Raw genomic sequence first — 71,057 nt, 5'->3', positions numbered from 1 at the left:
CTAATCTTCCTCACAAAAAAAAAAAAAGAAATGAAAGAGGTGTCATCTCTACTGATCCCGTGGACATTAAAAGGATAATAAAGGAACACTATGAACAACTCTACACTCACAAATTTGATAACTTAGATAAAACGGACCAATTCCTTGAAAGATGCAAACTACCAAAACTCACACAAGGAGAAATAGATAGTTTGAATAGGCCTATATCTATTAAAGAAATTGAATCAATAATTAAGAATCTTCCAAAAAGGAAAGCACCAGGTTCAGATGATTTCACTGGTGAACGTTTCCAAACATTTAAGGAAGAAATAATATCACTCTCTACAATCTCTTCCAGAAAATGCAAGCAAAGGGAACACTTCCTAATTCATTCTATGAGGCCAGTATTACACTAATACCAAAACCAGAAAAGACATTACAAGAAAGGAAAACAAAGACTATTATCTTTCGTGTATATAAATGCAAAAATCCTCAACAAAATATTAGGAAATCAAATCCAACAATGTATTAAAAGAATTATACAGCACAAACAAGTGGGATTTATTCCAGGTTTGAGAGGCTGGTTCAACATTCAAAAATCAATCGATGCAATCCATTGTACCAATAGGCTAAAAAAGAAAAATTATATCATATCTATTGATACAGAAAAACCATTTGACAAAATCCAACATCCATTCCTGATAAAAATTCTCAGCAAACTAGGAATAGACTAGTTTGCTAGGAAACTAGCAAACACTTCCTCAACTTAATAAAGAACATCTACAAAAAGCCTACAACTAACATTATACTTAATGGTGAGAAATTGGATACTTTCCTCCTATGCGCAGGAACAAGGCAAGGATATCCTCTATCACCACTCTTATTCAACATTGCACTGGGAGTCCTAGCTAGTACAATAAGACAAGAAAAGGAAGTAAAATGCGTACAGACTTGAAAGGAAGAAATAAAACCGTCTTTATTCACAGATGACAGATTATCTATGTAGAAAAACTCAAAGAACTGACAAAAAAGAAAAATTCACAAGAACTCCTGGAACTACTGGCAAGTATAGCAAGATTGCAGGCTACAAGGTTAATATACAAAAATCAATTGCTTTCCTATATACCAGCAATGCAAAATTGAAATAAAAAATATCATTTACAAAAGCATGGAAAAAATGAAATACTTAGGTATAAATCTAACAAAATAAGTACAGGAATGGCCGGCCCCGTGGCTTGGTGGTTAAGTGCACGCGCTCCGATGCTGGCGGCCCGGGTTCGGATCCCGGGTGCGCACCGAGGCACCACTTCTCCGTTCATCCTGGGGCCGAGTCCCACATACAGCAACTGGAAGGATGTGCAGCTATGACATACAACTATCTACTGGGGCTTTGGGGGGAAAAAATAAATAAATAAAATCTTTAAAAAAAAAATAAGTACAGGATCTATATGTGGAAACTACAAACTCTAATGAAAAAAATCAAAGAAGATCTAAATAAAAGGAGAGATATTCTGTGTTCACGGATTTGAAGACTCAATACTGTCAAGATGTCAATTCGTCCTAACTTGACCTATAGTTTTGATATAATCCCAATCAAAATCCCAGAAAGCTATTTTATAGATATCAAAAACAGAATTAAAGTTTGTATGTAAAAGCAAAAGACCTAGAATAGCCAACACAATACTGAAGAAGAACAAAGTTGGAGAGCTCACACTACCTGATATCAAGACTTACTATAAAGCTACAGTAATCAATACTGTGTCGTATTGGTCAAAGAATAGACACATATATCAATGGAACAAAATAGAAAGCCCAGAAATAGAATCACAAAAATATAGTCAAATTATCTTTGACAAAGGAGCAAAGGCAATTCAGTGGAGAAAGGATAGTCTTTTCAATAAACAGTGCTGGAACAAATGGATGTCTATATGCAAAAAGAGGAATCTAGACACAGACTTTACAGTTTTCACAAAAATTAGCTCAAAAGGGATCACAGACCTAAATATAAAATGCAAAACCATAAAGCATAGGAGAAAATCTAGGTGATACTGACTTTGGTAATAAGAAAACAAGAAACTCAATTAAAAAATGGGCAAAAGATCTGAACAGATACCTCGCCAAAGAAGACATACAGATAGCTAATAAGCATATGGAAAGATACTCAACATAATATGTTATTAGGGAATTTCAAATTAAAATGACAATGTAATACAACTATATATTTATCAGAATGGCTGAAAAAAAAAAACCCCCAAAACACGACAAAGAAACCTTGACAATACCAAATGCTGGTTAGGATGTAAAACAACAGGAACTCATTCACTGTCTATGGAATGCAAAAATGGTACAGCCATGTTGGAAGATAGCAGTTTGGCAGTTTCCTGCAAAGATAAACATAGTCTTACCTTATGATTCAGCAATCATGCTCCTAAGTATTTAACCAATGAATCAAAAACTTATGTCCACACAAAAGCTTGCACGTGAGTGTTTAAAGCAGCTTTGTTCATAATAGCCAAAAACCGGAAGCAACCAAGACATCCTTCAATAGATGAATGAATAAACAAACTGTGGTACATCCAGACAATGGAATATTATTCAGCAATAAAAAGAAATGAGCTATCAAGTCGTGTTTTGTAGAGGAACCTTAAATGCATATTGCTAAGTGAAAGAAGCCAGTGTGAAAAAGCTATAGAGTATACGATTTCAATTATATGACATTCTGGAAAAGGCAAAACTAAAGGGAGAGAGAAAAGATCAGTGGTTGCCAGGGGTTTACATAGTGGGGAGAAGGTTGAACAGGTGAATCACGGGGAATACTTAGGGTGGTGGAACCACTCTGTGTGATACTGTACCAGTGGATAAATGACCTTATGCATTTGTCAAAACCCATAGAACTTTAGAGCACAAGGAGTGAACTTTAATGTATGCAAACTAAAGAAAAAATCATTTAGGAAGTTGGACATCCCAGGATGGAATGCAGACTGTGACAAAAGAATCTAACTGTATAATAAATTCATGAAACAACATCACTGAAGGAAACCTAAGTAACTTTGGAAATGAGTGGAGTCTATAAGACTAAAGGCAAAGAGAACCGCACGTAAGTACTGTACTATAGTTGATAATGTCGTTTTCCAAGGAGGTATGGGTTAACAATTCTGATACTACTGTACATTGATATAGGTATCCAACAATTAAGTAAATTGATGGTGGATGATGGGAGCCAGGTTTCTCACTGTTGGTGTGGAAGTTTACAGATAAACAAGGGAGGCTAGAATGATCCATGTGGTAATGGATTCAAGTTGGAGACATCTGTATGAACTCCTGTTTAGGTTAATATAGACATAGATAGTTACATGTAGAAATATTTATAGATATCTGTATATACACAGGTTAGTATACACACACATGTTTCCTTGCTTTGTCAGCTGAGAGGTCCTAGAAGCAGTGACACCCCAGTAGCAACGAATACATCCAGCACCCAGATCTTGGTTTCCAATACCATTCACCAATAAAGGAACCAGGGCCCCTTGGAGAAATGGCTGATTCTAGCACTGAGGCAAGAAATACATGAGTTGAGCCTGGAGAATCTTATAATGCCAGAAATTAGGGAAGTGCGAAAAAACCCCAACAATTCCACATTGATGGGAGTCTGTCAAAAGGACACAGCAACCAACTCGAAGAGCTCCCAATGACCAAAACTGAAACAATGTGAACAATAAAATAAATGAAACAATATTAGATTATAACTCAAAGCACAAAATAAATATCTATAAGTCCATACTGATATAAATAAATGATGAAATAAATAAATAAATAAATGGAGAAGAGAGAAATCGCTCATGCAGAAGAATTCCAAATAATTTATGCAGATACTCAGCCCTTGAGGAGATGGAGCACAAATCCTCACTCCTTAAGCGTGGGCTTTGCATGGCGACTTCCTTCCAAAGAGCGTATCATGGAAAGGGGGAGCCGTGGAGACATGACAGCTAAATATAATGTGGCATCCTGGATGGAATCCTAGCACCAAAAAGCACATTAGGTAAAAACTAAGGAAATCTGAATAAAGTATGGGTTTTAGTTAATAATAATTATATATATGTACATATTTTATTACCAGGTAATTTTAATTTCAGACTGCTATCTGGATGCCTCAGACAGCCTCTCTCCTGTTTATAATTCATCTTACTTAACCACTTAGATTCTACTCCCTAGAAGTGTCCAGATGTTCCTCTCTGCCCTAAGGACCCCAGAAAGTGTGGACGCCACCTTCATCTTCAGTGCCTTCCTCTGTAGAGTGAGAGCTCTACCCTGACTACTAGACAGAATTGCTGTGATGTTCAAATGAAGTAATGTCTATGAGAAGCACTTCTCAAATCAAGTTTGTTCAAATCGTGTGTAAAGCAAGAATAAACAGGCCCAAAGTGAGGGCCTGAAGTGCTCTCCTATAAATGATATACGTTAATATATGGCACTTATGACAACCGTTTGGCTTTTCATAGGCCTTTTGGGGTTTAAGTCTTCATTTTCAGCTATGTACAAGTTTAAAATAATCACAGTTTACATTATGAAGCACTTCTTTATTTGAGAAGTGCTTCTCATAGACATTACTTCATTTGAACGTCACAGCAATTCTGTCTAGTAGTCAGGGTAGAGCTCTCACTCTACAGAGGAAGGCACTGAAGATGAAGGTGGCGTCCACACTTTCTGGGGTCCTTAGGGCAGAGAGGAACATCTGGACACTTCTAGGGAGTAGAATCTAGTGGTTAAGACCTCAGACTCTGGAGCCGGACTGCCTAGGTTTGATTCGCAGCTCTGCTTTTACCCAACTGTGAGGCCTGGGGCATGTAATTCCTCAGTTTCTACATCTGTAAAATAGGGCTGTCGAGAGGACGAAATGAAGTAAAATGCATACAGCACTAGAAGTGTGCCTGACGCATGGGAAGTGTTAGCTGTGATGAGCATGGGGACAGTGGGGATGCTGCTGCTGCTGCTGCTGTTACTCAGCATAGGGCATATCATTGACTGGTCCCAAGCTGTGATGGACATCTCTGATGCTACTTGCCCAGCTCACGGTGACTCACTTTCCTGGAGAACCTACCCAAATTGGCAAGCCCCTGATAGCCATGTGGCCCAGCCTCTTCCTTCTGGTGGACCAGAGATGGACCTTGCCCAAGGTTTGGCCAATCAGATTCTCAGGATTTTGGAGACAGAGAGACAGCCAATTGGTTGACTTGGTCCCTTGAATGGAGGAGATGGGAGATGTAAATGAGGAAGGGGTGTGTGTGTGTGTTGGGGTTGAGAGGGCAGAGAAGCAGAGTAGATTGGTTTGCAGAAGGAGGAGAATGAAACAGAAGTGCAGATGAAACATGCAGGAAGAGACCCTGCTTGGGCTCCTGGTGGATTTCCAGGGCTTCTATCCCCTGAGAGGCCCTGCTGTCCGTGGCTTCCACAGATACCCCAGGATTCTTCCAGGAGATTTTCTTTTTATTACCTAAGCAAGTTCAAGATGGTTTCTACTGACTAAGACTCGGATTAATAGGGCCCTGCCCAAAAAATCTTCACGTAGACCTGTGCTTCGGGCAAGTGGGAGAGGGTCCTTTCGCTCCCTCAGATCAACAGACAATTTGAATGTGTACAGATTGTTGTCTTTCTTCTGGAGACCCAAATACAAAATCCCTTTCTGAAGCTTTCCAAGAAGGCTCAGCATGGCTACAGTTTGGTTCTCTACCACTGATAAAAGTGGTCCATGTATGTGTGGCTGGTCTGGAACATTAGCTAGGTGCCACAGCCAGGATCCCAGAGTCATGCGTTTTAAACTTCCTAACCACCTCCTGTTTTCTAGATCCTTCTAGGCTTAGCCACATTCTTTAACATCTTCTTCTTTACACCTATTCTTGCTGCAGATCAGGTAGTTTAGCAAATGGGGTGATGGGTTGCAGCAAGCAGAAGACAGACAGACAGACAAAGCCAGAGGTAAGGTAAGAGTTTGGACCTTGGTGAGTAAGCATGGGCCCAGTTTCTGATCATCTCTCAGCATGACATGATTCAATAGTTTGATATTATCAGTTCAGACAAAGGTGACAAGGCCCAGGGAAGCACTGTCCAATAGAAATACGGTGTGAGTCATAAACGTAAAAATTATTAATGAGGTGCTTTACATTCTTTTTTTGGTACTAAGTCAAAATCCAGCGTGGATTCCCCAGTTTGTACTAGCCACATTTCAAGTGCCCCTGCACAAGTACGGGACAGCATAGCTCCAGGGGATTGTAAGCTAGAATTAGGTTTGGCTGCTAGTGTCAAAAGTGTCTTTAAGGTAGAAATGCATTTCTGTCATGTAAATGTTCAGGTAGGTATTGAGGGCTATCTGATATGGCATTTTGTGGTAATATTCAACCTAGACTCCTTCTATCTTGTTGCACCACCATGCATGGGTTTCATTTCCAAATTCCTTAATAGTCCAATATGACTGCTTCAGCTCCAGCCAGTGCATCTACATTCTAGCCAGAAGAAAGAGAAAAAGGAAGGAGAAGGAAACACTACCTTTTTAATGGAACTTCCAAGAAGTTACACACATATTACTTTTACTTACATGCCATTGGCCCCAATTTAGTCACATGGCCCTACCTAGCTGCAAGGGAGGCTGAGAAATGCAGTCTATATTTTAGGTGACCATGTGACCAGCTAAAGTTTGGGGGTTCTGTGGACTAAGGAAGAAAAAGAGAAAAGATATTGGGAATCAACTGGTAGTATTGACCTCAGAGACCAATCCACATGAAAGAAATGCAGATTGGAATAGTAAACCAGATAGCCAATTTATTAAGGGATTATGAGACTGTAATCTCATAAACAAGGTATGAGTGCCCGGGTCTGCTGACTGTTGCAATTTCTTCCCAGCAGGATAATCTAAATGGTTGGAAGATTAGTGGATCAGGTTAGGATGGCTCTTTCCATTTAAGGATATACTGATCTGCCAATTGAACTAAAACATTCCTACCTCATGGGAGCCCTCTCTCTGGAATGATGCTGGAGACACTTGGACAAACTCCTGTCCTTCAACTTTCCTTTATCTGAATGTCATGGGGGCTCCATCCTTTCCTCATCATAGCTTTACACATTACAACTCTGCTTATATTTGTTATGTTTTAGAGTTTGGGATGAGATTTTGAAGACACGCTAGCTCGTTGCTGTAGACTTTGCAAATAATGTCTTGTCAGCAACATTCATTCACTGGACAAGCATTTATTGAGCACCTACTGTGTGCCGGGTATTGCATTATGCTGAGAGTGAATAAGAACCTGATTTCTGTCCTTAAGGTGATCACAGTATCTAAAGAATAGGGAAGGTGATGCTGGGCAAGGGCTTGAAAAATGAGTAGGTGTTCACTGAGCAAGAGGAATGAAAAGGCATCTGTGATACTGTGATTTATAACAAGAAATATATATTTGGTCTTCGCCCTGTTTCTGGCACAGAGCTCCTAAAACCCTTGGAATTTCCTAAGCAATGAGAGCAACAAAGGTGTCTTTTGTTATGTTAATGAGGGGACTTGTGGACCAAACCTAAGGATGAAGGCTGGTTGCCAGGAGAACCAACCTTGTGATTAGAGGGCTAGAACTTTCAGTCCCACCCCCTGACCTCTAGGGAGGGGAGAGAGGCTGGAGGCTGAATCAATAGCCAATGGCCATGATTTAATCAACCATGCCTATGTAATGAAGCCTCCATAACAACCCAAAAGGACGAGGTTCAGAGAGCATCCGGATTGGTGTACACGTGGAGGTGCTGGGACAGTAGCGCCTGGAGAAGGCGTGGAAGCTCTGAGCCCCTTCCCACATACCTTGCCCTGTGTGTATCTCTTCATATAGCTGTTGATTTGTATCCTTTAATATCCTTTCTAATAAATCAGTAATCTAGTGAGTAAACAGTTTCCCGAGTTCTGTGAGCCACTCTAGCAAATTAATTGAACTTGGAGAGAGGGTCATGGGAACCTCTGATCTACAGCCAGTCAGAAGCACAGCTAAAAACCTGGACTTGCGATTGGCAACTGAAAGTGAGGGCAGTCTTGTGGGGCTGAGCCGTTAACCTGTAGAATCTGATGCAATCCCCCGGTGGTTAGTGTCAGAATTCAGTTGAATTGTAGTACACCCAGCTGGTGTCCCCAGAATTGCTCATTGTTGGTGTGGGAAATCACCCCCCGACAACGTGTTGGAATTGGTACCAGAAAATTCAGCATCGCAGGTGAAAGGGACAGCATGTGCAAAGGTTTAGAGACATCCAAGAACAGGACATGTGTGGGAGCAGGAAGTAGCTGGGTAGTGTTTGAGAGGAGGAGGTGCTGGAAGGGTGCCACAGTGGACACTGTGGTGGCCTCCTCAACATCCTTTCCCTCTTGGTAACTACCCCATTTTCCTTTGGGTATCCACCCTCTCTACACTTCCCATGCACTGTGGAGGAAGTTGACTCCACCCTAGCTGTAGGGGTGGGGCGAATAGCCCCAGTATAGACTCATCAGCAAAATCTCTTCTTGCCTGAGGATGAGCAAGTGACTCACTTCTGACCTGAAAGACTGGAGAAGATTTTGCTGGCAGCTTCAGGGAAAGAAGTTCTCTTTCTTTCTCCTTCCACGTGGCATGGAGTATGGGTGTGAGACTGGGAATTACTGCAGCCATTTTGTCACCATGAGAGAAGCCTACCCAAGGATGAAGACAACACCATGGATGGCAGAGAGGACATCCAAAAAGAAGCAGGGGTATTGATGACATTGTTGAGCCACTGAGTCAAATCTACCCTGAAGCTCACTCTACCCCTAGGCCAAAGGCAGATTTACACCACAGTGTGAGGGACGTTGGGGATTAGCCTTTATTCTGGGGGCAATGGGAAATGATGGAAGTTTTTCAAGCAGGGGAATGAGCTGATTGGACCTGAGTTGTAGGAAGCTGTCTTGGGGTGATGAGTACAAAGCCAAGGCCAGAAATGAGGACCTGAACCAAGACAGGAAAAGAGGGGGAGTGTGTGAGGGCCAGTCGGGTGACAGAGAAGACTGACTGGGTAAGAGGGTGTGAGGATGAGAGTGTGCTTCAGGAAGACTCTACAACTCTTAGCCTGATATGTAAATGGAGAAGCTCTCCCTCCTCCTTCTGCCTCCATCACTGTACCTCCACGAAATCATTTCCACCCCCAGATTCTTTATTCTCCTCTTTCACGGATTCATGCCTCTGATTACAGTTCCTATGGGCATGCCTGGTCCTCTTGAACAGGGACCACGCCTCATCATCTTCCCATCCCCAGGGACTGTCCTGGCACATGGTTGGCACTTGGTCAACGCTAAATTGGATTAAGTTGATAGCGTACCGGTTCTTGCTGAGCTTGATGTTAGCTGCACCCTCCTCCTGTCCCCAGGGCTTAGTCATCTCTTTCATAAGTAGCCTCCAAAAGCTGCAGTCACAGATACCCAGCTTCCTTGTTGTTGGCAGGTGTTGGCAGCCCGAGTGCCAGAATGTCAGGGAGCCAGCCACTGGGAACACACTAGGGTGGCAAGAACGAGCCAAGTAATCAGGGCTCATATACATTTACGAGAGGCATGTGTGTGCTCCCTGGGAGACCAGTAACAACACCCCCTCTCCAGGAAGCAGAAATCAGGCCTCCTTCCTTTCTTTTTTCTCACCTGTCGTGTCTTGTGGCCAGAAGTACATTCATTGGCTTTCCTTGCTTCTAAATAAATCAATTTCAGGACCACACCCTTCCACGCTACCCTAGGTTGCTCTCTGGGAGTGTTAACCCTTCATCATCCCACCAGGCCTAAATATTAACCCTTTTTCTTTTTTGCTGAGGAAGATTCACCCTGAGCTAACATCTGTGGCCAATCTTCCTCTATTTTGTATGTGGGATGCCGCCACAGCATGGCTGATGAGTGCTCTAGGTCTGAGCCCAGGAACAGAACCCAGGTTGCCAAAGCGGAGTGCACGGAACTTAACCACTAGGCCACCAGGTTGGCCCCATAAGCTTTTTTTAGATCTCAGAAGAGGGATCTCAGTTTTCCTGATGTCTGCTCCCCACCATTTCTCCCTCTGCTAATAATTCATTCCAGAGGATGTTGACTGTATTTTGGGATGGTTACAGGCTGTGTGGCGTTGGTGAGGGGCATCTATACCACTGTTTGACCAACTTTGCAGGGCACTGCGCCTTATTCCTTTTATGTCAACCTCCGCTGGGTTTTTTAGGTGCCCTTTCTTCTTCCAATCCCAAATTTTCCCCATCACCTCTCCAAAATTTTAAGCTTTTCCCCTGGTCTGTTTCGTTATGGAAATTCCTGGCCCCCCTGCTAGCCTGCGCTTCTCAGCAGGGCTTTGAAATTCAGCTCTCATCTGCCCCAGTGTTATGTTGTTTTCCCTGTCGCTATGGCAGGGATTAAGACTCTGGCCAGGGGAGGAGGGCGGAGGGAAGCAAGTGAGCTGGGAACGCAGGCGGACGAAGGGAGAGAGCGTGATTGGAGGGTGTCAGAGCAGGAGGAAACGGAGAGACAGAGGCTGAGCGCGTCAAGGACGGAAGAAGGATTTCTGGTTTGTTTTGTTCTATTTTGGTTTTGGTTTTTCAGTTTGGGTTGGTTTCCGGAGGTGAGGAGACATGTATTTAGTGCCGAATCCTGCCCTCCATGCAGAGTCACAGCTAAAGAAATCCGTCCCCCATAGTCAGTAAGCCAGAGGCCATCCTCAGACCCCAGATCTAACAGGGAAAACTCTCAAAAGAGCTGCTGGTTATTCTCAATTCACTTCATGGACAGGCCTGCCTGGTCAGTGTGACAGTGTGACCCCAGACCACCGGGAGACCCAGGCAAGAGGGCCCTGCCCTTTGGAGATTCCTGCCCTGGCCTCCCTGCATCCCTGAGGTGAGGATCCTCAAGATCAAGGGCCCAACCAAGCCCACGCCTACCCCCATGTAGACCTCGCTCCTGGTACTCAGGACCCCGGAATCTCTGCCCAAATGGCCCAAGCCTGCTTCCAGGACCCATGTGGGCCTGTTATCGTGATCTTCCCTCTCAGGGGTGGCCTGTGCAGCCAGCGACCAAGGGGTGGCTGCTGGGCCGCGGGCAGTAGACAGAACGTGGATATAGGCTGGTGTTAGGACCATGCAGCTGGGCAAGGCCCCTCGCTGAGGAAAGGAAAGGGGGACAGGCCCTGAGCTGGGACTGCCCCTCTCTCTGTGCTGCCACGTTCTGTCTGAGGAGCCTGAGAATTCTAAGTTCACGCTTGGCCTTCTAGAATGTTATGAAGGTACATTTGTGAAGGTAGGAAGATAAGATATATTTTATTTAACAATTCGCTAGCTTGATTTATAGCTTTTAAATATTTAGATACATAGTATGTGAGTCTTTATTTGAACTCTTGTCCTGGTCCCACAAACCTGTGAAAAAACAAAGATTTGCCTGGCATGGATGCCTCTACTTCCAGCTGTGCCTCCGAATCGTTTTTTCCACATCCAGTCTTCCTCTGGCAAATGCCTTTGTTCAAAGGCTCCAATACTACGTGAGTCAGTTAGGAAGCTTGCTGCACTTATAGTAACGGCAGCAATAATGGAGTAGTGGCTATTTTGCGTTCTCTCTCTTTATTCTTTTTCGTTGTCTAGCATCTGAACCCCCTTTCTGTGTTTGGGGAATATCCCGATCCTGCACACACACGCATTTACGAGCCTTGGTAGGGAGCTGAGCCCACATCCCAGTACAGAAGACAAAAATGCTAGGAACTTGCTGTGGCAGACACCACCAGTTGTCTCCCCTGATATCCATTTTCTCCTTCTTTAGTAAAAGAACCCCCAATTTTTAGCTGGGCACATAGCTACCTGGATCAAAGACTACATTTCCCAGACACTGTTGCTGCTAGATGTTGCCAAATGATCAAGTTTCCACCATTGAGATGTAAGTAATGTGTGTGATTTCCAGGAAGTGGTTGTAGAGGGAAGGGTCATCTTTCTTGCCCCTTTCTCTTTCCTGATGGCTGAAACGTGGACTTGATGGCAGACGCTCAAGCAGCTATATTGGCCCATAAGGCAACATGCAGAGGCGGAGTAGAAGGAGCTTCAGATCAGCCTTGTACTCTTTGCCTTCAAACTTTTTTCCATAGTGAGAAATAAATTTCTATTTTGTTTAAACCACAATTACTTTGAGTTTTCTAATACAAGGCATGGAACCCAAGCCTGAATAATGCATTTGTCTTCCCAGCCTCTCTTGCAGCTAGGGTGCAGCATGTGGCTGGGCTCTACCCAAGGCAGGCTCTCTGGTCAAGGCAGCCTCAGCAGAAAGATTGAGTTCCTGCAGTAGTGGCTGTATCCAGTGTTCAGTGCTGGAGGCAAGGCAAGATGAAGTGCCCAGTGCTTGGTGGTGGCAGTGGGTCCTTACCTAGGCCCGTTATGTCTCATAGTTTTGGGTGCTGTTCTTGTCTGCATGGTCTCAAACCTGGTCTTCCAGCCTACCTGATGATCCTGTAAGCTATCCAATATTCTGTTAATAAATTCCCTTTCTGCTCACATCTGCCAGAGTTGGTCATAACCCACAGTCTTCGCCCCTGTCAAAATATTTATTTATTTGTTTATTTTTTGTGAGGAAGATCAGCCCTGTGCTAACATCTGCCAATCCTCCTCTTTTTTTTGCTGAGGAAGACTGGCCCTGGGCTAACATCTGTGCCCATCTTCCTCCACTTTATGTGGGACGCTGCCACAGCATGGCTTGCCAAGCTGTGCGTCTGTGCGCACCCTGGATCCGAACCAGCGAACCCCTGACCGCCGCAGCGGAGAGCGTGCACTTTACCGCTTGCGCCACCAGGCTGGCCCCAAAATATTTTTTAACAATAAGATTTCACCAAGATGGTTGGTTTTTGCCACCAAATAAGTCCATTGAATAATCTGTCAACTCAGACTCGACATGAGGCAGGAATTCCATTTAAAAGTCAGAATTTTCCAACAACTTTGTTTCTAAAGATGCTTCTGATGAGGGCAAAATTAGGTTCTTTGGAATATTTGGTGTCTCTTGTTATAGGGATATGTGCCAACTGCTAGTTGAAGTCATGGTATTTGGGGAGGATACCAGCAACCAAAATTAAATATGAATTTAATTAAATTTAATACAAAATTAAATTACAGGTATATTCAAGGGTCATCAGCACTTTACTTTTCCAGGGGTGATTTATACAGCAGCCTCAGTTATTTGGGATACTGTCAGAACCAGAAAAGGAGCAAAAATAAACAAAAACAAAAACCAGATGAAGAAACAACCAGAGGAAGAAACAAACAACAACCCTCAAAAGAAAACAAAAAAGACGGTTCACAGCCAACATAAATCACACAGAATTCATCCCCTACGGCCGATGTATTTACCCACAGGTAAGCCAGTCAGATCCTCCTTCAGAATCCATTTACTCTTTGTGTAGACACAATTCAAGGGACAATTTGGGTGAAGAACTTCCCATTCCGCAGCAGATTTGAAAGAACACCTTAGACGGGGCTGGGGGAAGGCTGCTGGAGACTTGACACTGTGACAGGAATGAGAAGATGGTTGTTAGTTTGTGTGACAGGTAGAGACAAATCTAGAATAAAAAGTAGACAGGAGAGCACAGCACAGCCTCTGAGCCCATTTCATGTAATAGGAACAACGCTGTGTCACAGTCCAGTCCAAGATTAGTGGGAGTGCATGCTATGGTCTGAATGTGTCCCCTCAAAATTTATATGCTAAATCTTAACGCCCAAGCTGATGGTATTAGGAGGTGCAGCCTTTGGGAGGTGATTAGGTCGTGAGGGCAGAGCCCTCAAGAATGAGAGTAGTACCCTTATAAAAGAGGCTCCAGAGAGATCCCTATCCTTCTACCATGTAAGGATACAACGAGAAGTCTGCGACCTGGAAGAGAACCCTCACTTGACCGTGGCACCATGCCTCAGACCTTCAGCATCCAGAACTGTGAGAAATAAGTTTCCATTGTTTATAAATCACCCAGTCTGTGCTATTTTGTTACGGCAGCCCGAATGGACTAAGACAGCGTGATTCATGAAAACCCTGGGCAACATGAAAAGTTAGGAAAAATTAAAAAGTGGGCTGGTGTCCAGTGTTGGTGAACATGCGGAGCAATGAGGATTCCCCCACAGCTGGTGAGAGAATAACCACTTAGGAAGCTGGTCTGGCAGCACCTTGTAAAGCCAAGCATGTGCAGAATGCTTGACCCAGAAGTTCGGCTCCTAAGTATGTGTAGAGAGAAGCCTTGCACGTGGTCATGGGAGACACGTGCCAGAAAATTCATGGCAGCACTGTTGGTAATAGTATTCAAAATCCCTCAAACATCCACCAAACAGCAGAATGAATAAATGCATTGTGGTATAGCCTGCAATGGACTATTACACAGCAGAGAACACGAACAAGCCACAGCCACATACGGCAACAAAAAAACACAACATTCAACAGAAGGAACTAGTCACAACAAAATACATAAGTAGGATTCAATTTATATAAAGTTTAAGAACAGGCAAAAGTAATTATATTTTTGGGGGCTACGTTCTTAGTTGGTAAAACAATGCAGAAAATCAGGGGCATTATTAACATAAATTGGTGTAGTGGTTACCTCTGATGGGGAAGGAGAGGGCTCCTAAGGTACTACTGTGATATTCTTTTTCTTAACTATCTCTTAACTATTCTTATTAAGTTATTTAATAAGTTATTTCTTAACTATTGGTGTTCATTTGATTTATATTCTTTATATTTATATTGTACATGTATGTTTATTCTTATTTATGATATATTTCACCAATAAATTTTTAAAAGAAGGAAGGAAAAAAAGCAAAAGTCAGGTTCTGTTCAATTTACTCTGTTTAAGAAGGCAAGATAATAGTTAATAACATTAGAAACATTTCCACCAATAGGAATTAAAAGAAAAACAGTTTCTGGCACATGCAGGGCTGTGTCAGTGATCTGGAAAGTTCATTTATACGTGACAGCTGCTCAGCTTCTTTCCCATACGATGGAGATCCTACAGTAACGACCAGGAGTCCCATCTCTTTTCAAATCAATTTCTGAATTTTGTGTTGCCCGAGAAAGAAAAGAGAAAGGAGCATAAGTGGAGCCCCTGAGTCTGACACAGAGGACCCTCACCAAACAGCTCCACGTCTGCATTTTGGCCTCCCTCCCTCTGGCTGCCTCTCCATGGGCATCACCGGGGAGCTTGTTATAGAAATGCACAGTCTTGCACCCCACCCAGACCTACTGAATCAGTATTTGCACATTAACAAGATCCCCAGGGGATTTGAATGAGCATTGAAGTGAGAAGTACTGCTCAAGTCTAGACCCTGACCAGGCACCAGATCCTCAGCGCTTTATAATTTCAGGAAAACCTGCCCTTGAACAGGCCCAAGGTGGACCCTTCTTGTACTGAACCCCATGCTGCAGTGGATAGTGCTCAGAAAAACTTGCATTCATTCATTCATTCATTCATTCAATTCATATTAGGACTAATCGTATGAAATTGTCATTCTATAGGTCAAAAATGACTGCATATTGTCAGTTTGATATGGTCCAGCTCTTCGTATTTACTGAGCTCCTATCACGTACCAGGCACAATGGCAGGTATTGGGGATACAGCCGTGGGCAAAACCAGCCTTGGTCGCTGCCCTCATAGAGCTGACGGTCTACCAGGAGAGACAGCCATTAATTAAAAAAAAAAAAAAAATCCACACAAATAGGTGTAAAACTACAACTGTGCTAACAGCTACAAGGTGGAGGTCCCTGGAGCATGGACCATCCATGAGCTGATGTATTGCAGGGTGGGGGGTGGTCAGAAGAGCCTACCCTGAGGAAGCGTGGCCAGAAGTGAAATCTGAAGAGTGAGGAGGGGGTGGGCGTGAGGAGCGTGAGAACTCAGGGGAACAGAATTCCAGGCAGTGGGCACAGCAGGTGCAAAGGCCTGCTGTAAACCAATCTATGGAAGGCAGAGACCCTCCCTGGCTGCAGGACCCGGCCTGCTCGGTCTGAGTCTCTCCTCTCCCAAATGTCCAGGCCAGGGAGGTAGCTGAGTCTGTCCGCAGCAGCTCCCCAAGCCTTTCTGCTTCTCCTGCAGCCTCTGTGTCTCAAGAAGCATTTAGAGGTTGCCCATGCTTTCTCTCCCCCATCGGAAGGGACGGCCAGATCACCCATGGGAAGGGACGGCCAGATCACGCTTTAATGATCTTGCTATTCAAATTTACTCGCTTCACATCTGCGTGCCCTGCGTTTGATCTTTCTTGTTTGAATAAACTTTGGTGGCCTCGGGGAACCTCTTTCAGTTCCCTGAATGCCTGCCATCATCTCTTACTGCTAGGTCTTTGCACATGCTGTTCCCTCTGCCTGGAACACCACCTGGGCAGCCTGCCTCCCTCCACTCCAGACACCTGGCTTACTCATGGTCATTGCTAGCACCCATCCAGGAAGTCTTCTTTACCCCCTCGCCCCAGAGTCAGGTGCTGCTCCCACAATCCCCTGTGCATAGACATGTCACGTGCTCACACCCTGAAGCACCAAGTCCGATGTTACTCACCAGTCCTCTCCAGCACTCAGCTCAGCACACAGTAGGTGCTCCATATTCATGTGTTGAATGAATAAATGAAACATTGTATCTAACCTGACTGCAGCCAACACTGTGGCTTGGCTTACTCAACCGCCATTTCTTCATTTCTTTCTTTATTCCTTGCCTGCCTCCCCTATAGAGGCTGGTTTGCTTTCCCAGCCTTCCTAGCACCTAGAAGTGACCATGTGACACAGTCATGCCAATGAGACACCTGCTGGGGCTTCTGGGAAAATTTTTCCTTTTATAAAAGGGACTCACAGCTGGTGCTGCCCCCTTTCTCTTTTTCTTTCTGCCTGGAATTGAGCTGCAATGCTTGGAGCTGCAGTAGCCATGTTTTAACCATGAGGGCAAAGCCAACAGAATCAAAGAGACAACAGTCTGGACGTTGCTGAGCCACAGAACCAGAACCAGCCACTACTTATCTCTGGACTTTTCCTTATTTGAGGAAAATGAACACCTAGTTAGTCCATTGTTAGATGGGTTTTCTGTTATTTGCTGTGGATAGCATGCCAGCAGGGGTGTAGAGAGAAGGAGAAAAGAGTGTGGAGAGTCTACGCTTTGGCTTGTCAAAGAAGAAAGTTAACATTTGTTGACTGCCTATATGTCCCTGGTCATGGCACTAGTGGCTTCATACTTATGCCATTTAACCTCACCGTCCATCCAAGTAGAATTACCCTGTCATTTCACAGATGAGGCAACTGAGGCTCAAGACCTGAATGAACCACCCCCCTCACCCAGCCAGCAGTGGGAGAGCTAGGAGGGGGCCACGCTCTCTGCTCCATCCCCTTAAGCTTCCGTGAAAAGAAGGGTGGTGAGCCCATAGCAAAGTCAGCCAAGTGTTATCAGGGAGCCAGGCGGTTTGTCTCAAACCTAGATCTCCCCAAACTGACTAGATTCTTCTAGCTCAACATCCTTTGTGTCTAGCAGCTACACCAGCTTGATAAAAGCCAACCCACTGTAGTTAGAGCGACAGTTGATAACTGTGAGGTATAGATCGTCACACATCACTAATTCTAAAACCAGCCACTGCCACTGCCACTGCCAGAAATATCCTGCAGAGAAACAAGTCTTGTGCCCACAGCTCAAGCATTTTTACTCAGCAGTGCTTGTGTTTTGGGGGTCCCCAGGCTAAGCAGTCACTGGGAAGGTGCTCGTCCCTGCTTCCCTTTCTCTGTCTCCTTTAGCACCTTCTCTCTCTCTTCCCCACTCTAAGCGCCTATTGCTTTTCCATCTTCTCAGTATCTCCTACCGAAAGAAAAAAACAACTTATAACCATAATTGCATCAAAGTATTGGCTATTGAATTGTTCCTGCTTTCAGGCCCCTCTCGCACCATTGTCTGACCTTGGCAGCTGGACACAGTTCTACCGATAAACACCCCAGCCCAGGCCTAGACTGTCAGAACCAACCGTGGTTCTTGGCTGGGGAGTACAACAGTTTTCTTGGCTGGTCCTACTTTGAGGCCTTGAGACGTTGTGCCAGGCCCTGTGCTAACAGTCATGTGACTTAAGCATGACGATCCCATTTTACAGACATGGGAACTGAGGCTCCAACCCAAGGTCACATAGGGAGGACTCAACCCCAAACCTGGTGGACTTGAAACCTGAACTATATTCTTCTTGGTAAGGGTGTTTCTCACCTGATCCCTCACCCATCTCCCTCCTGCTTCCTACTCCCCATCACCACTCCCTCAAGCCGGATGTTCCCCTATTAAGTGATTTATTCCTTGAGGCTGAAAGTATTTCAATTTTCAAGAGTCTCCATAAAAATGCAAAAGCCCTTGGGAAGTACATCTTCTAAACCTTCATCTTATAACTCCTGAGTAGGGAAAGTTTAATGACCAGTCCTGAGGGAGAACTGGGGGCTGGGAGGAGAGGGGCAGGATGAAAGTGCTCAATTGACTCAGGGTCCCTTTTCCCGGGGGCCTTGACGAGCCCCAGGTTAGCTTCCTACCTGATTCCCAGCGCCCCTAAGGCTGATCATTTCCAGCGAGCTATTTTGGGAGGGCAATTATCCTGAGAGTGCCTTCACCCTCCTTGAGTGCAGTCTAACAAGGCTTCTAGGAGCCAGGAGCTTGGAGCGCTGTGTGGAGAGACAGAGCAGCAGGGCCACCACGTGTTCTCTCCTAACCACGGGACCCAACTTCTGCGGGTTCTGCAGGTCCTTCCAAGGTGAGTCTGTGCGTGTGGTGTGTGCACGTGTGTGTGTGGGGGGGAGGGGCTCAAATTCTACCAGCCCACATGGCCCCTGGGTTCTCATGGCAACCTCTCCTTGAGCCAATCTCCTGTGGATCTGGGTGTTTCTGAAGGCAAGCTGGCTGACATAGGATAACTTCCTGGCTGACAGCGTTGATTTAGGCCTGAGCTGAGAGACCCTCTAGACGAATGGACCCTCTTTGACACCTTGGACTTCCAGGACTCAACCTCAAAACTCAGTATTTTATTTCTGGCTCGGCATGGAAGTCTCTGCTGACCTACAGGAATAAGCCTGCCCCTCAGCATTCTGAGTCAGGGCCTAAAGGCAGGTGACAAAGATCTTCTGCATGTAGGAGGAATATTCCATGGACTCCTCTTCACTGTCTCCCTTACTCCCTGCTTTGCTGCTGGATCTGAGTTGACTGCTCTCTTTCCTGCATATTTTCCAGGAAATAGGGTGCAGGTTATCCTAATAGGGACTAAGGAACAGTTCATCGACATGCCAGGCATTGTGACAAGCACTTTCCACACCTCATTTATCCTCACCACAGTCACAGAAGGTACAGATGAGGACTCATTTTGAACGTGAGGGCACCGACGTTCCGGGAGGGTAAGTGGCTTGCCCGGGGTCACTGAGCCAGGCTGTGGTAGAACCTGGATTTGAGCCCAGGTTGTCTGATCGTCGAGTTCGTGCTGGAACCACTGGCCCACTGCCTCTCAGTCTGAGTCCCGTGGGCAGACTGCTGGAAAGCACACACATATGGTGAGATGTATAAACATAGCTACAGGAAATATAAGCGCAGCCCAGGAGAGAGGGCCCTCCCCTTCACTGCCATTCCACGTTGCATGCCCTGCATAAGAGGCACCCCTTCCAGGATTTAATTATCTGGATAAATATCAATCTGCCTCCTAAAAAGATCAAATTTGGTTTAAAATAGCAACACAGTGATTTCCGGTCTTTTCAGATTTGCAATGCTCTGTTGCTTTTGGTTGTTGCTGTTTGTTTCTTTTATTTTTGTAAATATCCGTTATGTAAAAGGACATTTATCTGTGATATGAAATGCAGTTTAAAAAATGTTTGCTTTGAAGTTTTCAATGAAACCCCTTACGATGACTGGAGGTGCCTAAAGATGTTACCTAAAATAAATACAGCAGGTTATCAGATGTGTCCATTTTGTGACCATTTGTTGAGGTGTACACTTAAGATTTGTTCACTTTTTTGTTCGTATGTTATACTTCAATAAAAAATTCACTTAAGTATTAGAAAAATAAAAGAGTGAGGGCTCTCCCTGAACAGTGTGCAAATTAGAACAGGGGTGCAGGCGTCTGCAATCTCTCTTCTCGATGGAGCTGATGGGCTCTAATTCTGGGCCTCACAAGTAGCTCCCAGGGCCCCTACATGGGCTGCCCTGTGGTTACACCCCTGGGAAGAGCTTTTTTGTGGAAGCCTTCTTGGGGGACTCCTGTCCCCACTTTTAGCTTCCAGGGGCTCAAAGTGTAGGCTTTGCACAAGGTTGACCATAAAGACCCCAGTGCGTGTGTACATGCACTCACGTGTGTGGGACAGAGGCTGGCCGACAACTCTAGGTTGTTTTGATTTGCATGCCAGCTCCAGCACTTACTAGCTCACCCAGGGTCCCTTAACCTTCTGAACCATAGTTTCCTCATTTGCAGAGGGAGGATGATAGTATGGCCCACATCTAGAAGTGCGTAAGGAAGGATTAAATAGGATAATTCATGTAAAGGGCTTATCGTAGGATCCAGCGCACAGTAAATGCTAGAACAATGTATGGAACCAGAACATCTGAGGATGGGGCTCAGGCATCCAGTTTTTAACAGTCTCCGTAGGTGATGCTGACACACGGCCAAGGTTAAGAATTACACTCTGATCTGGCCTCTGCCCTGACTGTTGCACCATGGAAGATCTAGAATGTTAATTCTCTTCTCTCCCTCTCTCACAGATTAGAGCAGAGTCAGAGAAGCCTGCCCTTTGGACAGGGTGCATTGATGCTGGAGGAAAGTCATTCCTTCCTTCCTCCCACAGACAGTGACTGAACGTGTGCCAGGCACAGTGTGAGGGAAGGACAGACAGATGGTCAGGTGTGACTCCCGTCCTTGGGGAGCTAACTGCTCACAGAGGAAATTGCCTGATGACATGCACTGTCATGAAGGAGCACTGAACTCTTGGGCTCTGGGCCTTATTTTTTACCTCCGTAAAATGGAGGGGATAGACTGCATGATTTCTGAGGTCGTTCCATCCCTGACATTCTATGAATTCATGAGTGCACCCTTAAAAATGCTGTACTGTAAAACTCAACAGTAAGAAAATGAACAACTCAATTAAAAAATAGGCAAAAGACCTGAACTGACACCTCATCAAAGAAGATACACAGATGACAAACAAGCATATGAAAAGATGCTCAACATCATATGTCATTAGGGAATTGTGAATTAAAACAACAATGAGGTATTGCTACACACCTAGAAGAATGGCCAAAATCCAAAACACTGATGACATCAAATGCTGGCATGAGGATGTGGAGCAACAGGAACTTTCATTCATTGCTGGTGGAAATGCAAAATGGTGCAGCCACTTTGGAAGACAGTTGGCGGTTTCTTACAAAGGTAAACATAGTCTTATCATATGATCCAGTAATTGCACTCCTTGGTATTCACCCAAATGAGTTGAAGACTTATGTCTGCACAAAAGCCTGCATGGGAATGTTTACAGCAGCTTTATTCCAAAACTTGGAAGCAATCAAGATGTCCTTCAGTAGGTGAATGGATAAACTGTGGTACATCCAGACGATGGAATATTATTCAGCACTAAAAAGAAATGAGCTATCAAACCATGAAATGACATGGAGGAAACTTAAGTGCATGTCACTAAGTGCAAGAAGCCAAGCTGAAAAGGCTATATACTGTATGATTTCAACTATATGACATTTTGGAAAAGGCAAAATTATAGAGGCAGTAAAAGGATTAGTGGTTGCAGGGAGGAGGGATGAATAGGTGGAGCACAGAATTTTTAGGGCAGTGAAACTACTCTGTATGACACTGTAATGGTGGACACAAGTCATTATACACTTGTCCAAACCCAGAGAATGTACAACACCAAGCGTGAACCCTAACGTAGACTATGGACTTTGGGTGATAATGAAGGGTCAGTGTAGGTTCATCAATTGTAACAAATGTTCCACTCTTGTGGGGACGTTGATAGTAGAGAAGGCTGTGCATGTGTAGGGGCAGGGAGTATATGGGAAATCTCTAAATCTGTTCTAAAGAATAAAGTCTATTAAAAAACAAATAAAATGCCATATCGCGTATGGTTAAGAGCACAGGCTTTGGAGCTCAACTGTCTGAGTTTGAGTCCTGGCTCTGCCCACTAACTAGCTGTGATCAACAGCAAATTAGCTAAACATTCTGTGCCTCGGTTTCCTCACCCATAAAATGGGGATCATTATAGTGCCTGCTTCACGGGTTTTTGTGAGGATTAAATGAATTAATAAATTTAAAGCAGTGCTTTGTTTATAGTCAGTGCTCAATCAATAATAGCTACCATGAAAAAAGTGAACTATTTAAAGAGCTGATTCCAATCGATTGAGTGTTGCTCCCTTTTGGCCATAGCGATCCCTTGCACTCAGGATAGACGATCAGATGCCTGACAGGATGACCTCTCTCCACTGTATGTTGGGGTAGAAGATCTTTTTCAGAGCCAGAGCTTTCAAGCCCATACCTGTTCTGAGGACCAAAGAAAATACCTCTTAATGGGACCATGCCAATGGCTCAGGCAGGAAAAACAGCAATATACCTCTGTTTCTTTTGCCTAAGTGACCTGGCACATCCCCCAGTCCCCATTCGTTCCTTCATCAACCAAGCATTGTTCTGTTTCTGATGTCACTCTGGGGAAGAAAGCTCTGTGCTAGATTAAACCAAGACTGGTGTTCAAGCTTAAGGTGATCTTATCTTTTGACTATAGCAACCAGCCTGGAGCGCCATGGCCTATGGGAGACCAGTTGTGAAGCACTGATGAACTTTGACATTTTGTTGCATACTTAAAACGCATTTAATATTTATTGGACATTTTCCCAAATAGTTCTAATGGCATAATTTTGTTTGGATTTTATACATATACACATCAATATATACACACCAAAGTAGTTTGCATTGTGATTTAGGATTTTGTAAAAAGGACACATACATTTTAGGCCCTTACAACCTTAAATGATATATATTGTTTTCAGATAAAGGATGAGCCTGGTATTACTATAATTAAGAGTAGGTACTACAGTTGACCTTGGCCAAAAAGGATCACTTGGCCATGGCCTGTAAAAGAGCAAGGAATGAGTGTCCCCCATAGACAACTACAAACACTTTCCCTTCCACAGAAGATCTATTCATGTGGCCCCACTTTCACCAATCATGATACTGTGATGGAGGACATCCTACAATGTGGGATGTTAAAGTCTCCAAAGGGCTTGCATGAACGTTAAATTATCTCATTTGAACCTCACAACAGGCTCCTTAGATGAATCTGAGGCTCTTAGAGGCCAAGAGTCCCACTCCAGGTTTTTCAGTTGGTAAGGGGCACAATTTGGACCCAGCTCTTTGGCCTCAAAGTCATGTTCAATCCATTAAGTCTTTTTTTTGTGTGTGTGTGAGGAAGATCAGCCCTGTGCTAATATCTGCCAATCCTCCTCTTTTTTTTTTTTTGCTGAGGAAGACTGGCCCTGGGCTAACATCCGTGCCCATCATCCTCCACTTTATATAGAACACCACCACAGCAAGGCTTGACAAGCGGTGCATCGGTGCGCACCTGGGATCCGAACCGGCGAACCCCAGGCCACTGCAGAGGAGTGCGTGCACTTAACCACTTGCGCCACCAGGCCAGCCCCAATCCATTGTCTTTTTTTCATGTGTGTGTGAGGAAGATCAGCCCTGAGCTAACATCCATGCGAATCCTCCTCTTTTTGCTGAGGAAGAGGGCCCCTGAGCTAACATCCATGCCAATCCTCCTCTTTTTGTTGAGGAAGACTGGCCCTGAGCTAACACCCGTGCCCATCTTCCTCCACTTTATATGAGATGCCGCCACAGCATGGCCTGACAAGCGGTGCGTCGGTGAGGGCCCAGGATCCAAACCCAGGCCGCCAGCAGTGGAGTGCATGCACTTAACCGCCACACCACGGGCCTGGCCCCTCCGTTAAGTCTTAACATGGCTTTGCTGGATGAGAACTGATGGCTGGAGTAGGTTATCACTGGTTGGGACTCTAACAGCCCACCTCCCCATTCCCTGTGGGCAGAGCCTCAATCTCTTTAGCTCAGGTACCCAGGCCTCCTGCAAGTGACTAAGCCAATTACAATCATTCCAGTGCCCTGGCCAGGGATTGGTCTAGAGGTGGGCATGTGACCCAGTCTGGCCAATGAGATGCAAGGGGAGGTCTAAGGACGAGGTTTCTCTGACCTTAAAAGTTGAGTACTTGGAACCAGTCTTTCTTCTTCCACTGATGGGCAGAGCTCTGTATTTCCACTGGACTTGTTTTATTTTGATTCCTACTTTACTGCTCATGGTCCTCTTTTAAAGAGCACCTGGCTAGCTTCCTTTGACTCTGGGCCTGTGGGCCTTGGCTCATCTCTGGATGGCCCCGAGGCTGGGTGTGCGGTGCGATGGCACTTGGCTGCGGTTCCACACTGGCTTGAGGCAGTGAGCCTCCGCCAGGGAGAGGGTGCAGCTGTCCTGGGTGGACGTTCCTGAGCGGCTGACCCAGTGATAGCATTTGTGGACTCAGGCCTCCCAGTTCCGCTCAAAGGAGGCTGACAGCCAACGCCCGGCCACGCATGCGCTTTACCCTGATGCTTCAGTAACAGCGGGAGGAGAGGTGACAGGCGATGATGCCCTCCTCAAGCAAGTTTTTTCCGTGAGACAGTGCTTGCTAAGCACTGTGGCTTGGAAAAGCCCTTTCTTCTTTGAGAGGCCTAGTCCCAAATGAGAAACCTGCAGGAACCAGAAACTAAGTTTTTACACGTGGACATTAACCCCTTAATTCCTAGTACCCTGGCCAGCTTCCCAAATGGGTTTAGTAAATCTTGATTGAATGGGTAACGTTAACAGCACAGAATTATTACATGGCATTTCAATCTCCGGATTGAGTCTTCTATTGCTTCGCTTTGTTCTTTTGTCAACCCTGTGAAGAAGGTAAGGAAGGGGTTTCCACCCAGTCATGTGACACTAGGACATGCCCTTATGCGTACCTACCCGGCCATATGCAGGCCCTGGATTAGGTGCATCATATGTGGTCTTGTTTAGTCTTCATGGTGACCCTATGCAGTAGGAATGCCTATCTTCACTTTACCCAAAAGTTTAATGAATCTCAGAGAAGAGAATAAGTCCTGGGGGCTGGGATTGAATCTAGCCCCTGCTGCCCATGTCACATGACATTTTTGGGTCTCAATTTCCTCAGATGGACTATACGGGGGTTGTAATATGGACTCTCTAAGGTCAATTTTAGTTCAAACTCCATGATTCTATGAATATTATCCTCTGCCATTAAAAAATGGAATGGAGGGGCCAGCCCGGTGGCATAGTCGTTAAGTTCCCGTGCTCTGCTTCTGCTGCCCGGGGTTTGCAGGTTCGGATCCCGGGTGCGGACCTATGTACTGCTTATCAAGCCGTGCTGTGGCAGGCATCCCATATATAAAGTAGAGGAAGATGGGCACAGATGTTAGCCCAGGGCCAGTCTTCCTCAGCAAAAAGAGGAGGATTGGCAACAGATGTTAGCTCAGGGCTAATCTTCCTCACTGAAAAAAAAGGAATTGAAGCACAGAAATGATCTTTGTCGAGGGCCGCATAAGAAGGTAGAGGTGGGTGAGCCCTGCTGAATACCAGGTCTCTGGGCTCCCTTCTCATTGCTCGAGCAATGGACGGTTGGAGTGGCCCCTGGGATAGGGAATTGAGATCAACACATTGCACATCCGGTTGGCTTCAGTGCTCTTGTCTGTTTAGCTTCTGGGCAGTCTTCATTGCTGCCAGTATCTTGTCTCTTTCAAAAACTTCCAACCTCTTCTCACTGGCAAGCAGCCTGAGACTCTGACTCAGGCTGGGGTCCAGGACCCAAGGATGGACATCTTGTTGGGGGAGATTCAAACTATAGCATCCAAGAGCTCCCTTCCTGAGCCCTGACTTGTGCTAAGCACTGTTCCAAGCGCTTTACAGGCTGTAACTCTTTGTACATTATATATTTAAATCTTTATAATACCCCTATGGGTTGAGTATTATCACACACACCCCATTTTGATGATGATGAAATTGAGCACAGAGAGGTTAAGTAACTTGCCTAAGGCCACACAGCTAATATGCATCAAAGACAAAATGCAAACAGCGACAGCCTAGTTCCAGAATCCACACTCTTTACCACTATGATCTACTGCCTTGCGTGATGCATTAGTATTAAAAGACCAGGTAACCAGGTGACAAAGGCACACATGGCCATGGATCACAACCTGAGACCCCAAGATGATGAACGGGTCTGGGAGAGGTAGGGCTGGCCAGTGGAGTCTGAGGAGATCCCCTGTAGCACTGAAACTGACCCTTGGAGGGGGGGGCATGTCCCCAGGCAGGCTTTTTAAAGGACGCCTGCCCCCGTGCCAGTGAGTGGGTAGAGCCGGGGCACCAAGCTGACTTGGATAAGAGGTTCTGACAAGTAGAGGGAGGTTGGTTCCAATGCTTTCTGTACCAATCTCATAACACTCCTTAATTCTCCTTTGCACATTTGTAATTATTTAGTTAATTAGCTAATTATTCATTCACCAAAAAACTGGGCCAGCCTTGTTCATGATTGTATTGCCACAGCCCTGCACCTGTAGATAATCAAATATTTGAACAAATGAATGAACGAATGAATGAGTACACGTCCGGCCCTGTGGTCTGAAGCATAGTTTCAGCCAGAGCTCTTGAGGGAAGGCTCTTGGAGGGGAGGGCACAAAAATAACAAGTCGGCATTTGAGGAAGTATTTGAAAGGAAAGGCAGGCTTTAAAAAGGAGGAAGGAGAGGATTAGGGAGGTGTGTTTAAGAGATAGAGAAACACAGGGGGGAGGCGAGGGTAGGGAAATGTGGGCATAAAACCTGAAAGGGAGCCTGTGAGCCAGGCCAGGGCTGCCAAAGAAGCCGTTGTCCAGCGGCCTCCCTCTGCGGGACGTGTGACCTCCCTCAGAGCCTCGTCCTGAGGCCAGCCCGGCGGTGTCTCCTTGCACAGCAGTGAGTTCTAATGGTCAACTTTTAATCCTCATTGCCCAAGTAGATTCCCTCCAGGTTCCAAGGGTGGGGAACTTTTCTGGGCCCTGGGGGGAGTTTCTGTGAGCCAGACCTGGGGACTCACTCCCTCAGCCCAGGTCCTGAACTGGGAGAGTGGGGCTCTCTGGAAGACACACTTAGGCCAACTGCAGTGTGCTTAGAAAAGCGGGCGTCAAAACTTGGCCTGGATCGCCTGGAGCTGGAAGAGCTTTTCCTAAAAGTGAAAACCCCACCCCTCCCCCACCCGGGCCCACATAACAGCCCAGTCATAGGGCCCCTTGGCTCCTTCCCACACCTCTCTCTACCACACCACCAAAATTGTTGAGTGTAAGAGGAAACGCCACCTCCCGCCAGAAAACCTAGGGGACTTTTTTCCCCCTTCAATAAACATTTGCTGAAATAACTTTTTATTGGTGGTTGTTTTAAAACACATAGCATAAAACGAGTCCTGAGACTTATTCCCTTCATAACTTTTGTTCAGCTAGATCTGTGTCACCAATGTGGGCCTCAATTTCCTCATCTATAAAATATGGCCCCTTCCTCACTTTAATATTCTGCAAGTTTGTGCTGCACAATGAGTGACTGATCCTTATATTCTGTTCAGCATCTGTTCTACGAATATCAAGTGCCAAGAGCCCAGACTGCTTTCCACATTACTGGGGATACAAAAGAAATTATTTCCTGGCTCCTGCCCATCATTTACTGAAGTGTCCATTGAGTGCCAACCATAAGCTCAGTATATGGTAGGTGCTATGGGAGTTTTAAAAATGTAAGATGTTGTTCCTACCTCTAAGGTAACTTTCAGCATATTGGAATGACAATACATATATGAAATAAAGAGAACAATTTAAAATCGTATGTGATTAGATGTTAGATGGGCAGGGAAGAGCTACTTCAGGTTTGAAGAGGCAGAAATCACTGTGGGTCTGACAGATCTAAGAGGGCTCCATAGCAGTAGGGCTAAATGGGTTGGCTAAAATATAATGTTGATGGTGATGATGCTGATGCTGATGCTGAATACAGCCAAATTTATTGAACTCTTAGAATGTAGCAAATATTGATATGATGCTTTATATGCATCACATTTAATCCTCATATCAACCTTCTAATGTAGGCACCATTATTGTCCATTTAACAGATGAGGAAACTGAAGTCCAAACATTTTATGGAGGACCCTGGCCAGTCCATGGTAAGGCATTCTCGGAGTTGGGTGGCAGGGACTAAGCAGAAAGGAAAGAGTAGAGAAGGTTCTTCAATCCCTCTAGAAGCAGCATTACGTGGGTGCCAGGTGGAAGCATCTTTGTAGAATTATGTCTACATTTTCAGATTAAACTCTCTCTTTTAAAAACGACTTGAGGCCTCTTGACTATACATCCCTAAGGTTATAATGTTCCTTCCAGATCTGAACAAATACTATGAAGTCATCTCAGATCTTATTTCTCTATGTTATATTTGACCATACTGACAACCCATTTTGGCTTCCATGGTAGTGGGGAAGCCCACTCCTGTGTTAAGGGAGAGGGGATTTGAGAAGCCTTGAGGTTCTGTGATTCTATGTATGTGCCTTTCTTTCTTCTATCTCCTGGGGCACCTTTTGTCTGTTAACTTCTTTGCTTCTTATTTCTCCAGTTTGTTAATTATCAGCATCTCCCAAGACTAAGTCCTAGACCAGCTTCTGTTCACTCATTCATTAATTCAAAATTTATTTGTTAATCACCTATTATTTGAAATGTAATATTTCTAAAAATTATCTTTGATCTAAAGGAGTTTGGTGATTCTGTCTACAGTCCTGGTCATTTCAGGGAGCACCTGTATATGGATGACTTACACAATGACATCCCCAACATGGATCTTACATCTTCTCCCCAGGTGTTTTCAGGACATATTTTGAAACATAATATTCTGGCAGCAGAATGCATCAGGTTTTCCCTAGATCACTTAAGTCCTCATTTCCCCATTTTTATGAATATCATCCGTCTTCCTGGGCCTCTAGTCAGTCATCCTTTACGGGCAGGGGTGGTATCTTCTTTTTGCTTTGCCTCCTCAAATAGTATGGCACATGGTGTATGGCTCATGGCAGACATTCAAACAAGGTTGTCTGACTAAATTATTTAAATGACTAACTGAAGCCTGAGCTGTGAGAAGGCAGCTCAGTGCAGCTCTGCATCTAGCCTTAGATGGTTGAGTGGCGTTTGATGGATGGAGCAAGAATAGTAAGCAGATAAAATTCCAGGGTCTCAGTTCAGCAGTCCTTTATAAGCGTGGCTTTGGGCCGTTTTATTTACGTATTCTTCAGCCTTCTTTTGGTGGCAAGTATCAGAAAACTCAACTCAAACTATCTTAGCAAGAAAGAGAAAGGGGATATATTGATTCCATCACTGTGAAGTCCAAAGACCGATTCAGCATGATCTTATGGCACGTTGGGTTCGGGGACTCAAATGATGATCTCGTGGCTGTCTCTCTCTTTCCATGTCTTGGCTCTTTTTTCCTCTGTGTGTTGGTTCCATTCTCGGTCAAGCTCTTGTCACATGACAGGAAAAATGGCCACCCATAGCCACAAACTACATTCTTACACTGGTGTTTTAAAGGAAAGCAACTCCCCTCTTCCTTAACATTCACATATCAAATCTCAGAGAAGACTCTGATTGGCCCTGTTTGGGTCATGTGCCCACCCCAAACCAATCACTGTAGTTTTAGAAATGGACTACTCTAATTGGCCAGCTCAGGCCACACACCTGCACTTGGGTGGGGGTGATGGGGCACCAGGATTGACACCCCTCCAGGGCCACAGGGAGAGGGGGAGTAGTGGTTCTCCAAAGAAAGGAATGCTGAGGAGAACAACAGACATCCACTACCCTCCTCCCTTCCCTAACCCCACCTGGCCCAGCATTTTAACCAGAGAATTTACTATCTCTTCACCCTCCAGAGATTTATTGTGTTAGGAGATTAAAGAGAAGATGCTGGGCTTTCCCTAGAGATGGTGGCATTTCTGTGGGTGCTAATCTATTATTAATAAATTAGACATGTTGCCTGTTGTTTTATAAAATTCTCATTGGGGAGAATTGTGCTCACAATGGTTCTTCTCAAATACTTCAGCCTTGAATATGTATGCATATATATATGTGTGTGTGTGTGAATTTTTTTAAACTTTAAACCACACTACCCCCTAAATCACTACCATGTAACTTCTCCTCCCACCCTAGGGAAGAGAGTGGGAGGCTCATGTCTCCTGGTCTCTCCTGGTAGGTGTTTGACTGAGCAAAGGAAGAGCAGGAGGAAGAAACCATCATAAACAGGTCTCTGTAATTTGCAGAATATATGACAGCTAGTCTCAACTTCTTGTTTGATTTTAGGATACCATCCTGCCCTTCACCTAAGAATTCACTACAGCATTTTTTTTTTTTTACTTAGAAAATCAAAAAAAACCCTGTTTTTGAAAAATTTGTGATAACTCCAGCCATGTCCAAATTAGGCCCTGGAGAGGACTTGCTCTAACCACACACACTAATTATTAGTCCCCACACATAGATCCGTTTAGGATCCGTTAAGTCCTAGATGAAGATGCATAATGTAACATTGCCCCTGTTCAGTGTTTTCTTCCATATAAACATCCAGACCTCGGTCTCATGGGGGAAACATCACAAGACAGTTTCATAGGACTCAGCTTTGATCTTTATGATGTAGTAAAGGTGTAGTTAGCCTTTCTGGGGCTGAGAGGCATGTTCTTCCACAAGACTATCAAATTACGACTCATTTTCCATTGCATATTCTTCCAGGACTTTACTTTCTTTTTATTTGCTAACTTCAATGGTTTGAGGGAGAGAGCTGATGTGAAGGTGAAAATGATCAGCCAATATCATTGGGACTTGATCTGTCTTTCCTTCCATAAGACCAGTTCTCTTACCCAGAAAGATTTCACTGCATCAGGAAAATGAGAAGAAAACCTCGCTGTACTCACATTGGAGAGACATGCTCGTTCAGCTTTGCTCCTTTGCTCCCATCTGTCTAAAGTCTTGTTGTTTCTTTCACTCTGAGCGTCTGCACTCCAAGAAGGCATGAACTTTTTCTTTCACTTCCTCTCTTCTATGAGTGATGACCTGACATCATTCTGAGGAGGCTGAAGGTCACTGAATATAAACACTGTCACCTCTATCTGGCTTAGGCAGAAAGAAAGAGGTGGGCTGAGCACGCAGGGGGTCTGAAAGTAGGAGATGCCACCCATGGTGCCAAGGTCTCAGGTGCAATGTGTGTGCTCTAGGGCTTTGTGTCTCTGTGCCTTTCCATACTGGAGGGCACCGTGGGGACACATTTCCTCTGGAGTCACCCCTAACCACCTACCTCTCTAGGAGGATGGAAGGTGGGAGCAGAGTTGGCAACGGAAGTTGTAACGGGGAAGAAGGCCATTTCGGGTGGGGTGAGGGCTGGGTCTGCTCACTGGAGTGTCTGTGAGCAGAAAGGAGAAGCCTGCTGGAGTGGGGCAAAAAGCCCAGGGGTCAAACTGTGCGGGCCATAGAGAACGTGCTGGGCTCAGCCTGCAGCCCCAGAGGAGGCCAGGCCTCTTGCAGTGACCGACCCCAGGCCTTAAGGGCACCCGCGGTGCCAGGTGGGCTAGCGGGTGGGGGTAGAGGCCCCCGAATGCCTTAATTCTCTGCCCATCCTTCTCCACAGAAAAGTAAAACAGGCTTGCGAGACCATTTCCTCAGTCACTCGGTCGTGAAGTGTCCAAGGATGAAAATGTGCTGAAATCCTCTTGCTCTCCGTTTGGGAAAAAGCGCTAAGGATTGAGGAAGATGGTTCAACACAGGCTACGTATGCTTCAGGGGGCTTTTGACTTGTGCCCCCGCCGCCCCCTCATTTCTCTCCCGGAGCCGCGGCTTCTGTCTCGGGGTGGAAGCCGGGCGGCTGTGCGCGGGGGATGCTCTTACATAACCGCTCGCCGCGTCCTGCTCTCTCGCGCGCTCCTGCCCCGCGGGGTGGGCGAGCCGCGGGACGCGATGGAGCCCGGGCTGGCGCTGCGGGGCCGGGGCCGCCCGTGCGGGGAGAGGAGCGCGGGGAGCCGCGGGAGGAGGGCGCGAAAGGCGGCGGGGGAGGTGAAGGTCAGTGGGTGTGAAGGGCCGGATCCACACCCCCTCCTCCCCTGTCCCCTCCTTCCCTTCCTCTCCGTCCCCCTCTGACGTCTGGAGCTGGCAGCTCGGCAGGTTCCGCATTCCCGACCCCTCCCCGCCGCCCAGGGGCCGCTATATAGCCGGGGCTGATGCAACCCGTCCCGCCGCCCGCCACAGCCTGCGGGAGGGACGCTCGGCGGCCGCGACGGGGGGCGCTGGCGGCGGCGGACGCTGCAGCGGCGGCGGGGCTGGCGCCGCGGCGGCTCCCGGGCCGGGACGGGCCTGGGCACCGGGCGGAGCTCGGCGGCCGGGCGGCAGCGGCGCTGAGCGGGCACGGCGCCGGCAGCCGGGCCCGGGCCCCGGGGCGCCGCCTCCGCCCGCGGCTTCTGCACGGTGGGTGCGAGGGCGCGCGCGGGGGCGCCCGGGCGGGGCGGGGCGGGGTGGGGCGCGCCGGCCGCGGGCACCTGGGAGGGCCGCCCCGCGCGGGCGGAGCGCGCCGAGCCCCGGAACCCGCGGCCCGGCGGGCAGGCTCCCGCAGCCCCGGGCCCCCAAGCTGTCCCGGCGGGGGGCGCTGCAGCGCGGGCCCCTCCCGCGAGGCGCCTGGGAGCCGGTGGCTTCGCTTTGGTTCGCGCCCTGGGACGGAAGGCTCCGTCCGCTCCTGGGGCCGCCGGGGCGCTCTCACCGCCTCCCTCCCGCGCTCTTCTCCCCCGTCCGTTTGCAGGGAGGTGCTCTCCTCGGGCGGCGGGGAAGGCGGGTGAGTGGGGAGAAAACTGCCGGCGGAGACGGGCCGTGGGGGTGGAGATGGAGGGTGAAAGGCCAGGGAGGTGCAGGGTGCCGGTGGTGGAGGGATGACAGGGACCTGCTGGCAAGTCGTGCCCGCCCCCAGGTCCCTCGCAGGGAGGAAGCGCGGCTCCCTGAGGACGTGGAGAAGGGTACTGAGAAGGGCTGGGGCCCTCGATCCAATGAAGAGGGCTTCTCTCAGGGCTCTTGCTCCCAGGGTCTGGGCTGGGAGGGGGCTTTGGGGCGGCCGGGGACCCTTTGGGCTCCCCCAGCTCCCAGGCCAGGTTACATAAGGAGGCAAGCCGGGTCCTTTAGGTAACTGGCCCCTCCTCTCCTGCCCAGCCCAGTTTAGAAGGCTCTTTTCTGCCCCTCCCTTCAAAGGAGGCTGAGGGATTGGGCCTTAGGGCCTGGACCCCGGACCCTGGGGTGGCAGACCCAGGCTTTGCAGGGTCACTGGGAGAAGCTGGGAAAACGGGAAGGCGTTGGCTCTTCTGCAGGAGTGGACGGGCCATCTATGCGGCTGGCGATGGAGAGGCTGATTGGAAGGGGAATCAACTGACCCTTTGGGTCAGCTCTAGTTGCAAGGTTATTTGACCCTTGCCCAGGTGCCCACTCCCTGCTGGCATCCAGGGCATCGGGCTATGGTCTGACCACATGTGCTCAGGGCAGAGGAGCTCAGATCTGTCTCTCAAAAGAGGACTTGCAGACTGCCTAGGTGTGTGTACCCAGGTTTAAATCTTGGTGGACTCTGCCAGGGTCGTAGTTTGAGGAGCGTCAGAAACTGAAGCTTTGACCCGCCGCTGGGTGCCTACTTGTCGTTTAAAGCCCTGCAATGAACTGTGTTCTCATATCATCTCCCTTCCCCCAACCTCCCTTCCCTGAGGCTTTTTAAAACACCTCCCATTGCTTTCATCTTTCCAGCAAATCTGGCTGCAGCTCTGATGGACGCCTTATCTTCCTTTGCAGGTTTCTAGGGGAGAGTTTAACCAGGGATCAGGTGTGAGCTTGGCTCTGATTTTATACAAACCTGAGGACCAGGGAAGAGAAGCAAGATCTATTCTCATGCCCCTGACTGGTCAAGGTCTTGCCTTGTTTAAAACAGGGAGGACGGATTTCTCAAAGACTCTTCTGTTCTCTCTCTGCTTTGGCTTTGGTTCAGAGCTGGAGGAAGCTCCAGAGTCTTCCTGAAGAGCTGGGTGCTGTGAGATTGGAAGGACTGCTGGAAGGCATGGGTGTGGAGGTTTCTGACTTTTCTTCTAGGTTGGTTGCAGCCACCTCCAAGGAGATGTCTTCATCAGTGGTAACAGAGTCCTCTAGGGAAGGATTTGGACAAGGATCTCCCCGCTCACTGCCTAGCTTTTGCAGCCACCAACGTCTGTTGTCTCCCCCACCTGTTTGCAGGATGTATGGACATCTTTCCCAACCTGCAGAACCCGTGGCAGGATGAGAAGTCTAGGCTTTCCAGGTCTTGTTTGTTGTGGGGCTGCTGGCGTTGCAGTGGGCTGGCTCTAGCACCAGTGTCTGTGTTTCCAGCTCCCCTCTGGAAGAGAGGGGCCAGGGCAGACACTAGGTTCGCCTGCTCTGTATTCATTCAGCCCCAGCTCAACTTGAGCAATCAGAGCCAGGGCTGAGGGCAAGCTACATTCTTTTCTGCTGCAGGATGCAGTTTGCTTTTTTTCCATGCGAATGAATTATGTTTGAAACTGAAGTGGGAGGAAGAGAAAAATAGAGTGAGTGTGTACGGGTATGTGTGTGCGCATACCTCTATAGGCAGGGGGAGAGCAGCAGGCACATTATTTTTCCATTTTCCTTTAATTAAGGCTCTGTGGAGGTGTGTTTGAAAACAGAGGGTCTCCTATGCCTTTGAGGAGGGTGAGAACACTGTTTTGGCTGCGTCCCGGGCCATATGCAGCGTATGGTGGCCAATGAAACTGGGCCTGGCTCATTCTGTTGCTTGTCTTGGCAGTCGGTTCCGTGGCTTGTGTTACCAGCTCTGGAACTTACGGGCTGCCAAGCTCCGTGTGCCTGTATGTGTGTGTGTGTGTGTGTGTGTGTGCTCTTGTGTGTGTGTGTGGTTTGGCCTCTCGCAGCTCCACAGAGACAAATGCCTCAGCGACCCAGGGTTGGAATTTTCAGCCTGTGTTTCTTTATACTCATTGCTGGCTGTGGGAGGCCCGGCCAGAGCCCACCATTCTGGGGTTTTTTTAGTCTGTTTTCTTGGCCCCTGGGATTCCAGTGTGGCGCTCCATTTCCAAAGCTTAGCTGGCCGGTGGCAATTTTTAAAATGGGCCAAAGGATTTATCACACGCTGTGTGTATGTCTGTGTTATGTATCATACTGTGAACTCTTGACACCAAGGAACAGAGGCGGGGTGAGGTGGGAAGAGAGGATGGAAGGCTTGTCCGGTGGTGGTACCTTCCCAGCTTCTTCTCGCTGCTCAGGATACAGGTTCCTGGCAGAAATAACTTAATGTGTATTAATTGAGCACCTACATCAGGCAAGGGAGACAGACAGGGCCTTGTCAAACACATTTCTCTGGTCTCCAGGGATGAAGCTTTTGTGGGGAGAGGTTCCAGTTTCTTCTATGGCCGGGATGGCTATGCAGGGATCTTGCATGCCCGTGTACCATGCCAGTGGCTTCTCCTGACCCCATCATCCCTCATTTTCTTCTTATGAAGATCTGAGAAGTGACTCCTTCTAAGCAGTGCAGAAATAGAGTGGATTGAAGGACGCAGAAGATGCTGGCCCTCTGCTTCTGGAGGCAGAGGTGGAAACCCAGTTAGTGGTGCCTTGTTGCCAGTGACTTATGCAGCTGTGTTCTGGCCTGCAGGATGGAGGAGACCTCAGGAGAAACTGAGGCAAAGGGCAGGTGCTGGACCTCATTTCTGTACCTTTGTCCCCAGCCTTGATCTGGCACCCTTTGCTTCTGTTCTTCAGTGGATGCTGAATGGTCCTGTCCCCTTGGGGTTCAGAGCTGGAAAGTGGGAGAACAGAGGATCCTCTGGGGGAAATTGTCTTCTTGGTTGTGGAAAAGGAAGAGCAGTGTTAGGTGGGAACCGTACCGAAGGGACCTCGAGTGGTCATCCAGCACTGGTGTCCCTCCAGGAAGGAAGGCCCTCGTGTCTGCACTGCCTTCACACTCACTAGGTACAGGCGCTGTTCCAGGTACTTTCCAAATATTCGCTAATTTAATCCTCTCTGCAGCCTTATAAGGCAAATACATTATTATTCCCACTTTACAGCTGAGGAGAGTGAGGCACAGAGAGGTTAGGGAACTTGCCCAGATCACACAGCTAATGGCAGAGCTATGAGTCACACTCAGACGACGTGGCTCCAAAACTCCTGCTCCTAACCCACCTCACTCTTGTGCCTGCAGAGCTGGGCCAGCCATCTGGAGAGGGGCTTTTGCTGCTTGCCCTTGTTCTCAGTCTGAGTGTGTTCTTCATCTTTTTGCTCCTTGCCTTCTGGAGCTCCTTGTCTTTTGGAAGCTGGTTAACCTACATCATCTCAGATTCCAGGAGAAAGATGATCCCAGATGATTGCTTAGCTCTAAGGACAGATTTGATGTTTAATTCTCCAAGATTCAGGATAGTTAGTACTATGCTCTGTGATCACTGACCTGGCACCTTTCTGCATCCTGCCCCCTGCACCCCCCACCCCCATGCCCTCCACGTTTCCTCTTGGGAATCTTCCCAGGCTCTGGCTTCCAAGACCTCCCACCCCCTCTTGCTGATTCTCAGTTGCCAGCTACCTGCTTTTGACTTCAACCCCACTAGTGCCCCTGGGGCCTGACCCTGCGAACTCCCTTGCTCCTTGACCTGCCCTCACTCACCTCCACTTTCTCTTAGCACCGAGCCTTGCAGCCTTAGGCCGGTGCACTCACATGCACACCCATTCCTGGCTCCCCATGCCAGCCAGGCCAGCTGCTGGCCTGGAGGGGAGCTACCTCCTCAAAGAGGCCCAGGGATTTTAGAGTCTCTCTTAAACTTGTGTTTCTATGGGCGGAAAGTTCTTGATGCAGATCCTAACTTTCCCTTGACCTGTCTTTTTTTTTTTAATTTGTCTTTGCCGTTCTAGATGAAGATGCAGAATATTGGGCACTTTCTAATAAGAATAGCTCTTTACAAGTTTGACCCATCAAACCAAGACTATCATTTATTTGTAGATACCATAATTTTTTTAATGGGACCATCTTACAGATTTACATACAGTCAACAAAAGAAGAAAATAAGAGGGAAAAACTCAAGTTACCTTTTCTTCGTTCAGCTGAAATGACTCTTCATGTGAATATCTCCCAATAGGGCCCATTTGCTGGACTTGAAGTGTCTTGTGGCTTTTCTTCTGCTTGTACAAGGCAGCACCCCAGACTGTGTGCCTACAAGTCCCTGAGGAGGTCGGAATAGAGAAACACAGATACCAGATCTTTTCTTTAGCTTCTTTCCCCTTGGATCCATCTGGTCCCTGTTTCTTTCAAGCCCACTTTTAGGGATGTGCATCAAACCACCCAAAATCTTAGGCTCAACCAGAGTTTATGGTCCACTGTGACCTCCCGAATGCTTTCTGTCGTATTCATGCCTTGCTTGCCAGTCTCATCTTGGATCTGTGCATTACCCAGTATTTCTTCATTGGCTAGTTTCCAAGTTGTTCCTGGTCAGTGATCCCAAATTGCCAAAGTCTTTTTGGATTCTAGTCCTGTCTTTTGAGGCACAAGCCCCGTTTGCCATTTTGGTCTTCTGCCAATGTATAGAGCTTGCTCTTTATTTATGCATCCCAGTTACTAATGGAGACATAGAGGGTGTTTATCTTCCTTTTGGACCTCCTGGGCCCTGAAGGGAAAAAACTCTGGGTTCTTCCCCTAAAGTTTTTAGTGCGTAGTTCTCCTTTTCCTACTAAATTGTTTCCATATGGAACAACCAGTCTAGGAGATGATTTCACCTCTTGTCATCTTTCCTATGTCTTCCTTGAAGTGGGTAAATTCCTCCTGGCTATTATTGGTTTTCTGTCACTGCCCCCTCCCCTTTTATAGATCCCTAAATCACATCAAATTGTTTTATTTTTCAAATCACCAAGGTTGCCTTTCGGTGTTGGATCGTCCGTCAGCCGGCTCGTTCCAGTTAATGAGGATCCAATTATGAAAGGCAGCCGCTCCAGCTCCTCCGTCTTCGGCCCCCTACTCCCAGAGCCATTTAGGATGACTTCTTGCTCGTGAATGTCAGCTGTTGTGGTTGTCTCCCAGGAATGGCATGTGTTAAGGACTTTGTGGTTTGTGTCTGAGTAGTTAGGGGCGCCCTTGCGGGGGCAGGAAAGAGAGGGGGATTTTTTTGCTTCTGCAAAGAAAGCCTGGTGCTTGATCCCCTGAGTGAGGCTTGTTATTGGGATGTCATTGGATTCACAGGGGAGCAGGAATGGCAAGAATTTATGGTGCTGCTACTCCCTGGGGGTGGTTACCCCTCTTGGGGGGGGTCCCACAGTAGCACGGAATTCATTATATTTTGGGATCATTTGTTAGTGTCTCATTTATACCATCTGTATGAAAATAAACAGAAGCTGCAAGCAGAGCCTATCATTCCTGGAACAGAGTGGAGTCTGGCTTCCATCTCCTAGAGATGGCTTAGGCAAGGAAACATACAGAAGCCTCTGGAATATTTTTCTTGGGGTCTACTGTGGGAACGATAGATAACGAGCATCTAAACTTCCAGAGACAGATCCTTACCTCGCTTGTCGAATTTTGTTCCGCCATGAATTTATCATTTGTTCGTTCATTCATTCATTCATTTATTAATTCAACAAGAATTTGTTGATTACCCTTTCTGTGCCAGAAATGATGCTGGGCACTGGGGTGGCATGGACCAGCAACCAGTCATGACCGCTGCTTGCCCCCTGAAATCCCTCCTCCACTTGCAGAGTGGCATATTTTGCCATATGGCACATTTTGCCACACAGCAATGGGTCCTCACAGTACAGTGAGGTTCTGGGGCTTCTGGCCAAAGAAGGGATTTTGCTCTGTATTTTTGCTTTGCCTCATACCTGAGGTGTGGCGCCCCCATCCTTTGTGAGGACTTTGTGTCCAGCTGAAGCACCAGGCATAGAGCGTTTCTTAGCCTGCCATCTCCTGTCTGTTTTGACGAGCTCGGTTAAGCATTCTCGCTGGGGTCACTGACTCCTTGTGGCATCAGTTCAGGTGTAGAAGAGGGGACTTTTTAGAGTTTCCTCCTCTTCTGAGAAGGAGATGTGAGTTTCCTTTGTCAGTTTGGCTCAGGTAGCCTGAAGTCACCCTCCTCTGCGTGCTGAGTGTCCGCCTGGTTGGGCCCAGGCATCACTTTGCCACACAGGAATGCGTCCCTGTGCTCGGCCCTCTCTTGTTCTTTCTGGAGACCTGCAGCCCATCCGCCATGCCCCGGAGCAGCCTGCTGGTGTGCACCCTGCAGCCCTCTCTGCACTGCAGGCCCCACTCCGGAGGGTGGAGGGGTGCTCTCATGCTGACCGTGGACTCTGGTCCAGCTCGGGTTTAGGGAGGGTCATGGCACACTGACCAAGCACGTGGGAGAGGTCTCAGGGGCCATTTCTGTGTCTGGGCTCCCACCCAGGCTGCCATGGCGTTATTTGGGGAACTTCCTCATGCTGGATCTCCGTGGGAGGTAGAGCAGAGGGTCCTCTGTGCAAGAGAATGATCCTCCACTCTGGGATAGTGCCTGAAAGTCCACCATTAGAAGGTCATTCCTTCTGCATTGACACCTCTTGGACCCCAAGAGGGGGAACAGAAAGGGCAGGGTGAGAAAGCTTTGGTTCTAAAATCCAGGGACCAGGAGTCCAGTCCTGGCTCTGTCCCTCTCTGGCTGTGTGACCTTGGCCAAGTCTTTTACTCCTCTGGGCTTCAGTTTCCTCATGTGCAAAATGAGGATGTGGTTTAGATGAGTACAGGGCCTCCTCCAGCTCTAAGACTATACCCTGATGTGAATGAGTCTCGGATCCTTTTCTGAGATGGCCCCGGGGGGACACAGCGTGCTAAAGAGGCGGAGAAAGGATGTGGGGTAGGAAGGAGGGGCTGAGGGGCCAGGTATGGGAGGTAGAGCCATTGGAGCACGGATGAAAGAGCCTGGGGCACCAATTGTAAACTCCAGTGGAAAGTAGGGAGCTGTGTGCGTGGCTTCATGGGCAGCTGCAGCCGGTGTGCTAGGGATGAAATGGCAGGTCCACTGTCCGTTCACGAGCACCTTTCCTTAAAGAAAGTGATGTCCAGTGGAAGTCTTTGTGGTTTGAGAGTGCAAATCACTCACATCTTTTCCCCTCAGAGTGCAGAGCCTATTGAGAAAGAGACACAGGGGTGGATAGAGAACCAAATTTCACCTTTGAAAGTGAAATGGAGATGGAGAATGTGGCTTGTGCCTATGGCCAAAATGGGCTCCTCAAATGCCCCTCTCTTGAAATCTAGACCTGAGAGCCTGAATGGGGGAAAGGAGGTTGTGGGTCACTCTCCAGGGCCACTCTTGTGGGAGGCAGAGAGCCCAAGACAGTTCAGCCGTATGAGTATATTAACTTTGCCCAACGGAGAAGTGTGGTCCAGAGGACGTCGTATCACCCCTATCTCGCCAAATACATCCCTCTCCATGGGAAGAGAGGGGTAAAGAATGGAAAGATAGGCCAAAGCTGCTCCCCCAGGATTTCCAAGACAGTTGAGGTTTTGATTTTATGGCCCTATGCAGAGAGGTGGGAAGGGGGAGAAATGATTTCCTTGACCGAACTGGAATCCAGGAGCAGCTTTGTACTAAAATGCTACTTACAAGGCTGCTTAGAAGTCAAGACTGTGCACATCTGGTCTCCATATTCTCAATGCCTGCTGGCTCATAGTAGGTGGTCAACAATCGGATGGATGGATGGATGGATGGTAGGAGCCCTGTAAGGGACCAGATAATTCTGGTCTTATTGTCACACGAGCTTTCTTCCCTGCCATCTGTTCCTTGAAAGGCCCATTTCTTACCTGTGAGCTTCCCCCAGAAAAGAGAAGGAGGAAATAAGAACTCCCTTGGTGTTGACCTGTCTAATTATGTCTTTCTTTCACGCCTGAATCTGTCGTCCCTTGCAAACCTTCTGATTTGACAGCGCCAGAATATGTGTTTGCTTTGACAGTGAAGAGACCGTGGGGGACTTTTCTGGTCCTGGGCTCTACTGGGAAAGCACATGCTAATTAATTCCATCTCCTTTGCCTCAGTCTCTTCCTCACAGGTGCACTCACACACACGCTCACCTTTAACTTCAATTTGCTTCATTTCATATTCAGGGTGTCTTCACAAGTATACAGAATGGGATGTGCGATGGGAGGGGAGGCACCATGCCAGACCAGAAATAGCTCCCTCTTAAACAGGTGCAAAGGTGCTTGAGATTCCACCGTTAGAATCCGTTCCCTTCGGAGGCTATATGTTGCAGTTTAAATCCCAGCTCCTCCAGTTTTAACTGTGTACATTCTTGAGCGAGTTATCTTTCTAAGCCTTGGCTTTTCCTCTGTGGAATGGGCTCTGCCCCGTCTTATGGGGCAAATGGAAGGATTCCCGCAGTGCCGAGCAGGTAGCAAATGCTTAATCCATGTGGCCTGTGACTGGGTTAAGCGTTGCCTTAAGTGCCAAGGGTAACGTTGGTGGGCATTCATTGACGGAGTTGCCCTCTGTCGCAGAGTGGACCGGAGGGCAGAAAGAGCAGCTGGGTCGGGAAGGATTCAGGAGGACATCAGTGAAAGAAAGAATGAGGTCCTGGCAGGACACGGGGGCTTAAGCCCCTCATGGAACCTCTCACCCGGCTGACCCCGCTTGTCCTGCTTCTCCCGCCCACTCCAGGCTGGACTGCCGCTCCTCCTGCTATGATGCCTGGGCAGATTCCGGACCCTTCCGTGACTGCGGGCTCTCTGCCAGGGCTCGGGCCCCTGACCGGACTGCCCAGCTCGGCCCTGACCGTGGAGGAGCTGAAATACGCCGACATCCGCAACATCGGGGCCATGATCGCCCCCTTGCACTTCCTGGAGGTGAAACTGGGCAAGAGGCCCCAACCCGTGAAAAGTGAGGTGAGTGAGCCTTGTTCCCCCAGGCAGACTCCAAGGTCAGGACACCTGGGTAGAGCCCAGGTCCAGCCCTACCCACACCGCGTGACCCAAGCGTTACTCTTCTACACGGGGTCTGAGGACCAGTTGCATCCATGTCACCCCTCAGCTTGTGAGAGATGCATAATCTCGGGCCCCACCCCAGACCTGCTGAATCAGCATCTGCATTTTAACAAGCTCCCCCAAGAATCCATGGACGTGTTAAAGTTTGAGAAGCCCTGGGCTACGGCAGGATGCTGCACCTGTCTCCGGTTCTTCAAGGGGCACGGGGAGAGTGATTAATAATAACAATAATGAATAATTATATATTGGCAATCTCTCTGGGTTGTTGGGAGGATCAGGGGAGATCATGGAAATGTGCACATGCTTTGAAAAGTATACAAGGGCATGCCAATATTGGGTCATCTTGAAAGATTATTGTCATTTGTCACATCATTGCCTCTACCCCCTCCTTCCCAAGCAGCTGCCAGAGCTGGGCATGGCTGTCACCCAGCCTCGTCTGCCTTAGATGATGCTTGCAGAGGACCCACAGGGGAGCACTCCTTCCTCAGGTCCCTGCAGCTGTAGCTTTCATGAGTCTTACTTGCAGAAGCTTTTCCCTGGGGACTGGTGAGAAACAGAAGTGCCTAGCGTGGGTGAGCATCAGTGCTGTGCATGTCTCTGGCCACTTCCCCAGGGCTGGCCATTTGTCCCAAGGCCTGCCCCAGTGAGGTCCCAACAGGGCCATTTTTTCAGAGGCCTGACAGAAGAGCTGCCCATCTGGTGGGAGGTGGAGAGGTGGCTGGGGGGCGGGGGCGGGGGCAGGACATGAGAAGCGGCTGAGCATCAGGTGCTCAGCAGCTCTGGTGAGAGGGAGCATTCACAGGCAAAGATGTGCCAGGACAGGGGCTCATCCTTGAGGCCGGAGCTCGGAGGGCTGCACTTTCCGGAGAGAGGGACTCTTGAATGGGGAGAGGTGCCTGGGTACTGGCAGGGGAGAGTTGGGTGTATATGCAGCTCCTGTTCTTCCCTCCCTCTCCCCACGAGAACCATAAAAACTGCAAAGAAGCGCTGGGGGGCTTGGCCAGGGGTGGCAAACTGGCCGTTTGCGGGCTGGATCTGGCTCTCATGTGTGTTTTGTTTGGCGTGCACAGTGTTTTAAAAGAAACTTGAACCAACATTTCACTTGAACATTTGGATTGTAATCTTTGATTAAAAAATTGGAAGATCTGGTCACACCGTGCCCTGCTCTGGCATGGCCACAGCTGCATGGAATGGAGAGACCCCGTCACTCTTTCCTGTCTCCAGTTTGCCGTAGGCCCTGCACGCCCTATTGTTCTTGATTTTGCTTACACTGTTAGGTTTGCTTTTGTTACTCCTAGCTGCCTTCCTTTACCTTAACCGCGTGGCCCCTATGGTAGACATTGGCTCTCGAGACACCTAGATTAGGTGCGTGGTAGATGCCCACTAAAGGCATCTTGATTGCAAGGCTAGAGTGAGCGGTAATTATATTCTCTGAATTGATTTTGTAAATCTGTTAATAGCAATTCCTGGCTTATGTAGTGTCCTGTTTTCTTCATGGAGGGTCCTTGTCTTTGATCCTTTGCTATTCACCTTCTCAGGCCCGTAACTTAGAAGCATCCGTTTCTGGGTTGTTCCACAGTATAACTGCCATTTAAAAGCAATAGCTGAGCAGCTTCACTGGGGCGCTGAGGCTGTGGGATTGACGCAGAGTGGAGTGCTTTGGTCAGGGGCTGGCCCAGCGGAGGTTTGCCTGGGTGGCTGAGTTGCCACCTCTTCCCTCCGCACAAGGCGCTGGAGGAGCTTTCTTTTTCTTTTGGAAGACGCCTTTATTTGAGTGGGATATTTTTACATTTCACAGCCTCCCCCAAATTGGTGGCATATGCCCGGTACCTGACAGTGACGTTCTGTCTTCACAGGCACCCACAAACACACACCAGCCAGGCCGTGAAAATAACAAGCCGTTTTTAGGGCACATTTGCATGTCCTCTCCCTCGCTGTCAGACTGCAGCGTTGTGGGGGCGAGCAGGCAGATGGAGCAGCATAGATTGCGCTGGCGTAGGGTAAGGTCAGCCCTACACGAGGAACTGACCTCCAAATGTTTCCTAGGTCGGATTCAAGGTGGGAGACAGGGGGCTTATTCTTAGAGCAACTAAAAATAAAGGAGGTGAAGGGAAACTTGCAGCTGGAGAACCTTATGTCCCGAAGACTTATTTGCATATGGCAAACTGCCTTTGGTGGATTTTCACATCAGCATTTTAGACCAGCAAAAGTTTCTTGAATAACAATAAGAGTATATAAGATACTCTTGTTGTTATTCAAGAAAAATAAATGCTCACGGTTTTTAAGCATTTCAACATGTACCAGGCCCTGTGCTAATTGCTTAACCGTATGATCTTGTTTATTCCTTACCTGATCCTGGTGACCAGGTTCTCCCCATTGTAGAGAAGAGGAATTTGAGGTCCAGGGAGGAGGAAGTTAAGTCGTTCAGGCTCATGCCACTGGAAAGTGGCGGAGGTGGGGCCGGCATGGATGACGATGCTGCTGCTGTAATAGTGGTGTCTCCGTTGCGCTGAGCCACGCATTAGGCACGGTGCTGGGCGCTCTGTGTGAAGTATCTCATTGAACTCATACAAGAACGCTTTGATGTAATTATTGTTATGGATGAGGTCAACAAGGCTTGGAGAAGTCCAAGGTCACAAAGCTAGGGAACAGCCCAGGCAGTCTGACTGTAGAGCTGAAACTTTAACCTTATGCTCTGAGCCTCCTCTGCTCTCTCCGTCCCTTCCAGGCTTCTAATCAGCACTCTGTCGGGCCGGGGAGGCCAGATGAACCTGGCCCCAGAACACTCGATCATTTTGATGACCTGGCCCCATTAGCACTGAGCCCTGCAGTTCAGAGAGTGGGCCCAGCCGCTGTGCAGGCAGCCCTGTCCGAGCTGGCTCTTGGGCTGTCCACATCGCAGAGGCCGGCGGTCTGCTGGGCCATGTCCAAACGCACAAAGCAGTTGGGTAAAAGAAAATTGGAGGAATTAAGTTAAATGACAGGTTTTATAGATGATAAAGTGCTTTGTGCTGATGTTGTTAGTATTATATGGTTGACACATAATGTTACACTGTTTTGGTGCCAACTGCTCGCCTGCAGTCCATTTGTCCAACAGGAATTTGCTAAGCACCTGCTGTGTGCCAGGCTTGGTGCCAGACGTGGGGAATTGACCCATGAACAAAGTAGACAAAGCCCCCTTCTCTTGGAGCTATATGTTGTGGTGGGGGCATCCAGAAATAAAAATAAGCAAATTACTCTACAATATAAAAGGTCGGGTAGTGGTCAGTATTGTGAGGAAAAATGGAGCAGACTGCTCGTGTTGATGGCTGGCTAGGGAGTCTGGGCACGTTATATTCTGGCGTATGGGGTTTTTAGAGCCAATGCTGCTTTCTTGCTTCTTTGTTCTTCTCTCCTTTCTAATATTTCTTTTCAGGACAGCTTTGCTCTCTGGCTGTCGCCAGGGCTTTTCTTCCTTTGCTTTTTGTTCTGCAGCCTCTTAAACTGGACTCCTCCACCAACCAGTCACTGGCCTGAAGATCTTGGCCCTTCCTGGGTCATCTCCGAGTGGGCTGCTGTGGCTGCAGTGGCCACACCCTGCCTCTGGGCCGGAATGCATTTCCAGTAGGGAGGGGAGGGAGGCCTGAGCCCCTCCCTTGCACACACACACACACACACACACACACATGCATGCCCCCCTCCCCCAAGCACTCACTTATCAACCTGTTGGATGGGACCCCTCACCCTCTGTGCCACTCTGCAGGGCTCTAGAGGGGACCCAAGAATGTAGGGAGCTTGGCCTGGACCTTTTAGGAAAGAGGTTGCAACCGTCATTCCATGGGCTGGAGTCAGCCTCCAGATGAATCTTGTTTGGCCCTCACAGTGTGGTTTTCTTTTTTTTTTTTTTTAATTGAATGAGTTGCTATATTTAAAAGCCAGGAAATGTGGACTTTCTGGCTTCTTTGAAAAAACCAGAATATCTGGCCATTCTGGGCCCACACCCTTATATGCGACGGGCCGCTGGAGCTGAGGAGCAGATGCTCGCTGTAGGAGCCTGCAGTCTTTAGTTCACCAGTCTCAGCTACTCCTGTTGCCTTACACCCAGCCGGCGGCACGCTCTGTGTGTCACCAGCCTGCTTTTGAGTTTGTGTCCTGCGTTTAGGTCCCAAGGACAGGACTACATCTTACATTTCTTTTTACTTCCACTAGCCGGTGTTCAGCGCCTTGCATAGACTGGATGTTTAACACATGCTGGTTGGTTTGAACATTAATTAGCTGCGGCACCTTGGCAAGTCACTTAAACTTTCTGTCCTTTCATTTCTGTATCTCCTAATTCTTGCCTCCAAGCATTGTCCTTTTGTGTTTCTATTTCTGAACTTAAGCGACTTCAGGCAGAAAAAAAGAGGACATAATGAAAATCAAACCAACCATTCCCAAACTTGGCTGATCATCAAAACTGCTTGGAAAAGTTCTTATAAATACAGATTTCCAGACCCAACCTCAGGCCCACGGAATCAGAATCTCTGAGGGCCAAGCCCAGGGAATCTGTCTGTTTAGTAGGCTTGGAGGTGACTCAGCTGCGCTTGGGAGCCTGACTCGCATTGTTTGTACCTCTCCTCAGGCTCTTGTGATCCTTGTCAGGGAGTGTTCCGAGGGCTTCACCCTCTGGAATCAGTGTGTGCATTCCATCGTGGACTGCCTTTCCAGCACATATTGCACATGGGCCTGGATCCGTGTCCTCATCATCTTCAGAGCAGGAGAGGAGACTTAGCTGTTTGTGGATCTCACCTTGGTTGTTTCCCAACCTCTCCAGGGACGCTGCAGGATGTGTAGAGGGTTTTCATCTTTGGATGAAGTGTGTGATTTTGAATCCGTGGACTGCAGGGTGGCCTTGAAAGATATGCTCACTCTCAGCCACAGGTAGTTATCCCAGAGTTTGTTCACCGAAAAGACCAAAATGTTCACTCATGTTTAGTTAGTGTGAGCATAAAAAGTTGCCCCAGCCAGCTGACGTGCTGGGTTAATGTTGGCGTAAGCACGCTTGTGTTTTTAGTGATTTAAAACATAAAAGCAGCCCACTGACATTTTTTAGCAAGCCTTGCATAATTGGTTTTTAATTTGTGGCTCTTTGGGATAGCGTTGGCCTTCTTCCCCCTGACTCAGATGCTTTTTCTGTCTCATTTTTGCTTGGCAGGGAGATCCAATCTGTCCCTTCTTGGAACAGAATCTCCCAACTCATCTTTGAAATCCTGAATTTCCTCTTTAGTTCCGTCACTTTGTTAGCACATTTTCAAAAGCTGTTAGCTTTTTTTCTGTAATAGTTTAACTTGCAGGAAATGAGTGATAGCTAAAAGCAGCTATGAATGTGTTTAACATTGGCTCCTGTGGTATTGAGTCTCATTGGATTCCCTACCCCGAGCCTTCACAAGGGTTCCAAAGCTCTGATTTAACATCATAGGCTGGTTACACCCACTGTTGTCTTAGCATGGAGTCCCTTGGAAAGGTGCTGGTGGGAACAGGGCTGGATCCATATGTTCTTAGCAGAAATCAGACACTTCTGAGAAGTTCAGGGAGTCCTGTGCTGCCTTCTTAGATTCTCTATCTTAAGATGGAGATAAGTGTGGCTGTGATAATTAAATGAACTAATGCAGGTAAAGGGCTTCACTTAATAAGATACACAACAAATGTAAGATATGATGGTGATACTTTTCAGTGTGTCGATTATGCAAGTTAGTTTTGATAACTGATTCAGAAACTGTTCCTTGGGCTTTCATTGGCTTGGGGTATTTTGCCCTGGGAGGTGGTGAGTGTTTGGAGGTACCCAGGTGTGGTGTGAGCTGTGCCGCATCCTGGCTTCCTAACCAGACAGGCTGCTTCCGAGGCCTGGGAAGTGCTCTAGGCTTGGGTTCAAGCTTCTGGGTTCAAATCTGGCTGCATCGCCCACTCCTTGTATGACCTTGGACAAGTCAGCTGGTCTTTTTGAGGGTCAGTTTCCTCATCTATAAAGGGAGGAAACTAAGACTCATAGAATTTCATCCTGAAGATTACGGGAGGCACAGTGTGTAAAGATGACCTTGAGGACAGTGCAATCTGTCAATTATCTTTGTTGGGGACTGAGTCCATTGGTAGTGAACCATGCTACAAATTCTGACAGCGCTGGCCTTTCCAGTGTGTTCACCCGTGACCTGGGTTCCAGGGAAGCAAGCAGACCTTCCTGTTTCTGTTGTTCATGCAGTGCAGACGCAGCCAGGGTTTAGTTTCCATCCCAAAGTGTAAATGAGAAGGCACTTCAAGCCTCTGTTTTCCCCTAAGTTGCCTAATGTCACCCCTTATCTTGTTTCCTGTGGTGTGAAGGTCATTGTCGGATTCCCAGGAACCATCAATTTTTTAGCAGCCCTACGAAGTGGCCTCTGTCAAAGCCGGTCATCTTATTTTGGCATCCCAGATTCACTGGCAACATGGACTCAGAGTTGGGAAACTGAGCCCTCTCACAGGTGAGGCTCCTCTGGCTGAACAACTGTGCACCCAGCCAAGTCTCTTTCCCCTCTACTGTGCCCAAAGGACACAGGATAGCTTGGCCTGAGGTTGGAGCTCAGAGACCTAGAAGGACATTCGGGCAGATTCGGGCAGGCTACGGAGGTGCTGGGAGTGAAGTCATGGGCCTGCTCTGGGTGTATGTACCCCTCGAGGCTGCGCACATCCTGCCCTGTGCTGGGGCTCATTGACTGTGCCCTGCTCTTTGGCTGCGGGGTCCCCCTTTGCTAAGCGTAGTGCATGTGCACATTCTTAGTGACAAGCTCCTCCATGATTTGCCTCCTCTTCCTCCATAGCCTCTTGCCTCCCATAGCCCTTCTCCCTCCCTCTCCCTCCAACCACCACCAATAAGAAACCCTGGCTCTTTGGAAGCAATGTAGCAGAGCAGGGCTGCTGCATTGGAACAGATTGGCTCTGGAGAGGTTACTAGACTTTTGAGCTTCAATTTCCTCCCTTGTGAAAATGGGGAGAGATAGACCTCTATCTCACAACATATACAAAAATTAACTAAAAATGCATCAAAGACCTAATGTAAGAGCTAAAATTACAAAACTCTTAGAAGAAAACAGCTATAAATCTCTGTGACCTTGGATTAGATATGACACCAAAAACACAAGCAATAAAAAAAATAGATAAATTGGACATCATCAAAATTAAAAACTTTTGTGCTTCAAAGGACACAAAGTGAAAAAACAATCCACAGAATGTGAGAAAATTTTTGCAAATTATAGATCTGATAAGGGATTTGTATCTCGAATACATAAAGCACTATTACAACTCAATAATAAAAAGACAAATAGCCCAATTACAAATGGGCAAAGCATCTCAATGCACATATCTCCAAAGAAATATGAATGGCTAATAAGCACATGAAAAGATGCTCAGCATCATTAACCATCAAAGAAATGCAAATCAAAACCACAATGAGATACCACTTCAAACCCACTGGGATAACTATAATGAAAAAGGCAGACAACGACAAGTGTTAGTGAGGATGTGGAGAAGTTGTAATCCTCGTAAACTGCTGGTGGGAATGTAAAATGGTGCAGACACTGTGGAAAACAGTCTGGCAGCTCCTCAAAAGGCTCAAGATAGAGTTACCATATGACCCAGCAATTCCACTCCTAGGTGTATACCCAATAGAAAACAGAACATGTCCACACAAAAACTTGTACATGAATGTTCATAGCAGTATTATTCATAATAGCTCAAAAGTGGAAACAGCCCATGTCCATCAATTGATGAATGGATAAATAAAATATGATATAGCCATACAATGGAATATTATTTGGCCATAAAAAGGAAGAAAGTACTGATACTTGCTACAACGTGATTGAACCCTGAAAACATTATGTTAAGTAAAAGAAGCCAGTCACAAAGGACCACATATTGTATGATTCCATTGATATGAAATGTCCAGAATAGGCACATCTGTAGAGACAGAAAGGAGAACCAGTTCCCCAGTGCCTAGGGCTGGGGGAGATGGGAGGTGGGGGTTGGGGGCTAAGGGGTGTTGGGTTTCTTTTGGAGGTGATGAATAATGCTCTAAAATTGATTGTGGTGATAGTTGCACAGCTTTGTGAATATACTGAAAGCTGTTGAATTGTCGACTTTAAGTGGGTGAATTGTATGGTATGTGTGAATTATATCTCAATAAAGCTGTTTTAAAAATGGGGCAGAATAATATCTACCTCACAGAGGTACGGGGAGGATTAAAAGGGATAAAGTATGTAAATCACCCAGCATGCATCAGTGCTCCACAATTAGTTGGTATGGTTATTAAAACTCCCTTTTAGGTTAGCAGCAGTAAAAAAGCCTGGAGCTGGTTAGGGGCATTTTCTCCTCTTTCATTTTTAATGCTAGTGGCCTTCCAGAAGCAATGAGAGCAATCTGGCAGGTGTTTGTATGGAACTCAGGAGGAAATATGGAGTAATCCTGGCTACTCATTAGAGTCTCCTGGAGAGCATTTAAAAAAATACTGACGTGCAGCCCGGAGATACTGATTCAATGAGTCTGGTTGGGGCCGGCAGGTGGTTCTAGCTCGCAGCCACTGGTTGAAACCCGTGGTACGGTATAAACCGGCCCAGGTCTTTGAAGGAGTGAGGACATCTGGGTTCAGGACAGAAGGCTCACATGAGCACTGCACTTTATGGTTTGCAAACTGCTTTGGTAGATATTATCTCCTTTGATCTGCTCAACAACCCTAAGTGGTAGGTGTTCTTAGTACCATTAGTTGTTAGGGGACCAAGGCTCAAGGAGATTGAGTCACTTGCCACGGTCTCATTTTTAAAGCATAATTTTATCTATTCTGTTGTTTAAAAAAGCAAGATCCACACACATACTCATACCTACTAGTTATCAAATTGAACACGTTGGAGAGCACTGCCAAGGTGAAGTCTGGTGCCAGGTTAATCCATTTTGCATAGACTTCAGAACAAAGCTCTTCCTGTGCTTCTCTTGAACTGAAGAGCATCCTGAGGGTGCGACGCAAGCTGATGAAACGTTATTTACAAAAATGTGTGTGTATGTGTATATGTGTATATATATACACATATACACCGTTTGTAACTACTGATCTGTGTGTGCGAGGAAAACATGAGACAGGAATAATTCAGATCCTGAGGCTGCAGAAACTGCAGCTATCCCCCATAACCTCTGAGTTAAAGGTTTTTCATCAACCGCAACACATCTTATTGTTCTCGTTGAATGACTAGAATATGATATAATTGTGAGCCCCTTAATAAAATACCACTTTTATCTATTTAGTATATTGTGGTTTCACTTGAACAAGAGACTGCTGCTGCTGAAACCAATCTGACACCCGCTGGTTTACACTGGTGCTGCTTAAAGTGGGGTCCACAGACCAGCAGCACCAACATCTGGGAGCATCTTAGAAGTGCTGATTCTTGGGTCTCATCCTAAACCTACTGAAGCAGACTCTCTGGAGGGTGGTGCCCAGAAATCTGTCATGTAGTAAGCCCTCCAGGGATTCTGATGCTCTCTGCATGTTTAGGTGACTTGAACGTCCCTTCCACCTCTGACTGGCAATGATTTCTCTCTGAGAATGGCTGCAAGGGTCTAAAACCACGTTTTTTTCCAAACCTATCTCAAGTTCTCCAAAGCTTCCCCGCACGCTTCAGGTATTCATTCATGTGTGTGGTACTTGAATCTTTGTGAGGCGAGGTTGCTCTCTGAGTCAGCAAACACCTTAGCATCTCCAAACCAGTTATTTCCAGATTTTGAGATCCGTCCTGCTGCCAGCGTTCACCCCTTCGGGGACTTCCCAATTAATTAAGCTGCCCAGCTTGTCGGTAGGCTGGCTCCTGTTTTGTTTCAGAAGGGAGATCAGATAAACTGTTCTGTTGCCAAAGGAGCCCTCATTTGCTGTTTCTGGCCCGGAGTTCTTAGCAGCTCTGGCCTGGGTACTAGGGTGGAGGGAGCTCGCGCCCCACCTCATCTGCCTGGGTGCTGCAAAGCCCTTCCTTACTCACTCTCTGAACTTTAATTGCATCCATTTCATTCCATGTATCACTCGTAGTGAAACCCTTCCACCCTCCAGGTATCGTGGTCGTGAATTCTTCTGGCCATGTCACCTGGGCGGGATTTTTATTAGCTGGGGTTCAGTACCCGCGAAGGAGAGGTCGCCATTCTTCTCGGCGATTTGTCTGTTATCTGTGCCTTGTGCCTGACAGAAATTGGCTGAAACCCATCTTTTAGCTGCACACCCTGCATACAGATTAAACAGAACTGCGTTGGTGGAGAATAATTAAGCCAGGGACCTTGTTTTTCACCTTCATGATGAAAGACAAATGAGCTCCAAGGCTTCAGTAGGATGATGGCACTTGAAATGTTCTTCTACTTTGGCCAGCCCGGGACTTTCAGAACAGCCCTGTTCATAAATATTCTTTGCAACAACTACATTTTCATTTCATTGTAGAGTCATTTTGCAGGAGCTCTGTCTGTTTCCCGCCCCCCCCCGCAGTGTAATCAAGGCATAATACACTGCTTGTTGTTGTTAAAGACTCAGTTTCAACTGTATTATTAACTCTTTTTGAGAAGAAAATGGATTTTTTCCTGCCAGATATATTCTACTTCTTACAGTCTTTTGGGGATGGCGAGGGTCTTGTGGGGGCCACTATTTCTCTCCTTTTCTCGTCTTTTGAAGCGATAGTCAGTTGGGCAAGAAAATTGATTGATTGCCTAGTAGGAAACCAAACCTCACTAAACCATAAATATGAAATGGGCCTGAAGTAGACATATTTCAACAAAAGCCATCATTCTTCAAATAGCTCTTCTCTAGCAAAAGGATTTCCCAGCAATCGTCGCCCCTTTTTCTCTTCAATGTTAGATTTTCTACCGGTGCCAAGGTGATTTTTCCTATGTCTCCTGGCCACTGTCTCACTTCTGTAGTAACAGTGTTTGCTCTTTCCTTAGCAAGACTGTCCGCAAAGGGTGTCACCCTGCCCAGCCGGCTTTTTCAGGCTTTGTTCCAAATACAATGCTGTCTTTTCTTAGCAGTGGAAATGGGCTGTTCTCCACTGCTTTCTGAGAGAATGGCCCTTCCCTATTCTGTTCATGTAAACCACCCCTGTGCCTCAGCAGCCTGTTGTCTTATGGGTTCTCTTAACCCAGGAGAAGGTTTTTCCTGAGGACTAGGGTTTGGGAGGGCTGTGGTCAGGAAATGCTTTGTCTTGCTGAGATGTGACGAGACAGAGAAGTTGGTTCTGATGGATCCCCGTCTGGGCTCTGATGCCCAACAATGATGGAAGTGTCAGGCTTTCAGTTCATAAAGAAGACGTTCCCTGCTTCTTTCCAGAAAGCAATAACATCCTGATTGGTCCTGCCACTGTCTGACCCAGGGACCTGGGCAGACTCACTCCCCTTCTCTAAGTGTGAGTTCCCTGACCTGTGGATGCAGCAGGAATCTAGGATCTCTAGGTCGTCTCCATTCCAGAACCTCAGGACAGAGCTTAGTCTGCAGTCCCCCTACTCCCCCACCATTTCCTGCAGATGCCAAGTGCACTGAGCAATGGCTTATCCACCTGCGCCCCCAGCCAGGAGAGCTGAGTGAATCGTCCTGGCAGGTGGAGCCGTTGCCTCTGCCAGCTCTGTTCAGAGCCTTCACCTGATGGTTGGCTGGGCTGGCTTGGTGCTTTGAGTGAGCATGGCATCCAGTGTGGGGGTTTGTTCATAGGTGAGTGTGTTTGATTATAACCTGGCATTGGGGGCAGTTGGAGTGAAGTGGAAAGGGACTGGGACTGGGCATCAAGAGTCCTGGGTTCTCATCCAGGTCACCAGCTCTGTGGATCAGGCCTTCCTTTAGCAAACATTTATTGAGTCCTACTGATGGCCACAAACCCTACAAGGTGCTGGGCACACAAAAAGTCAACAAGACATGGACTTTGCCCCTATGGACCTCCCAGTTTAGTGGAGGCAGAAACCGAAGATAGAATACAGCACAGTAGGGGCCAGGATAAGCTCAAAGTTCTATGGCAGCCCAGAGCAGAGGGCTACCTCCTCAGCCTGGAGGGATGAGAATCGGGGAGGACTTCCTGGAGGATGTGATGCTTGAGCTAAATGTACAGAATGAGAGTAAGCCAAGGGGACAGCAGGAGCAAAGGCATGAACCAGGGAAGTGTGGGGTGTATAGAGGCTCAGTGTTGCGGGAATATGGAGTGTAGAGTAGGGATAGACGGGAGGTGAGACCAGAGCAGTGGGGCCAAGTCACAGGGAGCCTTCTTGACACATTAAGGGGCTTGGGCTTTATCCTGAGGGTAATGAGGAGCCCCCCAAAGGCTAGTAACTGTCATATTTGCATTTTAGAAAGATCCCTCCAATGGTTGGGATGGAGGATGGTCGTGCAGGGTCAGGAGGTGGTGCAGGAGGAAGGGGGCCTGGAAAGTGGCAGCGGGGTGGAGAGTGGGCAGCAAATCTGAGGAGGATTTAGGATGTAGAATTGGATGGCCTGTCTGGTCAATATCGGAGCTAAGGAGAGGGACAGGTGAGGGGTAGGGCCTGAGTTTCTAACTCCAGTGACTGGGTGGGCCATGGTGCCGGCTAGAGTGGAGAATAAAGATGAAGTAACAAATTGAGGATAAAGACTCTGAGGGGCTGAGTCTTTCAATCTGAATGAGGGGCTCATTCAATCTGAGTCAATCCAGATTGAATGTCCAGCTGGCAGTTGGATGTTTTGGTCTGAAAATGAAGATTTGGTTGGCATAGGGCATAGGCGGTAGTTGAAACCACATGAGTAGATGAAAACAATGATCCATAGTGGTGTCTATACCGTGAGAGAAGCAGCAGGCCCAGGGTAGGACCTGGGGACACATCGGCCTGAAAGGGATGGGCAGACGGTCTTGGGCAAGACACAGAAAAGGAGAGGTCAGGGAAGTAGGAAGAGGACAGACACAGTCAGTGTCGTGCATCCAGGGCAGAGAAAATTCCAGACAGAGGGAGCAATGCAGTCAGGTAGAGCCAGGAGGCCCAGGGGGCCCAACCCAGTAGTGTTCTTTGGACTCATCTGTGAGGACCCAGGCCCTGCCCCCAGGTGTGAGCCTGGCAGCGATCCGCTTCCTTCCCTGGGCCTGTTTCCTCATCTGTAAAATCTAGGGATTGGCCTGGGTGCTTGTCAAGAGCCCCTTTTGGTCTCTAAGAGTCTGTGAAGTGACCATTGAAACTTCTTAAAAGCGGGGAGATGTCCCTCCCACATCCCCTCCTCCTCCCTTCAAGAAGGTTGGGTGAATAAAAACCCAGGCAAGTCAGAGCTAGAGAGGACTTTGGGGAGATCTCAGTCCGGCAGTGTGATGGAATGGACTCGAATCCCTGTCTTTTCCTAGCTTGGTGACCTTGGGCAGACACTTCACCTTGTCTGTCACCTGTAAAATGAGGCCCCTAATACCCACCTTGCAGAGATGTTTGAAGGTTAGTGAGAAGCGGGAGCTATTGTGTTTATTAAAGATGAGCCACTGGACGGGAGACATGAACAGATTGACCCAAGATCATGGAGTAGGGCATTGCCGTGGCTAGAGCCAGGCGTCTGATGACCAACCCCGCTGGGGTCTGTCGCTTGCCAGAGGTTATAAATTAGCAGCCCACGGGCCAGTGTGGCCCACAGATGTATTTTGTTTGGCGCACACAGTGTTATTTTCAAAATGGAATTTGTTGCCAACATTAAAAATTGGGAGATTTTACTTAAAAACTCATACTTTCAGCTAGTCTTGAAAAGTTGGAAGATTTGGCAACACCGAGCCTGCATCGCACTGAGGCTAGCTGGGGTGTTACCTCTGGGGGTCACAGCCCCATGCAGCCCTCCTCCCTCACTAATGGTTACTTGCTTGGCCCCTGGAGGTGACTTGAATTTGCAACTCCAGCCTTAGACTGACCATTTGTCTTGAATTTTCTCTTACAGCCCTGCCTGCTGTTCACTGAAACTGTCTAGTATTTCACAGCTGAGGTCCGACCTTGGCCATTTGCAGTGAGAGGGCCTGGCTAGAGCAGATGGGAGAGAGAGGAGGGCAGAGTTCCAACAGCGCAGCCCCCCTGGGAGATGCTGGTGGGAGGGCCAGGCCCCTGCGGGCTGCAGGGGGTCAGCAAGGGTGTTGGACGTGGGCCCCTGGGGTTTCCTCATTCCTCCCTGTGGGGGTGGGAGGAGGCAGAAGGGACTGTGGGTCCAGCCAGGCTGGCCAGCTGGCTGAGGTCTTGCCCCTGGACTGCCCTACTTTGTTGATGTGGTGGAGGTGGAGGCGGGGGTGGTGGCCAGGAGAGTGGGGAAGGACCGCAGCCCCTGGCTCAGTGCAGCCGTGTTTATGTGGGGGAATGTCTGGTATGTTTGGTATTTGGGTGTTTACTTCCCAGGGTGCTCATGGGTCCCTGGTGTTGAAATGTGGCTCCTCCATGCAGGCGGAAGGGACCCTAGTGGGCCTGTCCAGGGCTAGATTTGGAGGCTGATGGGCTATTGTTACCCCAGGCCTGCTCACTGACAGCTTGCATGCTCTGAAGCACCCCTCCTGCTCCCCCTCTCCCCAGGTCCCTTTTTATGCCAGATTCTACCTGTGCGGGAGGCTGGGTGTGCCCCGGGCAGCACTAGCATTGCCTCCCTGCCTCACCTGGGAAGGCAGGCCGGGAAGCTGGCATTCACGGAACCCTTCCTGTGTCCCAGCCTCTGGGCTGGCTAGTCCTTATTACAATCCGTGCAGCAGGGCCCAGTGTCTTCCTTGTACAGGTGAGGAATGGAGGCTCAGAGAGGCTGAGTGACTTGCCCAGGAGCACACAGCCGCTCCATAGCAGAGCTGCTGGGGACCCAGGCCTCTTAGACCCCACAGTCCATTATGACAACCCTGACGCCATGAGTCTCAGAGAAGCCTGCTTCTCTCTGCCCACGCCACAGTTCTTAGTATGAGATAAGCCTTTCAGACCTTCCCTACTCTGGTTTGATTTGGGATTTTTTTCCCCTTTATTTCTGCTTGTCGCCTCCTTTATTGCTCTTTTCTCTATTGCTTTGTCCATGTGAGAGTTTCTGTATTTTCAGTGCCTCGGGTTAAAAAGCGTCATTGCTCTTTCTCAGCCCATCTCTTTGTGGATCCCACAAGATTTATTTTTGGAAATGCTTATGAAATGTCAGAATTCAAAATCACATCTGGGTGACTGTTACCACCGTGCAAAAGCCACGTGGCCTGCAGACGGGGCCTGAGAAACATGAGCACGGGTGAGGGTAAGGCCGGAGAGGAGCGGGGGAGGCCCCTTCCTTTAAACCATGCAGCTTGCCTGTCACAATCAGTGTTAATTGTGCAATAAATAGTTTTTATTTAAAAAGACCCAAATAGGAAAAAACAAAATGGTCATCACACTCAGAGTCGGAAGCTTCTGCTGCTGCTTTACAGTCCTGTCGCCAGGATGGAGCTGAAAGGGCGGGGCCTGTTACCACGTGTGGGGGTGTACAAACTCTCCTTCGAAGAGCAGGAGGCGCTTGGGCCCTGGGCTGAAAGGCCTGGATTCAAAGCTGCCACTGACCTTCCAGGCAGCCTTGGTATCTTCAGTTTCCTATCTGTAAAAGTGGGGAGAGTAAGAGAACTGTCCTGGATGGTTTACTGAGACCATGTAACCACGGGGACTCCTAATCCAGGGAACTCGATGCCTACCGAGGTGACCCACTTCTGTTTGCTCCAGGGCCCTTCTGCATCCGGGCTCTGCCACTTTCCCAGCTGTTCTGGAAGCACGGCTCCTGGTAGCAGTGATTCTCCGCTGAATCACTGGGGACCACCTTCCGTTACTCTATTCTCACCTGGCCTCACCCGACTTCACAAGGGTAGGACCCTGGTGTCCTGGGCATCTTTCAGTGGCAAGAGGCAGAAACCTTCCCAAATTCCCTCCAGGCCAGAGGAGGAATTTTCAGGATAGAGTCAGGGGTGGGAAGCATCATGGACCCCAAAGATGGGAAGCATAGTCAGGCCTCTCTAGGGGTGGAATCAGGAGGACCAAGATTCCACCCCAGTGGAATCTTTCGGTCTGTCTGTCTGTCCGTTGGCCTCTGTCCATGTCTCTCTCTAATGCCTCCACCTCTCTGTCTCTCTCCACCCATCTTTGTCTCTCCGTATCTCTCTTCCTCTCTGTCTCTGTCTGGAGCTCCCTCTGTCTCTCAGGGCCTGGGCAGGGTGAGGCAAGCCAGATGCCCAGGGCACGACATTTAAGGAGGCACTCACTCTTGGGTGCCGACTTGGCCCTGCACAAGCCCCAGAGTGCACGCCTCCTTAAATGTGTGTCCTGGGCACCTGGCTTGCTCACCCTGGTCCAGGCCCAGCTTTTCTCTCTGTCACCCGTTCCCTCTCTTTGTCTCTCTGACTCCCTCCTATAGCTGAGTGTTTGTTTCTTTCTTGCCTCATGGTCTCTGCTCATCTCCACGTATCAGCAGCCTGCTCTGTCTGCTCTGCTGGGCGCATGGCTGAAATTGGTCGCCCTCAAGTCCAGCAATCCAGTTTCAAATTTCCAGGAGGTAAATACAGCCCAGCTCGGGTCAGCCATTCACGCCTTGTCCAGTCAGCTGTGGCCAGGGCCTGGTGTCTCCCAGGGGCTTGAGAATTGGCTCCATGAAGAGGGACTGCTCAACCTGAGGGCTGTCTTGGCTGTGGATCCCCGAGTCTGTCCCTCCCGTGTGACATGTGGTTCAGGGGTACCCCTCACTGCCAGAACACAGCTTTGCCCGGGCCTCCCTGGGAATTTGGGAAAAACAGAACCAGAACTAAGTTTGAGAACAGGCCCCCATCTCATGGTTCTTTAAATATATTGAGCGTCAAGATGCCTCCTCCTCAAACATCCTGGTTCTTCCTGCTGTATCTGCAGAAAAGAATCGTCATCTCCCATTCTTGGGTTCTGGTATTTTCTGATTTTTTTTTTTTTTGGTGAGGAAGATTAGTCCTGAGCTAACATCTGTTGCCAATCCTCCTCTTTTTGCTGAGGAAGATTGGCCCTGGGCTAACAGCTGTGCCCATCTTCCTCTACTTTATATGTGGGACGCCTGCCACAGCATGGCTTGATAAGCAGTGCGTAGGTCCGTGCCCGGGATCCGAACCTGCAAACCCCTGGCCTCTGAAGCAGAGTACGTGAACTCAACCACTACCCCGCCACAGGGCTGGCCCCAGGTTCCGGTTTTTGATGTCTGAACTGTGTGTGGTGAAACACTCTCTGCTGTCTCTCACCCACTCCTGGCCAAATGCTTTAGAGAATCTGGGCAGTGTCAAGGAGGAGGGGCAGCAGCCTTGACTCTGCAGATGAAAAAAGGGTTGGGGGGAGTCTCCAGTTGGTCCAGTTGGGGGCACAGACCACACAGGCACGGGCTAAAGGAGCCAGAGTTAGCCCGTGGGGATGGAGAAGGCTGAGGGGCACTGCCCAGCTCCTATCTCACTTCTGGCAGGAGCTCAGCAGCTGTTTTCTCTGTCTCCTCTGGGCGGCTCTGAAATTGCAGCAGGACAATTTGGGGGAGATGCAGCAGTGTCAGTGGGGAAGGTGTGGTGATGGGGCTTTGGGGCCATTTCTTGCCTTATTGGGAGATGTCAGCCAAGGCAGGGCATGGCTGCAGGAAAGTCCTGGGGACGGGGCATGGAGGCTGGTGGTGGCTGTGGAACTGGGGTCTTTAGGCTTACGTGCACAGCCTGGATTATTTCAGGGCCTGTGCCCGAATCTAGACTCTGTCTTTGGCCATGTGCTTCTGGGGGAGGCAGGACATGATCCCTAAGCTTTGCTGGCCTCCTGCAGACAGAGAGAAGAGTCCGTTCCTGGCAGAGAAGGCTCCTTATGAGCACCGGGGGAAAAGGTTATGCAGATGCAAACATAGGCAATAGGTCACTTTTATATTGTAATTATAGAGTGCAAGCTGGTGGCATCTTTCTCCAGAATCCTTTGTTCCATTCATTCATTTGACTAACATTTGCTGAGCCCCTACTAAGTGCCATTTTCTATGCCAGGTGCTGAGGATGCTCAGGTCCCCCATCCTCCAGATTACCAGGGAAGACAGGTACCTACATAAACAGAGAATTATGGTGGGATGTGATAGAGTTTCTTACAGTGGAGTACTCAAGGTGCTGTAGCAGCACAGAAAAAGCAGTTAATTCTATCTGGGGAGTCAAAAGAGGCTTCCTGGAGGAGGTGACATTTGCTCTTGAAGGTCGCATAAGAGTTTGCCAAGTGGGAAAGGAAGGTCATCTCAGGAGGGCCTGGCTGGCTTGGAGGAAGGTGAGGCATTTGGAGTAGAGGGTGATGGCTGGAGGGGATGGATGTGGCTGGAGAGGGGGAGTGGAGCAGCCTGGCCTAGTGATCTCTTAAACTCCCAGTGTTGAGCCTTTTTGCATCTGCTGCTAGAGCAGCTTCTGTTTGCCCCCTGACTTTATGTAGGATGAGGCCCCGCACAGGGGTGGGGTGGGGAGCTGGGTCTTGGAGGACAGAGGTTGTGTCTCCTAGGAAACAGCAGCTCTGCCAGAACCCCCGGGTTGCTCCGGGGGAGGGGGCTCGAGGCCCTGCGAGCCCGGCAGTGCCCAGGTTGCACACATCACCTTGGCAGTTTGTGGGCAAACCCTCTTGGCCGAGGGGAGATTGCACTGCCAGCCACTTCCTCCAGTTCCTTCCCTCTGCCTGTCGTCACGGTTACCTCGGCCTTGTTGGGGGTGAGGTTGAGGTTGGGGGGAATCAATTTTGTCCAGGTTTCTATGTTCCCAGATGCGGGTCAGCCAGAGGAGCTGTCACTTCTGGTTCTGTTTCAAAGGAGGCCAAGGGGCAGGGAGGTGCTTGGGTGCGGTGGTGTTGACAAGGCACCTCTCCAGCTAGGCAGGGTGGGAGTGGGTCAGGGAGAATCTCAGAGGTGGTGGAGAAGGAGAAAAGGCTGCCCTGCCAGCGCCTGTGCCGATGGCCGTGAGTGCTGGTCTCTGGCCAGGCCCTCGGTCCTGAGCTCCTAGAGCATGCTGGGAGTGCACGGAGAGGCTGTTTATTTTCCTGGCCCAAAGCCCTTTCGGCTGAGACCTTGTTCCAGGCCTCAGGCTGCCAGAATCAACCCCACTGGCTCGAGAAGTGAGAGAGTTGGCAAGCCCAGGGCAATCCAGCCACTTCTCTAGTGGCCTCTGACTCTAGGCTGTCCCCAGCCCAGCTGGTCCCGTGTGTCTCCAGATTCTCCTGGTAGGTAAGGGACAGTCAGGGGCACCACATCAAAGGGATCCTGGTGGGCTGGGGCTGTGTGGGCCAGTGGTCAAGAGCAGGCAGGATGAAGTCAGAGAAATCTGAGTTGGAATCCTGACTCTACCATTTCCTAGTTGTATGGGGCACATCGAACTGTTGAGCCTCGGTCTCACCATCTGTAAAATAGGACAGTAATAGGACCTTCCTCATCAGACTTTGATTGTGAGGATTACATGACCTGTGTTTAAAGCATTTAGCAAAGTAGGCAACAAACAGCAGCTCTTGTTACTAGTATTATTAATGAAACAATAATAACTGCAACTTTGATTGAAAGTCAGTGTTGGGGGGTAGTGAGCTTCCTCCTTCACATTTAATGGGCCCTGTTTCATGCACGGTGAATTTCCTAATGTTGCCTGGGAGAGAAGCAAGCCTGGAGATGCAGGGGGCCCCTCTGCCTGTGTCCCATGCAGGGCACTTCAGGGATCCCGTGGGATCCTGGGGGAAGAACGTGCAGAGGCAGGGAACAGGATTAAAAACAGGTGAGGAGGCTGAGGAGACTGCTTAGTCGGCAAGGAGATAGATCCGGGCATTTGGAAAGACCAAGAGGGAGGGTGAAGTTACCTTAAGGAGGTGAAGGGGCGGGGTCGGGGGCAGAATGTGAAATCTGCTCATGCTCAAGGTGTTTTCAAAGGAAGTGCCTGGGAACCACTGGCCTGGAAAATAGTGCCTAGAGGGCTTGGCTGGGCAGGAGAACAGACCATCACCGCCCGTTGGGTGTCACCTCTGTGTGAGTAGACTCGCCAGGCTCAGGGCTCCTGAACTCTAGCAGAACCCAGGTAGCCCTGCCCCCAGGGACACTGACTCTTCCCAGGGATGCCCATCTGCTCTGAGAAGGTCCTTGGGCTGCCTGGGAAACATTTCCATCTCATCAGCTAAAGGCCAGGCTGCTGGCCGACAGTGACGGCTCGTTCACTGCCGAGATGTGGGTTAGGAGGGGGACTGTCCATCTGTCTGTGCGTCGGGAGGGAAGCCGTACCTCAGGCCTGCCTCAATGCCTAATCGGTGGCTCTTTGCCCTCACAGCTAGACGAGGAAGAGGAGCGAAGGAAAAGGCGCCGGGAGAAGAATAAGGTCGCAGCGGCCCGATGCCGGAACAAGAAGAAGGAGCGGACGGAGTTTCTGCAGCGGGTGAGCAGGGCCGCTGGCCAGGGCGGGGGGCCTGCCTTGTTCTTTGGAGTGGGCTTTGAGCTGTGGACCAGGAGATGTCATCAAAGCCTGCAGACTCAGTGTGTACCTGCTGGCATCTGCGCCTCTGCTCTTCCCTGCCTCCTATGTAACCCCCCTTCCCCGAACCAAGACAACCAGGGCAGCCTGCAGCAGCTCCAGCCCACCCAGATCCCTGGAAGGCCAGAGAAGGTGGGAGGAGCTGAGCTCCCCTCCTCTAATTGAGGTTAGACCCTCGGTGCTGATTGGCCCGGATGGCCTGGGACTGGTACTACCCATTTTGGTGCCCTGGTGGCTGCCAAACTTGTCCAGGGTGGGTGCTGATGCAGAAGGTGATAACGCCATGCCTGCGGGCTTTGGACGCAGCACTGGGCAGAGGAAAGCTCCATCCCTTGGCTGGGGAAGGCTCTTCCAGCCCTGCCTCCCTGGCTGGCCTCAGCCCCACTGAAGCTGACCCCAAGCTCTTCGCTGCTGCCCCGGGGACCAGAGGTCCGCTGTGCATGCAAAGGCCAGCAGAGGGTTGCCTTTCCTGAGTCCCATCTTATAGGCCTTCCCTGCTCCTCAAAAAGGTAGACGGCAGTGAAGGAACATGACCAGAAAGCTAACTAGTCCAGGCCAGTGGTCTCCAGCCTCCGCACCCCCAGTCCCTTGTTCATTTCTAAATAATAATAGTAACAATAAATAATAATAACATCATGGGTGAGGCTCTGTTCTACAGTATGCAACAATTCACAGTAGTTGCTAACATTCGTAAAGTTGGGCACTGTGCGAAGTGCCGTGTGTACATTATCTCACTGTATTGGCATACTAACTGTATGAGGTGAGTGCCTTCATTATTCTCTGTCTACAGATGGGGAAACTAAGGCATGATGAGGTTAAGGAACTTGCCCAGGACCCTCAGCAGCTAAGTGGTAGAACTGAGATTTGAGCCTGAGGCTGACTTCAAAACATTTGTTCTCAACACTCTGCTATCCTGGCTCTAATTCATTCATTCATTCATTCATTTGTCCATTCTTTTGCTCATTCGTTGATTTGTTGACAAGTATTTGTAAGCACTAACTGCCCAGCACTGTGCCAGGTACACTGGGAGACACACAGGAAGGAACAGATGTGGTCCCTCTATGGGAGCTGGAGAGACAAGGCCAACCAAGGTTGGCCTTGGTTTTCTCTGGCACCAGGGTCTCTGTGGGTCTCTTCTCATGCTGGCAACAAGTGGAGAGCAACTCTGAGGTCATGGATGTGGACAGAGTGGGGCCATGTGTACACCTCCTGGCTATGAGTGTCTGGGGCAGGGGGAGGGTTACTATAGGTGGGGGTTATTATACTCCTGGAGCTGGGAACCCCCTTGGAAGAGACGCTGTACCCACATTGGGCACGAAGTCTTCAAGAAGTTTCTAAGACATGGGTCTCCCATGGGGCTTTAAGATGGATGGAGCTTCACATACCTCCTCCAGCCCCACATGCCTGCAGAGCTGGGCACGGCACAGCAGGGAACAGAGAAGCCTCACATCAGATCCTCGCCTTCAAGGGCTTGTCAGCCAGTTAGCAGGCAAGATATGCCAAGTGAATGTACACCAATAACACACGAGTGCAGTAAACAGTCAGTGCCAAATGAAGAGCGCTAGCTACTCTTCACATTCTGGTAACACTTGCTGTGCACCTACTGTGTGCCAGGCATTTCATGTGACTCATTTAATCTTGCAACATTCCAGTGAGATAAATATTGATTATCCCCACGTTCCTGTAGCTCAGAGAGGTCAAGTTACTTGCCTAAGCTCACGCTGCTAGCAAGTGGGATTCATTCATTCATTTGCTGATCTGTCCGTCCATCCAATAGCGTTTACTGAGTGCCCTCTGCACAGTGGACAAGCAAGTGGGCAAGCCCAGTGAGCTGTGAGAACATGCACGGGGCCCTCTCCTAGTCTAGGCTGAGGAAAGACTCTTATTGAGACATAAAAGAGGGGAGGGAGCTAACGAGATGAAGGACAGGGATGGAGGGGTTACCAGGAACAGCAGCAGCAAAGGCCAGAGGCAAGAGGTGTTCACGGATGTGATTAAGGAATTGAAAAGCGTGTCACTGTGGCGTGAGTTTAGGGAACAAGGGGAGAATGGAGAGGCAGGCACGCCCCAGATCCTTAATATGTTGGGGGGTCCTCCGTGCTGGTTGTCTGGGGCAGCCCCAGTGTATGCCTGTTGTCCTGGCCTAGTTACTAACAGCCCCTTCTTTTACTCTCACACGTGTCCCCATTAGGATGATGAATTGTATGGTCATGGGGAGCCATGGAAGGGTTTCAGGAGCAGAGTGACACACCTTAGAAAGATCCCTCTGGCTGCAGCGTGGGGCACGGATTGGGGCAGCGGAGAATAGAGCAGGAATGTCAGTTTCGTGGTTGTGGTGCTGTGCTGGCGAGAGAGGAAGGCAGCTGTGAGGACCAGAGTGCATGGCCTCGGATCTAGGAGGCAGGTTTGGGCAGGTCTGTCTGGGCCCAAGCGCGGTCTTCCCCCTGCCCCCAGGCTCCCCTCCACTCCTCTGGCCTTAGAAGCAGAGGCTGGGTGTGAGGTTCAGGGCACGAATGCAGATGGCTGTGTTGACAATCTGTGCCTGCAGACCTGGGGTATTCTCTTGCAATTTATTTTTTAATGGGTAAAATATTTACAAGGCTCAGAGGTACAAAGGGATGTGTGTGTGTGTATGTGTGTGTATACACGCATGCATACACACATATATGTATAATGTAAACAGTCACCCTCCCATCTGACCCCTGGACACCCAGATCAGTCCTGGGAGATTCTTATGGCATCTCAGAGTTTGCCTGCCTGGACCAGCCAAGGAGGTGGGATGCAGGCCTTTGGGTGGATCAGATCCACACCCTGCAGGCCCTAGGGCTACCTCATTGCCTCCTCTGTCTGCATTAGGAGCAGCAGCCCCTGGGCTTCTCTTTCTGTAGCGCAGCCTCTGTAACGCTGCTGTTCCCAACACAGGTTCCCCGGGTACTGGTAGCATTAACACCATCTCACGCTCCCATGGCGCTCTGCGCTCTTCGTGGCCGCTCTCTCCTTGATGGTCACAGTGACTCTGGGAGGAGGCAAGGCAGCCCCATTCTGCTGACTGACGAGGATTCTGAGACTGGGAGGGATTAGTTTGCTCAAGGTCACACCGTGGCCAAGTCACGACTAGAACCCAGGGCTTCTTCTGCTGCCCAGCACTCTATTCAGGTGGCCCAGGCTCAGGGAAATTGGGGGTCTCTTTCACAGCACATAGCTAGCAAGTAGCAGAGTCAGGATTTTAATTCAGACAGGTCTTTGGGGCTCAGAAGGCTGCACCAGACTTCTTCCCAACTCTTACAGAGAATTGGAAGGTGGGATTCTATTTTAAGTGCATTAGGGTAATTTTTTTTTTAAATAGTCAGAGAATCTTAATGCTTAAAGTCCCCTGGGCCAATTATTATCTTTTCTGAGAGGAAACTGAGGCCCAGAGAAGGGAAATGACTTGGCCAAGGTCTCACAGCCTGGATGAAAAACCAGGACACCCAGCTGCTCACCCTGTATTTTTTCCACTGCCTTTGCTGACCACAGTGGAGGAGACAGAACCTTCACTTGCACTAATTCTATTCTAAAACAACAAATGGTTTCATTTTCTCTAGGGCGATAAAATCAGAAGACAAAACGATAAACACGAATGCAAGCAGAGTTATTCACTTCATAATTAGCGTGTGAAGATCCTAGCCTAGGTTCCTTAATTAATTAGGAAAACAGGCCAGGTAATTGCTGTTATAAAACCACAAACCACTCCTACAATCATGGTTGAAAAACATTCTTCTGAACTCAACTTATACTTACACAATAAATAAATATGTAGCACCACCCAATAAAACAGAAGGAAATAAAACTAAAATCAGTTAGTTACATTCTGACAGCCAGACAGTCAGAATTCAGGATTTTCCATGATATCCTCTCACATTTTAAAACCAACAGGGGGCCGGCCCCATGGCTTAGCAGTTAAGTGCGCGCGCTCCACTACTGGCGGCCCGGGTTCGGATCCTGGGCGCGCACCAACGCACCGCTTCTCCGGCCATGCTGAGGCCGCGTCCCACATACAGCAACTAGAAGGATGTGCAGCTATGACATACAGCTATCTACTGGGGCTTTGGGGGCAAAATAAATAAATAAAATTATAAAAAAATAAAAATAAAAAAAATAAAACCAACAGGATGCAGCGCTGTGCCTATGATAAGTGTGGAGCAAGTTGTCACAAGTCTACTTGGTCTTTTTTGTATGATACAGATGTTCACATATAAGGTTGGTTTGACACATGGTCTTTTTAAGGAAATGGATCTGTGTGCAGGACTGTTGAATGCCGCGTGTCGGACACTGCCTCTTGCGTGTCCAGTTTTAACTTCCACTCACTGTACAACCCCACTCCTTCCTGGCCCCCCACCTCTAGAGCACCCCACCCCCGGGTCCTTGGACCCTTCCCCCAGGCTCACAGGCACCTCTCTTCCCCATCTCCCATTCTCCAAATCCAGGCAGTGACCTGCCAAGAGTTCCTTGCAACATCCTCCTCCTCTGCTGCTTCTGCTCCTTCTCTCTCTTCATGTTCTCTTGCTCATAGTTTCAAGTACAAATTCCTTAAGCCTCCCTAACCCTGCAGTTTACAAAGTGCTTTTCCCATGTGAGTTCATCTAATCCCCATGATCATCATCTTTTTACGAAGAGATAACTGAGGTTCAGAGAAGTTAAGAAACTTGCTCTAGACTCTGATTCCAAACCCTACCAGCTCTTCCCAGTCTGGTTCTAAACCCACCTTCCCGGCTTTCTACCCCACTATGTCCTAAAGCGACTGTGGTCACAATGGAGAATTTTTATCCTCTAAACACATCTGAAGGTCTACAGTTTCTGTGTCCTTGTTCACTCGGGGCTCCCTTCCCAAAATCCCTCCCGGCCACCCAACCGTCTCTACTCAACCAGAGTCAACCTATTTTTCAAACCCAAGGTCAGACCCAGTCATTTAGTCCTCTCTGAAGGTCTTCGACACCCTGGATGGCTGATGGGCACATGGTCAGCTCTGCCCCGCTGTGTGGATCATTCTTCTTAGAGTGGAAACTGCACAAGAGCCGCGTTGGGGCTCATGGGCCTCTGGATTCCCCCAGAGCCTTCATTGTACACAGCAGGTCCTCAGCAAATACTCACAGGTGGGTGGATTGAACTGAGGCTCCTAGAGGCAGAGGCTCAGGATTCCAAGTCGTAGCTAAAACCTTTGCTGGGGAAAACCAGATGGTCAGAGGGTTTGTGAGAAATTCCCAAGGTCACCAGCTCTTCAGACCCAGTGAGCAGGCAGCTAATAAGATTAGCACCTAACGGCCCCAGACTGACAGGTCACGGACTCGTGGTTTCACGTGGCGTCTCTCCTGGCCCTCTTGGAATTCTGAGAACAGTGGACCAGGCCAGCCTCGCTGTCATGCCTCATCCTGTTGAACCAAAAACCACCATAGCTGGTTTTTAATATTTTCCTCCTGAGCATCTTTTTCCTTTTTTGAGGCTGTTCTCCCTCAGCATCTGGTCACGAGGACTGCACATCTCAGCAGTTCTGAGTCCCCCGGGTGCTCGGCTGCCACCTCAGAGATGAGCACAAGGAACAATTCAGTCAAACCGGCCGGTGTGAGGAAGACAGCAGCCCTGGGATGTGTGTGGGCCCCACTGAGGGCCCTGGAGACCCCAGAGGGAGGCTGTCAGCCCGTGCCCCACCAGGGGGAGGGGAAAGCTCATAGGCCTAAGCCAGTGCCATGTAGCCCAGTTGTCACACACACAGCTGTTCCTTGTCTGATACAGATTGCTCATCCTCAGCACCGTTGACATTTTGGACTAGATGGTTCTTATGGTGGGGCCGTCCTGTGCACTGCAGGATGGTTAAGAGTATCCCTGACCTCTACCCACTAGATGCCAGGAGCACCCATCCTCCCCAGTTGTGACAACCAAAAATGTCTCCAGACATTGTCAGATGTCTCCTGGGAGGCAAAATTGTTCCTAGTTGAGAACCACTGGTCTAAAACTTTGCTGGCCCTTGAGTAAATTCCAGCTCTCAAACTGGTATAAGTTTTCAGACAGAGTCTAAGAAATAGCTTTCAGACGCTTTTCTATTTTACTGTTTTGACCCCCGAGCCTTGAGTTGGTATGCCCATCACCTATCCACACTATGAACATGTAAACAACCCCCAAAATCACATCAACATTCCTTCGTTTCCCTGGAGCCTCTCCAACTGAGCTGGAAGTTCTTTGGAAATTTCACTTGGGATCTGTTTGAAACCTCATTTTGGATCCAGAAGGACTACTTGATTGCCTCCCAGTGAGCAAAGCTTCTAGATAACAGGGGAAAAGGAAGAGGCTGTTTACATAATTATAGGCCAATAACCAGGAAGCACGTTTTAGGAGAAATTACATGACCACGCTGGGCTTGTTGATCCCACAGGCCAAAATATCCTCAACATACTTTTATCATACATCAAAGCACCTTGCCATTGCACTGCCATCCGTGGGCCCCGTCTAACCCCTCCATGGACCCTCCATGCTCCTGCTTTATCCTCCAGGCTCCACTTGGCCTCTGTTCTTCCCCCACCCTTTGCTTCTTGTGCGAAGGCCCTGAGGCAGGAGAGTGTTTGGCATAATTGAGCAAGAGCAAGGAAGCCACTGTGGCTGGAGTGAATTGAGCGAGGGGAGAGAGGTGGGACGTGAGCTGGGCTGGCCCCAGGCTATAACCTGGGTTCATTTCACCCATGACACAGGCCAGTGTCACAGGTGTGACAGGCACTGCCTGAAGAATGTCAGTTACCCCAGGGACTCAATAGCAGATTCTGTGTTTCCTCCAGTGGGAACCTGGCAGACAGAAAACAGGCAAATGCCAACCTGGTGTGCCTTGTACATACCCAGAGGGAGAGCTGCTCCCCAGTGAAAGCTTAAAGCCCTGTCTCTGTGTTTGCACCCAGGAATCTGAGCGGCTGGAACTCATGAACGCGGAGCTGAAGACCCAGATCGAGGAGCTGAAGCAGGAGCGGCAGCAGCTTATCCTGATGCTGAACCGGCATCGCCCCACCTGTATCGTCCGCACCGACAGCGTCAAGACCCCCGAGTCAGAAGGCAACCCGCTGCTCGAGCAGCTAGAGAAGAAGTGACCGTGGGCTGGGAGGAGGAAGAGGAGGAGGAAGAGGAGATGGGAAGAGGGAGGAGGAGGAGGAGGGTCCCCGAGTGCCCTTCCTTGGTGCGTGAAAGACTTTACAATGAGGTTCAGCACAGCCAGCGGCGGCCGAGCTTTTTTGTGAAACTCCGATCAGCCTCACAAGGGGAAGAATGGGCTGACGAAACCCAGAAGGACCAAGCGCTGAGACCAAAGTAGACCCGAGGGTGGGGCTGTCCTGCTGGGGCCAGCTGGAAGGAGGCAGGACAGAGGCACCCGGGCCGGAGAGACGCCCAACCAGACAGCCTCGGGCACTTCTCCAGCCTCTCTACCAGGGCACCTACCCGAGGGACCCCCCGAGCAGCCAGGAAAAGCCATGAGTTGCAACCAAAATTCGGCTGAGGATGGAACTCAGAGTGAAACTGCAATCTGCCTGCCCCGGGCCTGACCCCTGACCCCTGACCCCCATGCGAGGCTGGAGAGGGGCCTGATGCGGGGCCCTGCTGCACCCGCCCACCTCGGTGCAGTGCGGCACCGCCCGGGAGCAGCAGCCGGGGCGCACCCTCGCGGGCCCTGCTGGAGTTTGCTGCGGGCACGAGGCGCGGGCGCCCTTCCAAAGCACATACTCACTGAATGTTTACAGACTGGCTGTCCTGGCAGGGCTTTCAACTGCACATGTTTTTTATACTTTCTTTTTTTTTAATATTTTTTACAAAAAAAAGATTTTATACAAGCAATATATATGTGGATTTCTATAATCACTCGATGTGATACAGCATAAATATGCTATGGTTTGTTTGTTACGAACAGGTATCCAGCAGTTATGGCCGTTGTGTGTAACTCCTCAGTACTGTAGTCTCTGGGTGTGGGGGTGGCCGGGGCGGGGGTGGGGTGCATTTCCATCCTGGTAAACCCTTCATAGTACTCAGTCCTGTATTGCTCAGTAAACGTTACTCTTACTTACCCAGCTGCCTCCTGTGGTGTCTGCCTAGGGAATGGGGTGCAAGGCCTGCTCAGGGGGCCTCCTGGGCTGCAGTGTCGGAGAATGTTTGGAGCATCTGCTGTGGGCCCTTGGTTTTCACAACAGCCCACTCAGGTAAGTATTTATATGCCCATTTTACAGATGAGGAAGTCGAGGCTCAGAGAAGTTAAAGAAATCTGCAGTACTTACTTCGTTTATTCACTCCACAAATATTTCCTGAGCCCCTGCCATGTGTGTGCCGGGTACTCCATGAGGTGCTGGGTAGTCACTGGGGAATAAAACAAACCCAGGACCTGTACTCAGAGAGCTTACAGTCACGAGCCAAATCCTGTGCTTGCTCCATACACGGTTTCGGTTCATCTTCACAACAGCCTTGCCAGGGAGCAGCCGCTGTCCCCAGTTCACAGATGAGTAATTAGAGGCCCAGGGAGATTCGACTTGCAGCCTCCGTT

At 48.6% G+C, this 71,057-nt stretch overlaps 1 protein-coding gene across 2 annotated transcripts; it reads left to right on the top strand.

Annotated features, from left to right (window-relative positions):
- The first annotated feature begins 32,356 nt into the window (after positions 1 to 32,356).
- On the top strand, positions 32,357 to 70,525 carry JDP2 (Jun dimerization protein 2). 2 transcript variants are annotated; one of them, XM_087448175.1, is made up of 4 exons: positions 32,357 to 32,524; positions 41,740 to 41,963; positions 62,315 to 62,419; positions 69,436 to 70,525. In XM_087448175.1, exons 2-4 carry the CDS (start codon positions 41,763 to 41,765, stop codon positions 69,619 to 69,621), a joined length of 492 nt encoding a protein of 163 aa, XP_087304301.1. In that variant the 5' UTR covers positions 32,357 to 32,524; positions 41,740 to 41,762; the 3' UTR covers positions 69,622 to 70,525. The 2 variants fall into 2 exon arrangements, with proteins under 2 accessions (XP_087304301.1, XP_004426431.1); XM_004426374.3 differs by lacking the exon at positions 32,357 to 32,524 and adding an exon at positions 32,757 to 32,885.
- Positions 70,526 to 71,057: the final 532 nt, after the last annotated feature.

The sequence above is a fragment of the Ceratotherium simum genome, chromosome 24 (genome assembly GCF_057802395.1).
Source record: "Ceratotherium simum simum isolate JZ-2026a chromosome 24, ASM5780239v1, whole genome shotgun sequence".
Taxonomy (NCBI): Eukaryota; Metazoa; Chordata; class Mammalia; order Perissodactyla; family Rhinocerotidae; genus Ceratotherium; species Ceratotherium simum.
This window is presented reverse-complemented; position numbering and strand designations above follow the sequence as displayed.

Coding starts and splice junctions, on each gene's coding strand:
- JDP2 (XM_087448175.1), top strand. CDS start 41,763: ATGATGCCTGGGCAGATTCCGGACCCTTCCGTGACTGCGGGCTCTCTG. Junction 41,964..62,314: donor CCCAACCCGTGAAAAGTGAG/GTGAGTGAGCCT, acceptor TTGCCCTCACAG/CTAGACGAGGAAGAGGAGCG. Junction 62,420..69,435: donor GGACGGAGTTTCTGCAGCGG/GTGAGCAGGGCC, acceptor GTTTGCACCCAG/GAATCTGAGCGGCTGGAACT.